This window comes from Gorilla gorilla, chromosome X (assembly GCF_029281585.2).
Source record: "Gorilla gorilla gorilla isolate KB3781 chromosome X, NHGRI_mGorGor1-v2.1_pri, whole genome shotgun sequence".
Lineage (NCBI taxonomy): Eukaryota > Metazoa > Chordata > Mammalia > Primates > Hominidae > Gorilla > Gorilla gorilla.
The window spans coordinates 112,722,104-112,780,299 of NC_073247.2; the positions used below are offsets into that span (position 1 = coordinate 112,722,104).

At 41.9% G+C, this 58,196-nt stretch overlaps 1 protein-coding gene and 1 pseudogene across 1 annotated transcript; both read left to right on the forward strand.

Annotated features, from left to right (window-relative positions):
• The first annotated feature begins 9,746 nt into the window (after positions 1-9,746).
• On the forward strand, positions 9,747-10,469 carry LOC101139953 (chondroitin sulfate N-acetylgalactosaminyltransferase 2-like; annotated as a pseudogene).
• Positions 10,470-22,266: 11,797 nt separating this feature from the next.
• ARL13A (ARF like GTPase 13A) lies at positions 22,267-41,417 on the forward strand. Its single transcript, XM_019019080.3, has 9 exons — positions 22,267-22,381; positions 24,302-24,374; positions 24,753-24,823; positions 36,250-36,499; positions 37,379-37,484; positions 37,973-38,139; positions 38,775-38,865; positions 38,960-39,140; positions 41,148-41,417. Exons 2-8 carry the CDS (start codon positions 24,316-24,318, stop codon positions 39,086-39,088), a joined length of 873 nt encoding a protein of 290 aa, XP_018874625.1. The 5' UTR covers positions 22,267-22,381; positions 24,302-24,315; the 3' UTR covers positions 39,089-39,140; positions 41,148-41,417.
• The last annotated feature ends 16,779 nt before the right edge of the window (positions 41,418-58,196 follow it).

Genomic DNA, 58,196 nt, shown 5'->3' on the forward strand with positions numbered 1-58,196 from the left:
CCAGAGTATCTCCCCATTACATGTCCTATATCATCTAAAACCCAACACAACTAAAACTGAATTCATCTTCCACTGCCAACCTAATTTAGCTTTCCCATTTCCCTACCATGGTAGCCTTTGGATATGCCAGTTTCTCAGCCAGCAACATCCTTTCATTTCCTCTGTGCATATTTACATCTTACTTACCCTTTAAGGTCCAACTCAAATACTTCTCCCTCCTCCAACAGGTCTTTCCCCCAATTACTTTAGCCGCCACTGATTTTCCTTGTGTATGAACTCCCGTGGTGAGTAATTTAGTCACTATTGTCAAGTACCGCTATTTAACTGCTTTGTGTATACATATCATCACGCTAATTAAATACTACACTTCTGAAGGGTGGGAACTATGTATTAACTTTCTTTTCCTCCTCATCAAAGGAAAGCAACTTAAACTTATTGCATATAATGAGTATACAATAAACACCTGAAGAATAAAGATAGGGAAAAAAATAGCAGGGAACCAAATTTCCAATCTCGTTTGTACATGAAAGCTTTTCAGGAAAACCCTAGCTCTCTGAGGGCCTGCCTGGGCTTATGTGGAAATCTACAGGCACAAAGCGCAGCTCTGCTTATCATCTATCCACTTGGCATTTGAAAAACAGTCTTCTAAATAACCCTTGAGTTAAACAGAGAATCAAAACAGAAATTACAAACTGTAAAAATAATCAGCAGGAAAATCAGAACCCATCAAAACCTATACTATGCAGCTAAAGTGGTACTCATAAGAAAGTTGCAGCATTACATTCACTTATTTATTCCAATATATTCAAATGTATTTCAACTGATAATACATGAATTTTTTTTTTTTTTGAGACAGGGTCTGGCTCTTTTGCCCAGGCTGGAGTGCAGTGGCATGATCTTGGCTCATTGCAACCTCCTCCTCCTGGGCTCAATCCATCCTCTTACCTCAGCCTCCCAAGTAGCTGGGACTACAAGCACAAGCCACCAGGCCCAGATAATTTTTGTATTTTTCTTTGGAGGGACAGGGTTTCACCATGTTGCCCAGGCTGGTCTTCAACTCCTAAACTCAAGTGATCCAACCATCTCAGCCTACCAAAGTGCTGGGATTACAGACCTGAGTGACCACGACCAGCCAATACATGAATTATTTTCATTGACAATAAATGCACTAAACAGTCACCTCAAAAATACAGGTAAGTAACAAAATAGCATAACCAAAGAAAGTAGAAAGAAAGAATTAAGTATCTTTTTTAAAAAATCAATGACCCATTTCTCACTACTCCTCCCTCTTAAAATAAAACAGAAAACCTTGATGTAAAAACAATCAAGCATGGGAAGACTTTGAAAGGTGGAAAGGACAAGGTGGATTACCTAGAGACCTTAGGACCTAAAGAACACTACACTAATGAGCTGTCTACCATAAATCCCAGATGGGGCGCTGGAGAAGCCTGCAACCTGAAACTGCCAATAGGCCCAGACCCAGAAAAGAGCCCCTTTCTGTTTCCTTTAGTTAAATGACTAGGAAAAGGGTGGCCTAGCAGAAGAGAAAATCTTTTTGATAATATCCACTCTACCCTAATCAAACATCAAAGGAAAATTTCCCCCTTCCCTGTGGTGTCAGCTGTGCCAAACAGAGATACCCATGTCTGCCTCCACATGGCAGCAGTTAGGCAGGGCAACTAGGCCCTGCGCCTCCCCAACAGGGGTGGTATCAGCAGGACCAAACAGGAGTGAACTTCCACCCTATCTCCCCAGTAGCAAAGAGGTGGAACCAGGCTATGAGAAGTGGTGCTAGATGGCCCTCCACTTTCCCCACTGGGGTAGTATTAGTGGGGCCATCCCTACCTGACAGCAATGAGTTGGTGCAAGTCATCCCTCCATTCTGCATTCCCCCACCTGGAAGGGGTCTGGCAGTGAGGTGAACTTCCCTCCTTCCCCACAGTGCCAACAAGGTAGAACAAAACAGTGTGGCAGTATTCTGCTTCTCTCTAATCCCTGTGTCAGTCAACAAGGCCCGACAGGGAGCAGAACTTACAATCTCACCCAGCAGCAACAAAGTGATGTGAGTCAGTTCTATGCTTTTGCCAGGGAGGTATCTCCAAGGCTGAGTGGGGAACTAAACTTTCACTTCCATCCATTGGCAACAAGATGGGGCAAGGTGCTTCACTTTTGCCAGTGTCAGCAGGGTCCAGCAGAGAGCTGTATATCCACTCCAACACAGACCTGCACACCACATTTAACCCAGGGTGACTGCCTGCAAAAAAGGAAAAAGAAACAGGATGTTTTTGGTTGTTTTTTTTTTTTTTTTTGAGAGACGGAGTCTTGCTCTGTCGCCCAGGCAGGAGTAGAGTGGTGCAATCTCAGCTCACTGCAACCTCTGCCTTCCTGGTTCAAGTGATTCTCCTGCCTCAGTTTCCCAAGTAGCTGGGACTATAAGGCGTGCACCACCATGCCCAGCTAATTTTTGTATTTTTAGTAGGACGGGGTTTCACTAGATGTTGGCCAGGCTGGTCTCCAACTCCTGACCTCAGGTGATCTGCCCACCTCGGCCTCCCAAAGTGCTGGGATTATAGGCATGAGCCACCATGCCCAGCCAGAAATAAGATGTTTAGTCTCACAACACAATACCTAAAATGTCAAAAATACAATAGAAAATCACTTATACCAAGAATCAGAAAAATCTCAACATGAATGAGAAAATAAAATCCACAGACTCCAGTGCTGAGCTGACACAGATGTTGGAATGATCTGACAAGGATTTTAAAGCAATCATTATAAAAATGCTTCAATAAGCAATTTAAGTATGCTTGAAACAAATGAAAAGAAGTCTCAGCAAAGAAACAGAACATATGAAAAAGAACCAAATGAAAATTTTAGAATTAAAAAATAAAACAATAAAAATTTTAAAACTCACTGGATGGGCTATAGCCTAATGAATATGACAGAAGAAAAAATCAGTGAACTTGAATATAGAACAACAAAAATTACCCAATCTGAACAAGAGAGAAAACAGACTAAAAAGAAATGAACAGAGCCTCAGGGTCCTAAAGGACAATGAAGAAAAACAGAACATTCGTATCACTGGAGTTCCAGCAGAAAAATAGAAAGACTAGGGGGCTGAAAAAGTTCTGAAAAAATAATAGCTGAAAACTTCCCAAAGGTTAAAATGTTGACAGTAGAAGACTGTGGTAAATTACTTATGTATAATGCAATAATTAGAACAACCACTTAAATATCCATATAAAATATATATTCATAACCTATATAAATAAATGAAAATGGAATTATATGTACCAAACAATAGGCTGCAAAATACATGAAGCAAAAACTAATAGATAGGAAAGTACAAATAGATAAGTCCACAATTGTATTTAAAACTTGTAACATTTCTCTCTCAACAAATAACAGATCAAAATCAAAAAGGATATAGAAGGACTGAATACCACCATCAACCATCACAGTCTAATTGACATTTACAGAATATTTCACCCACCAACAGCAGAGCAGATGTTCTTTTAAAGAGCACATGGAATCTTCACCAAAACAGATCATATCCTGGGTCATAAAATAAACCTAAACAAAAGGACTGAAACCATGTTAAAAGAACTAAAGCCATAGAGTATATTTTCTGAGCACAAGTTAAACTAGAAATTAATAACTAAAAGACAATGGGAAAATCTCCAAACATTTGAAAATTAAGCAACACACATAAATATACCATAGGTCAAAGAAGAAGTCTCAAGGGAAATTTAAAAAATATATAAAACTGAATGAAACTGAATGAATATAAAACTGAATGAAAATAAAAATACAATATATCAAAATGTAAGGAATGCAGCTAAAACTGCATTCAAAACAAAATTTATAGGACTAAACACTTACATTAGAAAAAAGGAGGACAGGGCCGGGTGCGGGGGCTCACACCTGTAATCCCACCACTTTGGGAGGCCAAGGCGGGCGGATCACCTGAAGTCAGGAGTTCGAGAGCAGCCTGACCAACATAGTGAAACCGTGTCTGTACTAAAAATACAAAAAATTAGCCAGGCATGGTGGTGGGCGCCTGTAATCCCAGCTACTAGGGAGGCTAGGGCAGGAGAATCGCTTGAACCCGGGAGGTGGAGGTTGCAGTGAGCCGAGATCGCATCATTGCACTCCAGCTTGGGCGACAAGAGCGAGGCTCCATCGCAAAAAAAAAAAAAAAAAAGGAGGACAGAGGGAGGGAGGGGGACAAAGGTTGAAAAACTACCTATTGGGTACTACATTTGCCACTTGGGCAGCAGAATCATTAGAAGCCCAAACCTCAGCATCATGCAATATACCCATGTAACAAACCTGTACATGTACCCCCGATTCTAAAATTAAAAATTAAATTAAATTAAAGAGAATCCCCCGGGGGGGGGGGGGGGGAAGAAAAAGAAGAAAAGGAAAACACTCAAACAAATAATCTAAGTACCCATCTCACCTTAAGAAACTAGAACAACAATAGCAAGGCAAACAGAAGAAAGGAAGTAACAATGTTAAGAGCATAAATCAAGGAAGTTGAAAACAGAAAAACCATACAGATGATGACTGAAACAAACAGGTGACTCTTTGGGGAAAAAAATCAATAAAATTGATAAACCTCTAGAAAGACTGACAAAGAAAAACAGAGAAGACACAATTCACCAATATCAGGAATAAAAGAGGATAATAAGAGAATACTATGAGCAACTCTGCATGGATAGATTTGATAACTTAGATTAAATAGACCAATTTCTCAAAAAGCACAAACTACCACAACTCATCCAATACAAAATAAAATTTGTGAATAGCTTTATAACCATTAAAGAAGTTAAACTTATAGTTTAAAAATTCCTAAAAGAAAAATCTCCAGGCCCAGATGGTTTCACTAAGAATTATGCCAAACATTTAAAGAATTAATACAAATTCTTCATAATTTTTGCCAGAAAAAGGGAGGGAATTCCAACCGATTTTATGAGGCCAGTATTACCCTGAGACCAAAATCAGACAAAGACAGTACAAAAAATAATAATAATAATAATTATACCTCACAACTAATTGTGGTTTATTCTAGGTATACAAGTCTGGTTCAATATTTGAAAATCAATGTAATCCACCTATCAACAGGCTTAAAAATAAAAACCACATGATCATATCAAACAATGTAGAAAAAGCATTTGACTAAATTCAACATCCATTCATAATAAAAGCTCTTAGCAAACTAGGAATACAAGGTAACTTCATTAACCTAGTAAAGAATATCCACCAAAAAACTAGAGCTAACATCATACTTAAGGTTAGGGGTGGCAGTGGCAGTGGCATGGGGGTCGCTGGCCTCCATTAAAAAAAAAAGTTGAAAGACAATGCTTTCTCCATAAGATCAGAAAAAAAGGCAAGAATGTGTGCTTCTCACCACAGTGATTCAACATAGTACTGGAAGTTCTAACTTGCTCAATAAGGCAAGAAAAATGAAATAAAGGAATAAATATTGGAAAGGGAGAAATAAAATCATCCCTATCCTCAGACGACATGACTGTTTATGCAGAAACTCTCAAAGAATCAACACACATTAAAAACAAAACAAAACAAAAAACCCTGCTGATACACACAACAAATTAGATGGATCTAAAGGGAATTATGTTGAGTGGAAAAGCCAATCTCAAAAGATTCCATTTATATAACATCCTTAATGATGAAATTACAAAGATGGAGAACAGATTAATGGTTGCCAAGTTTAGGCACATGGGAGGAGAAGAGGTGAGTGTGACTATACAGAGGTAGGAGGATCTTTGTGGTTACAAAAAGTCCTATATCTTTATTTTGATGGTGGTTATACAAATCTATGCACGTGTTAAAACTGCACAGAATTTTGGGACAACTGGATATCCACCTGCAAAATAATTAAGTTGGACTCTTACTTCACACCACACACAAAAATTAATTGAAAATGGATGACAGGGCTGGGCATGGTGTCTCACACCTGTAATCTCAGCACTTTGGGAGGCCAAGGGGAGGATCACTTGAGGCCAGCTGGGCAACATCGTGAGATCCTGTCTCTACAAAAAATGTTTTAAAAATCAGCCGGGTATAGTGGCACATGCTTGTAGTCCCAGCTACTCTGGAGGCTGAGGTCAGGGGATCACTTGAGCCCAGGCGTTCAAGGCTGCAGTGAGCTATGACTGCACCACTGCACTCCAGCCTGTGCGACAAAGTGGGACACTGTCTAAAAAAACAAAAACAAAACAAACAAACAAAAAACACTAAACTAAACTAAAATGGATGAAAGACTCAAGTGTAAGAGATAAAATTTTAAGACTCTAAGAAGAAACAGGCATAAATCTTCATGAACTTGAATTAAGCAGTGGTTTCTTAGATATGAGACCAAAGGCACAAGCAAAAAAAAAAAAAAAGATAAATTGGACTTTATCAAAATTAAAAACTTTTGTGCTGCAAATAATACTATCAAGAAAGTGAAAATACAACCCACATAATGGGAGAAAATTTTTGCAAATCATATATCTGATAAGGGACTTTAATATATAGAATAAATAAATACCTCTTAAGGCCGGGCGTGGTGTCTCATGCCTGTAATCCCAGCACTTTGGGAGGCCGAGGTGGGCGGATCACCTGAGGTCAGGAGTTCAAGAACAGCCTGGCCAACATGGCAAAGCCCTGTCTCTACTAAAAATAGAAAAATTAGCTAGGCGTGGTGGCATGCGCCTGTAATCCCAGCTACTCGGGAGGCTGAGACAGGAGAATCACTTGAACCCGGGAGGTGGAGGTTGCAGTGAGCCAAGATCGCACCACTGCACTCCAGCCTGGGCAACAGAGTGAGACTCTAAAAAAAAAAAAAAAACACCTCTTAAAATTCAAAAATAAAAAGACAAATTACCAAATTTCAAATGAACAAAAGGCTGAAATAGACATTTCTCCAAAGAAGATGTACAAATGGCCAATAAACACATGAAAAGATGTACAATATCATATTAAACATCAGAAACACGCAAATCAAAACCACAGTTAGATGCCACTTCATGCCCATTAGGATTGCTAAAATCAAAATGACAGCCGGGCGCAGTGGCTCACGCCTGTAATCCCAGCACTTTGGGAGGCCAAGGTGGGCGGATCATCTGAGGTCAGGAGTTTGAGACCAGCCTCGCCAACATGGTGAAACCCCATCTCTACTAAAAACACAAAACTTAGCCAGGTGTGGTGGCAGGCACCTGTAATCACAGCTACGTGGGAGCCTGAGGCAGGAGAATCACTTGAACCTGGGAGGCAGAGGGTGCAGTGAGCCAAGAATGTGCCACTGCACTCCAGCTTGGGCAACAGAGTGAGACTCTGTCTCAAAAAAAAAAAAAAAAGTGGCAAAATTGGAACCTACATACATTGCTGGTGGGATTGTAAAATAATACAGCTGCTTTGAAACTGATCTGGCAGTTCCTCAAAAGGTTAAGTATGGAGTTAACATACGACCTAGCAATTCCACTCCTAGGTATATAACAAAGAGAAATGAAAATATATGCCCATAAAAAACTTGTACATTGATATTCATCACAGCATTATTCATAATAGCCAAAAAATGAAAGCAGCCCAAATGTCCATCAACTAATAAATGAATAAACATAATGTGGTATATCTATACAATGGAACATTATTCAGCAGTAAAAAATAAATTCTGAAACACGCCACAACATGGATGAATTTTCAAAACACTGTTAAGTGAAAAGTGCCTGTCACAAAAGATTACATATTGTATGATTCCATTTATATGATATGTCCAAAATAGGCAATCCATAGAAACAGAAAGTAGATTCCTTTTGTCTATGGCAAGGGTAGGGAAAAAAGGCTAGTGGCTGTTAAGTGATACAGAGTTTGGGGCACGGGGGGAGTGATAAAATGTTTTTAAATTACTGGCAGCGATAGAGGCAAAATTATTTAATATACTAAAAAACGATGAACTGCATATTTTAAATGGGAGAATTGTATGATATGTGAATTATGTCTCAATAAAGCTGTTATTTTAAAAAATGCGGCCTGCGTCCTGGCCACTGGTGCGGGCGTGGACAGGAAAAGAAAAAAAATTGTTTTAAAATAATAAAAATGCATAGGCCTATATACACACAAATGAGTACATGCAAAACTGGTGAAATCTGAATACAGTTTGTACATTTTATCAACACCAATTTCATAGTTCTGATATTGTACTATAGTTACACAAGTGATTACCATTAGCTAAAACTGGGTGAAGGGTACATAGGACTTCCTTACACTATTTTTACAACTTTCTGTGAATCTATAATTATTTGAAAACAGAGAGTGGCTGGGTTCAGTGGCTGATGCCTGTACTCCCAGCACTTTGGGAGGCCGAGGCGGGTGGATCATCTGAGGCCAAGAGTTCAAGACCAGCCTGGCCAACATGGTGAAACCCTGTCTCTACTAAAAATAAAAAAATTAGCCAGGCATGGTGGTGGGCGCCTATAATCCCAGCTACTCAGGAGGCTGAGGCAGGAGAATAGCTTGAACCTGGGAGGCGGGGGTTGCAGGGAGCTGAGATCATGCTACTGCACTCCAGCCTGGGTGACAGAGCAAGACTCTGTCTCAAAAATAAATAAAGAGTTTTCTTTTTAAAAAAGCAAAAACAAAAATCCTCGATATGAATGTTTATAGCAGCTCTATTTATAATTGACAAACATTGGGAAACAATCCAAATGCCCTTCAAAGAACAGAATAAACTGTGGGTATATCCATACAATGGAATACTGTTCAGCAATAAAAACAAACCGTGTATACGCACAACAGCTTGGATGAATTTCAAAGCCATTACGATGAATGAAAAAAGCCAGCCTCAAAAGTGATTGCACCAAGTCATCGAATCAACCTAAATGCCCATCAATAATAGACTGGATAAAGAAAATGTGGTACATATGCACCATGGACTACTATGCAGCCACAAAAAGGAATGAGATCATGTCCTTTGCAAGGACATGGATGGAGTTGGAAGGCATTATTCTCAGCAAACTAATGTAGGAACAGAAAACCAAATACCACATGTTCTCACTTATAAGTGGGAGCTAAATGATGAGAGATGGACTCATGGTAAGGACAACATACACTGGGCACATGTGGGAGGAGGTGGGGGGAGGAGTTGCATCAGGAAGAATAGCTAATGCATGCTGGGCTTAATACCTAGGTGATGGGATGATCTGTGCAGCAAATCACCATGGCACATGTTTACCTATATAACAAACCTGCACATCCTGCATGTATACCTCTGTACTTCACATAAAAGTTTTAAAAAATTATGATTTTTTTAAGTTATTGCCCTACTGCACTCCAGCCTGTGCAACAGAGTGAGACCCTGTCTCTAAAGCAAAAACCAAACCAAACCAAAACTAAACTAAAATGGATGGTTCCATTTATATGACAGTCTTGAAATGACAACACTGTCATTAGAGAACAGATTATTGGTTGTCAGAAGTTAGAGGTGAGGGGAGTGGATAGGAGGGTTAGACTGGAGATAAGGGCATGCAGTATGAACTCTTTTTTAAGAAAGCAGATTTTATGGAATATAGACATGTGACCCTCTTCCACCCTTTTGGACCTCTCATGAAAGTGAAGAGCAAGATGATTGAATCATTAGATCAATTATTATCAATATCATTATGCCACTTGCTGAAATAACTGAAGCACTTGTACAGTTTATGCAGAACTTCAGGAAGGTTTGTATTCATCAAGACAAGATTCATCTCACAGTAGTGTATTTTGGTAACGAAGGACTGTCTAAAGTCAAGTCTAGCCTAGAATCTGTCACAAGTGAGTCTAATTTTCACAATTACACTGTGGTCTCGTTGAATGAAGAATTTAATCGTGGATGAGGACTAAATGTGGGTGCCCGAGCTTGGGACAAGGGAGAGGTCTTGATGTTTTTCTGTGATGTTGATATCTATTTCTCAGCCGAATTCCTTAACAGCTGACAGTTAAATGCTGAGCCTGGTAAGAAGGTGTTTTACCCTGTGGTGTTCAGTCTTTACAATCCTGCCGTTGTTTATGCCAACCAGGAAGTGCCATCACCTGTGGAGCAGCAGCTGGTTCACAAAAAGGATTCTGGCTTTTGGAGAGATTTTGGCTTTGGAATGACTTGTCAGTATCGATCTGATTTGCTGATCATTGGTGGATTTGACATGGAAGTGAAAGGTTGGGGTGGAGAAGATGTTCATCTTTATCAAAAATACTTACATGGTGACCTCATTGTGATTTGGACTCCGGTTACTGGTCTTTTCCACCTCTGGCCTGAAAAACGCTGTGCTGATGAGCTGACCCCTGAGCAGTACCGCATGTGCATCCAGTCTAAAGCCATAAATGAGGCCTCTCACTCCCACCTGGGAATGCTGGTCTTCAGGGAGGAAATAGAGACGCATCTTCATAAAGAGGCATACAGGACAAACAGCAAAGCTGTTGGTTGAAATCATAATTAATGTGTTACCGTGTGAACCGCAAACCAGCACTATTTATTTAGCCTTAATTCCACTTCCGGATGCAGTGCCTCTTTTGGAGAAGACATGTTTATTTTTCCTTTCTGACATTACTGTAGTTCAACTTGATGAGAGATGAAAAAAACAAATGTTTCAACACAAAGTCTCTGTTTTGTGAAAATACTGCACTATGGAATAATTGACAAATTAAAATCTCGTATTTGTCCCAAAAGTTGTTTTGAGTTAGTTCTACCTGGTGCCCATGTTCTGATTGTGTGTAGGATTGCATGGTGTCCTGATTGCATCTAGGTGGAGCGGATGGAATGTGCTGGGCTGCTGTTGGGTGAAGAGCAGCACATTCTTACAGAGGAGATGGAGTGCTATGAGCATAGTGTGTGGACAGGTATCTTCATCTGCCCACCCCGAGTCAGCATGCTTGATTTGATAGCTTGAAGAATCCTTTTCCACTGAAGCAGAGGATAATTATTTGACACATCTGAAATCCTCAATCAATCAATCAAGAGAAAGGTAGAAATAAAAACTCCTTAACTTACTGTTGCTTAGCCTCCTGAAAGTCTGTTTTTAAGCAAATGGGTAATAGTAGAAAACAGGTTAGAATCTACGGCTTGATTAAAAATATAATGTTATTACATTATCATCATGCTCAGGATTAGTAGTCAGAGTTGCTGTAGACTATTTTGCACAAACAGAAAAGAACACGGAAACCTTTTTAACAGAGCATTTAATTATGTTGGAGTACAGGATCCTAGCTGTGTCTGGGAACATTAGTTTATGTGCGCCAGCTACATCAGGGTCTTCCCATGGTGGTTCAGAATAGATGAGCATAGCAAGGTTTTGTTTTTGCTTTCGATTTTCTCATTTGGCATGGACCCATATGTATTTGCTATCCTTTTTTCTAATATATTAATATATGCTACATTTGTATTTGTGTTACTATAACACTTTGAGTTGAAAAAGAGTTTCATTGTGGGAAGAAAAAGCAAATGGTATACCACAAGGTCACTCTGATTTGAGAAAAGAGAGGAGGAGGGGAAGATAGTCTGAATGGAAATCTGAAATATGGAATGTTTTAGAGAAATATATCACTTGCATATAGAATGTTTTGAGGTATAAATTAATGAGACAAAGTGAAGAAGAAATTATATTCAGATAGGACTGCACTACATTATTTGTCACACATGGATCTGTTACCATCAGGTCAATTCCTAGCATGCATAAATTTTTTAACCTTCAGCTTTTAAAAGAGACCTATGTTGAATTCTATTAGTATGTAAACCCCTGAAAATTCACTGAAGAAAAATCATTACTCTTTTTCTTAGTAAATCATATCATCTGAAATATTACAAATTTCAAATTTCTAGGTGCTATATTAATTCAATATTATAATAACTCTTACCTAATTATTCTTACAAGTTTTGAGTTGTGGTAGTGTTTAGGGATTTTTTTAAAGATGTGTGAAATATTCTCTGCAAAATCAGGCCACTGTCTCCTTTTATATATTAATACAATTACGTATTATGAAGACCAGTGAATTATAATATTTAAAGTGAGATAACGTAATTATTTGCAAAAGTAAGTTACAGCTTGTTTTTTGAGAGAATCAAATGAGTTTACTTTTCCTCCTATTGTTTTTAAACTAGCTTTTAGTTTAAAGATGGAAGCTAACCAATGGAAATGTTACTATGTTTTTGATGTTTATTAAACAGTACCAATAAAGTATTTTATTACCAGAAAAAATAAATTTTTAAAAATGGTATAGATGTGTTTTTAAAAAGTCAATTTTAATATGTGATAATTTTTAAAGAGAAAGAAAAGATAAAAGAGATAGGAAACCAGATTAAGAGAGATATTGAAATATCAAGTTTTTAAAAAATGGGCAATACTATAGTATATAGGGGAGTGACATCAGCAAAATAGCAGATTAGGTAGCTCTAAACTCCTATTCCTCCACAGAAACATAGAAAAACAAACAGAAACTGTCAAAGCCAACTTTTTCAGGACTTTGAAAAACAGTCAAAGGTGAACACTGAAACAACGCCAAAAAATGAAACTAAAATGGCAGGAGAGCTTTGTGGCATTTTTACTCATCCTTGCCCCACTCCTCTGGCTTGGTGGTGGTTTAGAAGATGGCACCCTGCATTCCCAGTTTAAGACCCTGTTCTCTGGTTCCAGAGACAGCAGAGCAAATCTTATTCACAAATTATTGTGTAGGTCTGTGTATTAGTCCATTCTCACACTGCTATTAATATAAAGAAATGACTGAGACTGGGTAATTTACAAAGAAAAGAGGTTTAGGCCAGGCACGGTGGCTCATGCCTGTAATCCCAGCACTTTGGGAGGCTGAGGTGGGCGGATCACTTGAGGTCAGGAGTTCAAGACCACCCTGGTCAATATGGTGAAACTCCGGCCCGACTAAAAATACAAAAATTAACCAGGCATAGTGGCGCAAGCCTATAATCCCTGCCACCTGAGAGGCTGAGGCAGGAGAATCACTTGAACCTGGGAGGCAGAGGTTGCAGTGAGCCGAGATCGTGTCAGTGTACTCCAGCCTGGGCGACACAGCAAGACTCCATCTCAAAAAATATAAATAAATAAAAATAAAAATAAAATAAACTGCTTCAAAAGAGGCTGAGCATAGTGGTGGACACCTGTAATCCCAGGCCGAGGTGGGTGGATTGCTTGAGCTCAGGAGTTCAAAACCAGCCTGGGCAACATGGCAAAACCCTGTCTCTATTAAAAAATAAATAATAAAGTGCTGAAAGAAAACAAAATATTATCAACAAAGAATTCTATATCCAGCAAAACTGCCCTTCAAAAATGGAGTAATAAAACATTCCCAGGCAAACAAAAGTTAGGGGAGCTCGTTACCTGTAGACCTGCCCTGTGAGAAATGCTAAAGGGCAGCCTTCAAGTTGAAACAAAATGACACTAGATAGTAACTTGAAGCCATATGAAGAAATGAAGATCTCCGGTAAAAGTAACTGCATACAAATAAAAGCCAGTAATACTGCAAGTCTGGTTTGTAACTCCATTTTATTTCCTACATGATTTAAAAAGCAAATGCTTAAAAATAATTTTAAATTTATATTATTGGGCATACAATGTACAAAAATGTAAGCTGTGACAACAAAGTGGGGTGGAGCTACAAAGGAACAGAATTTTTATATGCTATTAAAACTAGGCTGGTATCAATTTAAACTAGAGGATTATAAATTCAAGATGTTGACTGTAGTCCCCATAGTAACCACTAAGAAAATATATTTTTAAAAACCCTATACTGTCTAGAAATGCATACATAGATGATAAAAACCATAAAGAAACACAAGGAAATAATCAGCAAAAAAAAAAAAAAAGTCAGAATCGTGGCTACTTTTGCAGGGAAGGAGGGAGCTGTGATTTGAATGTGGCAAATGGAGGAGCCTCTGGGATGGCTCACAACATTCTATTTCTTGACCTGGGTGGTGGTTACAAGGGTGTTCACTTTAACTCCTTAAGCTTTGTTTTGTGTAGTTTTCTCTAACTGTGCTTTATTTTATATTTAAAAACTTGTTAAAAATAGCAGAGATAGAAAGGGGAGATGGAACCAAGATGAGTCAGGGAAGGCTTCTTTGAGGAGGTAACATTTAAATCGAGCACTGAAAGATAAGAAAGGGCTACTAAAGTAAAGGGTGGGGCCGGGCACGGTGGCTCACGCCTGTAATACCAGCACTTTAGGAGGCTGAGGCAGGTGGATCACCTGAGCTCAGGAGTTCAAGACCAGCCTGGCCAACATGGTAAAGCCCTGTCTCTACTACTAATAAAAAATTAGCCAAGCATGGTGGTGCACACCTGTAATCCCAGCTACTCTGGAAGCTGAGGCAGGAGAATCCCTTGAACCCAGGAGACAGAGGTTGCAGTGAGCCAAGATCGTGCCATTGCACTCCAGCCTGGGCAACAAGAATGAAACTCCAACTCAAAAAAAAACATTTATTTTTAAATAAAGGGTGGGAAGAGAGTATCTGAGGCAGAGAATAGGTGGCAGAATATAAGGAGTAGGATATAAGAAGGCCCTGAGGCAAGACTATGCAGTTGTTCCTACTCCAGTAGCTAACAGTTGGGGCTGGAGTCCAGTGGGCATGGGGAAAGCTGGAACAAAGAGGAGGAACTTGAGAGGTGGGTAGGTGTAGATTGCTCAGGACATTTTAGCATGAGAAAGGAAGTTTGAAATTTATTCAAAGTATAAGGAAAGGCATTGAAGGTATTTATTTATTTATTTGAGACAGAGTCTCACTCAGTCACCCATCCTGAAGTGCAGTGGCACAATCTCGGCTCACTGCAACCTCCACCTCCTAGGTTCAAGCAAGCACGTCCAGCTAATTTTTGTATTTTTAGTAGAGGCAGGGTTTCACCATGTTGGCCAGGCGGGTCTCGAACTCCTGACCTCAAGTGATCCACCTACTTCGGCCTCCCAAAGTGCTGGGATTACAGGCATGAGCCACCATGCCCGGCCACTGAAGGCTTTTAACCAAGAGAGTGCCATGTTCTCATTTAGGTTTCCAAAGAATTATCTTGCCTATTAGATGGGAAAATATTTGGAAAAGGGCAAAAATAGAAATGCAATGAGGCTACTGTAGAAATGCAGGGAAGAGGTGATAGGAACTTGCAGGTAGATGAGAGCCATAGATCTGAGAGATATGGGTAGTTTCTAAATTCTCTTTTTTATAATATTACACAACAATCCACAGTTATCAACTATTCAAAATAACCACTAGAACAAAACAAAGAAAATAATAATAATCTTCCTCACTATTCCACTTTGCTTTCCCACCTCTGCCCCTCCAAGGTAACAAATGTGGTTCTGATGTTGTCAAATCATTTCTCCATGCTCATACAGACATTAACAAATATATATACATGTTTATAGATTGGAAGGGTTAATTATGTTTTGCAGAAATATAACTATCCCATAAAAATAGCCGAGCTTGCTGGTGCATGCCTGTAGTCGCAGCTACTCAGGAGGCTGAGGTGGAAGGATCACTTTGAGCCCAGGAGTTTGAAGCCAACCAGTGCAACATAGCAAGACCTCATTTCTAAATAAATAAATAAATAAATGAATATTACAAAAACAAAATAAATTATGAAATAGAAAATAAATTGTCAAAAAATCCCAGCAGAATTGATCAATAAAACTAAAAGACCAATAAATCAGAGACCTAGAGATACTGTGACAGGCAGTACTACTAGGTTGGTGGTAAATATAAGAAAATAAAATAAAAACATTTGAAAAAAGGTGCAAAAGAAAAATAGCTGGGCCGGGTGCAGTGGCTCACGCCTGTAATCCCAGCATTTTGGGAGGCTGAGGCGGGCGGATCACAAGGTCAGGAGATGGAGACCATCCTGGCTAACACGGTGAAACCCTATCTCTACTAAAAATACAAAAAAAAAAAAAAAAAATAGCCAGGCGTGGTGGCGGGTGCCTGTAGTCCCAGCTACTCAGGAGGCTGAGGCAGGAGAATGGCGTGAACCCATGGGGCGGAGCTTGCAGTGAGCCGAGATCGCGCCACTGCACTCCAGCCTGGGTGACAGAGCGAGACTCCATCTCAAAAAAAAGAAAAATAGCTTTGTTTTCTGAGTCATGAAAGAACCCTAATAGGCAACTCAGGTTGGGTTAAAAGGGAAGTGTCATACCAGGGTCAGATCAGTAGAATCCCACAACCAACAAAACTATACCCACTGGGGGAACTGCCGTATTTACTTATGCCCCTCTAATATTTCAGTTTAAAAGCTATAATTTATTCCTGATGACACATAACACTAGGCAATTCTGTTCACTCTTTGCTGATTCTATCTCTACTAACTGTCAAGATAATATTAAATAATACCATATATGCTCATCTGCTTAGATCCAATCTCGTCATAAGCCTGCTCTTCACCAATCCTCATGCTAACCAATCTAATGTTAGCCAATTAGTAACAAGAAAATGATCCCAGTTATTGCTAATATTTTACCTTGCATGAGGTCTGATATGGTTTGGATGTTATCCCCTCTAAATCGCACGTTAAAATATAATCCCTATGTTGAAGGTGGGGCCTGGTATGAGGTGTTTGGGTCACAGGGGTGGATCCCTCATGGTTCAGTGCTGTCCTTGCAATAGTGAGTGAATTCTCGTGAGATCTGGTTGTTTAAAAGTGTGTGGCATCTCCCTCCCTACTCTCACCATGTGATGTGCAAGCTCCCACTCACCTCCTGCCATGAGCAAAAGCTCCCTGGGGTCTCCCCCAGAGCCAAACAGATGTTGGTGCCATGCTTCCTGTACAGCTGGTAGAACTGTGAGCCAATTAAAACTCTTTTCTTTATAAATTACCCAGTCTTGAGTATTCCTTTATAGCAACACAAGAACGGCCTAACACAAAAAATTGATACCGGATGTGAGGCATTGCTATAAAGAAAACGTGGAAACAACTTTGAAACTGGGTAATGGGTAGAGTTTGGAAGAGTTCAGAGGGCTCAGAAAAAAGACAGGAAAATGAAGGAAAGTTTGGAACTTCTTAGAGACCAGTTAAATTGTTGTGACCAAATTGTTGATAGTGATATGGACAGTGAAGTACAGGCTGCCAAGATTTCAGATGGAAATGAAGAACTTGTTGGGAACTGGACAAAGGTCACCCTTGTTATGCCTTAGCAAAGAACTTAGCTGTATTGTGTTCATGCCCTAGGGATCTGTGGAAGTTTGAACTTAAGAGTGATGACTTAGGGTATCTGGCAGAAGAAATTTCTGAGCAGCAAAGCATTTAAGATGTGATCTGGCTGTTTCTAATAACTTATGCTCAGAGGCAGGAGCAAACAAATAACTTACAGTTGGAATTTATAATTAAAAGGGAAGTAGAGTGTAAACATTTGGAAAATTTGCAGCCTGGCCACGTGCAAAGAAAGAAAAAGCTTTTTTGGAGGAAGGATCCAAGCAGGCAGCAGAGATCCAACCACTTGTTACAGAGTTCTGCGTGACTAAAAATGAGCCAGGTACTGATAGCCAAGACAATGGGAAAAAGACTTTGAAGGCATTTCAGAAATATTTGAGGCAGCCCTTCCCATCACCGGCCCGCAGGCCTAAGAGAAAATAACGTTCCCTGAGCCATCCCAGTGCCCTGCTGCCCTGCACAGCCTCGGGACATTGCTCCCTGCATCCAGGCTGCTCCAGCTCCAGCCTTGGCTCAAAGAGCCCCAGATACAGTGTGGGCCACCACTCTGGAAGGTGCAAGCCATAAGCCTTGGTGGCTTCCATGTGGTGTTAAGTCTGTGAGCACATAGAGTGCAAGAGTGAAGGAGACTTGGCAACCTCTGCCAAGATTTCAGAAGATGTATGAGAAAGCCTGGGTGCCTAAGTAGAAGCCTGCTGCAGGGGCAGAGCCCTCAGACAACCTCTACTACAGTGGGCAGTGCAGAGCAGAAATGTGGGGTGGGAGGGCCCATACAGAGTCCCCAATGGGGTACTGCCTAGTGGAGCTGTGGGAAGGTGGTCACCATCCTTCAGATCCTGGCATGGTAGATCCATCAGCAACTTGGACCTTGAGCCTGAAAAAGCTACAGGCACTCAACTTCAACCTGTGAGAGCAGCCACAGAGGCTGTCCCCTGCAAAGCCATGGGTATGGATTGCCCAAGGCCTTGGGAGCCCACTCCTCACACCAGAGTGCCCTGGATGTGGGCCATGGAGTCAAAGGAGACTATTTTGGAGCTTTAATATTTAATGACTGCCCTGCTGGGTTTTGGACTTGCTTAGGGCCTGTAGCCCCTTTCTTTCGGCTGATTTATTCCTTTTGGAACAGGAATGTTTAGCCAATGCCTGTACCTCCACTGTATCTTGGAAGTAAATAACTTGTTTTAATTTTATAGGCTCATTGGTGGAAGAAACTTATCTCCAGATGAGGCTTTGGACTTGAAATTGAGACTTTTGAGTTAATACTGGGATGAGTTAAGACTTTGCAGGACTATTGAGTAGGGATGGTTGTATTTTGAAATGGGAGACGAACATAAGAATTGAGGGGGCAGGGCAGAATTATATGGTTTGGATATTCGTACACCCAAATCTCATGTTGAAATGTAATCCCTGGCTGGGCACAGTGGCTCACACCTGTAATCCCAGCACTTTGGGAGGCCAAGGTGGGCGGATCACCTGAGGTCAGGAGTTTGAGACCAGCCTGGCCAACATGGTGAAACCATGTCTCTACTAAAATATGAGAATTAGCTGGGCATGGTGGCAGGTGCCCGTAATCCCAGCTACTTGGGAGGCTGAGGCAGGAGAATTGCTTGAACCCGGGAGGCAGAGGTTTCAGTGACCTGAGATTACGCCACTGCACTCCAGCCTGGGTGACGAGAGTGAAACTCCGTTTCAAAAAAAAAAAAGCAATGTAATCCCTAATGTTGGAAGTGGGCCTGCTGGGAGGCGTTTGGGTCATGGGGGTGGATCCCTCATGGTTTGTCCTCATGATAGTGAGTGAATTTTCCTAAGATCTGGTTGTTTAAAAGTGTGTGGCACGTCCCCCCAACTCTCTTGCTCTTGCTGTCACCATGTGATGTGCCTGCTCCAGCTTCACCTTTTGCCATGAGTAAAAGCTCCCTGAGGCCTCCCCAAAAGCAGAGCAGATGTTGGTGCCATGCTTCCTGTACAGCCACTACAACTGAGAGCCAATTAAAACTCTTTTCAGCTCTCAGGTATTCCTTTATAGTAGTGTGAGAATGGCCTAATACAAGGTCTAATCGGAATTTAGCCTGTCTCAGTCACGTTTCCTGTCTCAGTCACATTTCCATTCACCTTCTTCAGTCAAAACTTTTCCTCCATACTTCTAAGCAGGTACCAAAGAAAATAACATGAATTCAGAGTCATCTATAAAATAAGAAAACAACTAAATCAAGATGGGGGAAAGGTACAGTAAATTATTCCTCTACCTAACACATTTCTGGGCATGACAGAAAAACAGCAGTATCAACTGGGTTACTTCCCTTGATGGCTAGCACGAGATCTCAGCTATAGACAGCTCCCCTTGGATGGCAAGTATGGAGAAAAGAAAGGGAAAACGCAACCTCCGGTTGGCCAAAAATCAATCTACATATTTAGAAAAGCCTTCAGCTGAGACCTTTCAAAGGACTGTAAAGTGCCTCATTCAGATAAAGATAAGTGTTCATATAGAGTATCATCCAAGCCTGGACACTTTTGTGCATGAAAGGAGGCACTATTAGTAATGATTCTGGGATGGAGGTTGGCAAATTTTTCCTAAAAATGGCCAGATAGTAAATATTTTAGGTTTTAGAGGACACATACGGTCTCTGTCATATATTCTTTTTCTTTTTAACCCTTTAAGAATGTAAAAACCATTCTAAGCCCAGACACCATAAGAAAACAGGCCAGGAGGCCGGGCACGGTGGCTCACGCCTGTAATCTCAGCATTTTGGGAGGCCGACAGGGGCGGTCACCAGAGGTCAGGAGTTCAAGACCAGCCTGGTCAACATGGCAAAACCCCATTTCTACTAAAAATACAGAAAAATTAGCCAGGCGTGATGGCACAAGCCTGTAATCCCAGCTACATAGAAGGCTGAAGCAGGAGAATCGCTTGAACCTGGGAGGTGGAGGTTGCAGTGAGCCGAGATTGCACCATTGCACTTCAGCCTGGGCGACAAGAGCAAAACTTAGTCTTAAAAAAAAAAGAAAGAAAGAAAGAAAGAAAGAAAACAGGCTAGGATACAAGTTTGGCCATGGGCTTGGGGGAAAACACACATCAAGTCTGTTCTGGTCAAATAGATACATAAGTCACCCTAGCTGAAGGCCTGGTCTGTGATCCAATTCAAAATTTAGAATTAAGAGTAAGTATGTGGGCCGGATGCGGTGGCTAAGACCTGTAATCCAAGCACTTGGGAGGCCAAGGTGGGTGGATCACCTGAGGTAGGAGTTCAAGACCAGCCTGGCCAACATGGTGAAACCCTATCTCTACTAAAAATACAATAATTAGCCGGGCGTGGTGGTGTGCACCTGTAGTCCCAGCTATTTGGGAGGCTGAGACAGTAGAATTGCTTGAACCTGGGAGGTAGAGGTTGCAGTGGTCTGAGATCGTGCCACTGCACTCCAGCCTGGGTGACAGAGCAAGACTCCGTCTCAAAAAAAGAATAATAAAAATTTTTAAAAACCTACAATGATGAGAGTATGTCAGAGGGAGGAGTCAACTGAAAGAGCTCCCCAGGCCAAAGTTGGAACGATTTGAGCAAGAAAATAAAGAGGTATTGATTATAATCAGAGGATAAAATAAATATATGTGAGCCCATACTGTATAAATGAATGATTTAATAAACAAATGTGTAAGAATAGACAGACCCCCCCCCCCCATACAGAAGAATTCCAAACAACTTTTGTAGATACTCCACCTCAAGGAGGTGGAGGATAACTCCCCATTCTATAAGTGTGGCCAATGCATACTGATTTCCTTCTAAAGAGTACAGGATAGAAAGTAGGGGGAGTATCTTTACAGTGGAGAAATCTGATAAACACTGCCTCGGCCAGGTGATCAAGGTTAACATCATCAGTGATAAGTCATGTTGACAGCATGTATCCTTGATATGATGTGATGAGGACGGCACGTTACCTCTGTGGCCTTCCTCCCAAGAACACATAACTTCAGTCTAATCATGAGAAAAACATCAGATAAACAACAAGTGAGGGGTATTCTACAAAATACCTGATGAACACTCCTGTCAAGGTCATCAAAGACAAATAGAGTGGCTGGATGTGGTATCTCATGCCTATAATTCCACCCCTTTGGGAGGCCACGGTGGGAGGATCACTTGAGGCCAGGGGTTCAAGACCAGCCTGGGCAATATAGCAAGACCCTTCTCTAAAAAGAATAAAAAATAAATTAGCCAAGGATGGTGGTGCATGCCTGCAGTCCTAGGTACTTGGGAGGCTGAAGCAGGAGGATTGCTTGAGCCCAGGAGTTTGAGGCTGCAGTTAGCTATGATCACACTACTGCACTCCAGCCTGGGCCACAGAGCCAGACCTTGTCTCAAAAAAACAAAACAAAACAAAATCTGAGAAGCTTAAGTTAAAAACTAAGGAAATCTGAATGAAGTATGGACTTTAGTTAATAACAATGTATTAATACTGGTTCATTAATTGTAACAAATACAGCATCCTAAGATGTTAACAATGAGGGAAATTGGGTGTTAGGGATGGTTACTCACTGTACTGTCTTAGCAATTTTTCTGTATATCTAAAACCATTCTGAAAAATAAAGCATTTTATAAAAAGTTCACTAAGTATGATACAGTTTGGCTAGAAGAGATAGAGATATGCAGAGCAGAGGCAGTTTCTCTGGTACCTGAGGTCTGCAAGACCTTTGACCTAATACAGACCCTGAAGCCAGAATGCCTAGGTTTGAATTCTGGCTTTACCATTTATTAGCTAGGTAACCTTTGGCAAGTTATGTAACCCCTTTGTGAACAACTTCATCTCTGAAAAGTAGGAATGATAGCCCCTACTTTGTCATGCTGTAGTAAGGATTAAATGAATTAATGTGTATAAAGTGCTTTAATGAGCCCTGGCACAAAGTAAATTCTATATAAATATTTTGTAAAATGAATAAAAACTATGATGACTTAAAGTTCCTTTAGTAATTATCTATAATCATACAAGGTAAGGAGATATGAGTTTGGTTGCTATGAACCAGGTAGTGGTTGCCACAGACATGTCAGTACCTTGACAACCATTATTAGGACATTGCCATAGCTTTTATAAATGGACAACCTAAGCTGTGTTAATCTGACAAGAAGGCTAGAAAGCTCAATGCATCTTCCTATTACTCTGCATATCTTATGTCTTCCATCCAAAAAGAATCAACTTATCAGATAAATAACCACCTCATGGTAAGCAAAATATGTCACTATCTTCATTTTACAGATAAGAAATTTGGAAATGGTAGGTTTAGTTGAGGTGATTTCACTTCAGGCTACCCAGAAGAGGCACTAGAAATAAAGGATCAGTCCAGCAATCCCTAATTCAATCATTTTCCCAGTTGGGTTTTCACACCTACCCTTCCTTATAAAGGAAGAACTTGTGTGATGCCAATTTGACACTTCTTGGTGGCACTGACAAACACAGAGAGCCTGACATCAAGTTAGAAGGCTCTGCCAATTATTAGGAAACAGACATGAAGCGGTTACTGGCCTCTTCTCCAAGGGAGATGGCTATCAAGGAACCCAGACAATTAGGCTCTGATGTTTCAGGCTCCTGGTCATATCAGCTTCATGTGCAAAACTGGAGTAAGGCTGGTTTTGATCACAGGCCATATATAAAGTTTCTCTTTTGTCTGGCATAAGCCAGAGCCATTCTCCAGGAGGTCCTTATGGGAAACCTAATGATCTCCTAGGGTCTGAGCTGTGCTATAAGAAATGCTATGAAATGTTAGTATTTTGGAAAGGCAACTCTCCAGAACAGTAAATGACTGGATGACTCTGCAGAACCCTGATAAATTATCCATTGATAAGCTGGCACATAAACTGTGCTCATCAGATAGCTAAGCAAAGCCCATCGAAGCATTAACTGAAGTACTTTGCTAACCCAACCAGGGCTTCCTCCAATTTTGGGCTTCAACATACAGTCGTCCCTCAGTAAACTCGGGGGAAATGGGTTCCTGAACCCCCTCATATACCAAAATCTGTGCATTCTCAAATCCTGCAGTTGGCACTGCGAAACCCATGTATATGAAAAGTTAGCCCTGCATATACGTGGGTTTCACATTCACAAATATCCTCATTTGGTTGAAAAAAAAAAGCCTGGTATAAGTAGACTCATGCAGTTCAAACCCATGTTGTTCAAGGGTCAACCATAATTAGTCATTAGGAAAATGTAAATCAAAACCACAATGAAATACCTACCTCACACCCACTAGGATAGCTGTAAACAAAAAACAAGCATTACTGGTGGGAATGTAAGATGTTGTAGCCACTTTGCAAAACAGTCTGGCAGTTCTTCAAGAGGTTAAATATAGATTTATTATATAACCCAGCAGTAATACTCCTAGGTATATACCCAAGAGAAAAGAAAACATATCCACACAAAAACTTATATACAAATGTTTATAGCAGCATTATTCATAACAGCCAAAAAGTAGAAACAATCCACTTTCCAAGGATGAACCTTGAAGTGATTGCCTAAATTATCCTTTTTACTTAGGCATTCACTTCCAAATCCAGCTGCGCATTGACATCACCTGGGAAGCTTATGCAGCTCCCTGGCAATCTTTGAGGATGGGACACCTGGATTAATGTTTGAATCCAGACTAGACGATCTCTAAGGTCCCTGATAGCTCCAAAACTTGTATAAAATCTCTAATAGTGGGTCACCAATGCCCACATCTTTGAAGAAGAGACGTTATTGGTACTTGGAACAGGTCTCCCGATAGGTCCGTCTAGAAGCCTAAGTTGGTTCTTCTCTTAGGCATCATCCCAACCTCCGCAAGGTTGAATAAAGATATTCTTAACAAGGATGAACTATGGCTGAAGGGATAGGCCACATCTGATTATGTCTGTGTAGGCTGCTATACTAAGAAATCACCCCATTTTGAAGAAAGCTACTCATTAGCACAGAACTTGTCACTGCAGTTGAGAATAACCAGTTCCTCCTTCTATGACATTTATAGACACAGTTGGATAGAATGAAGTAATAGACTTCTAACAATCCCAGGCTTTCTGTTTATCAGCACCTGTTTAGTCATAAGCTGACTAAAGGCTCAGTGTTTATAACAGGACTTACTTCTTATTTTCTTTCTTCTCTTAATATTTAAGAACTAAGATGAATCATGTTCCGGCTTTTGTCCTCCTGCTGCTCTTGCCTAAGGACAACAGAAGAGACACGAAGGTAATATTACAATTATTTCCCTAGGCCTATTCCACTATTTCCTCCCACAAATCTGCCCATAGTCCCTCAAGGGACAAATCTTCATAATATACATTGTTAGGTGAAGTGATTAAGCAGTGTTTGTAAGATTGGGGGCAGGGTTGAGGAGGGATGGCCAATTGTACAAGGTTAAGTGAATCAGGGAAGAAAAGCATCCTTGGGGGCTTTGGTGAGGGGCTCCCATACCACCTTCTACTGCTTTGGCTGGGCCTTTTATGGTACATGCATTGAGATTACTGCAGGCAGAGTCCCAAACAATAAGGAAGAGTATAACTCTCTGTTTAGCCTAAAACCTACCTGTTTTAAGACTTTGGGCTCATTTTTCTTTTTCATTTCTAGGAATGTGACCATCCCTATCATTGGCTTGAACAACTCTGGCAAAACTGTTCTTGTGGAGGCATTCCAAAAATGTAAGGAACTAAGAGCATTAGATACTGGCGTGGGTCTCCCATGGACCCCAGAATCCAGTGAAATAATCCTCCCTTCCTAGCATTACTTCATGGCCCTCAGTTTCCCTCTTTTTGTGCATAAACACCTCCTAACACACACACACACACATACTCTATCTCTCTCTGTCTCTCTCTCTCTCTCTCCCCCTTCCCTCCCTCCCTTCCCCACATTACATAAACAGCCTGTTTATGTAATGTCTGTCACCTGCTCCCTTTACAAGATATCCTAATTGAAAGTCCTTTCATAGGGTCAGTAGGCGTGAGTTCAAACTACGTAAAGCATTGCAGTCAATTATGAAGGATAGCATGTTTGAAATGATGTCTAGTTTCAGGGCTCAATTAAAGTGGAATTTGGTCTAGATAAGAGAGACAAGTGTGGGATGATAAAGAAGTTTAATAACATGAAATTCTGTGACAGCTAATACAGAGAGTTGGAGCTTCAGAAATGTCGTCAGTTCCGATATGTGCAAGTTTAATACCAGGTCTCTAGTTCAGTATCTTGACATTTCAAGAAGCAGTTATACAGAATTTCAGAAAGCTACTATACTACTTAAGGACCAATCAAAGAAGCTAGCACTGTCTGTCACAGGATGCCCTCCATCCATGTTTATTGGATAAATGAAGTAGTATGATGACGTGGTTGAGTTTTAGCTAACCTGGCATCCCTGAACAAAAAAGGCTAACCTGACTCCTCTGCCACTGACCTACCTGAAGTGCTCATCAATTTCCCTGAACTACAGCAACAGCCTTCTGGCTGATCTTGTCATCTCCATTTGTCCCCCCAGTATTCAATCCACATAGCTACCAGAAAGGACTTAATACAAAAGTCTGATCATGGCACTTCCCTGCTCAAAACTGTTCAATGCCATTATCTTCAAGATAAAACTTAAGTTTCTTAGCAGCACACAAAGCCCTCTATGAGTTGGTCCCTGAGTCCTCCTCCAACTTCATTTCCCATGCTCTCTGCACATGCCCTCTGATACAGCCACAACAAATGACTTGCCATCCCCCTTTTCTAGTTCTGTACACGCTGTCCCACTACCTAGCATTTTATCTCCACCATTATCTACCTGCTAAATCAAAAGCCTCAAGTCACAGCCCAGCTTGACCTCAGGAAAGCCTTCCCTATCAGTGCCCTCCTTCCTCAGCTCCCACTCTATTCCATGCATCGCTCTGGCGTGCACTTATTACAACATCATCAGGCAATTGCAAGTCCATCCCCTAAATTGTGAGCCTCTTGAGGAGAAATAATGGATTTTTTCCTCTCTGTATCTTTAGCCTGTGGCCTTTTAGCATTTTCAGGTAGGTATTCAATAAATATTCATGGAATGGATGTTCTCCCCCATTCCGCCATTCACCTGAGACAACATGTTGCCATTTTCTTTGCTTTTTTTTTTTTTTCTCTGAGACAGAGTCTTGTTCTGTTGCCCAGGCTGGAGTGCAGTGGTGCGATCTCAGCTCACTGCAACCTCCACCTCCCAGGTTCAAGCGATTCACATGCCTCAGCCTCCCGAGTAGCTGGGATTACATGTGTGCACCACCACGCCTGGCTGATTTTTTTGGATTTTAGTAGAGATGGGGTTTCACCATGTTGGCCAGGCTGGTCTGGAACTCCTGGGCTCAAGCAATCCTCCTGCCTCAGCCTACCAAAGTGCTGGAATTACAGGTGTGAGCCACTGCGCCCGGCGACATGTTGCCATTTTCTATAACAACTTCCTCTGTCCCATTAGCAGCTCCAAGCCTCACATTTTAGCCAATGGGTTCAGCCTTTTATCCCCCCTTGTAGGAAACAAACTTAACTCCTTGCTTCTCCCAGTTCTCTGATAGGCAGAAATGTTTAAGAAGGTAAATAGCAGCAGGAAAAATCCAGGAGCCAGCAAAAATCACAAGATTATTGAAAAACGTGGGGATAATTTTCTAGAGCCCCAACTCAACCTCATCCCTGGAGTCCCTTTAGTCTGGGTGGGCCCTAGGAATCTATATTTTAAGAACTCCTCAGGGGTTTCTGATGGCCAGCCAGCTTTTGGAAGCACTCACCTGGAATTACCAGTATGCTATTTTGCCTGTGAGAATGGTGTGTTTCCCATTTTAATTCCTAGAGGACACTGCCTAGAGTCTATTTATTTTGTTACTGCATAACTTGCCCTGTGCTCAGTGAATACCTGGGGGATTATTTATAAATCTATTGGTTGTGACTACATTCACAGATAATTTTTTTAATGGGCACTGATATCACATTCTGAAGAATGTCTCAGGCCACCTCTGTCTATGCAGGACCATCAGAATCAACCTATTAGGTTGCTCTGTGCCCAAAATTGAATAATTCACCTCCCTTGTCCCTGCGAATGTTTTTTTTGTTGTTGTTGTTAGTTAGTTTTTTGTTTTTTGAGACGGAGTTTCACTCTCGTTGCCCAAGCTGGAGTGCAATGGCACAATCTCGGCTCACTGCAACCTCAGCCTCCTGGATTCAAGCGATTCTCCTGCCTCAGCCTCCAAGTAGCTGACATTACAGGCATGTGCTAACTTTTTGTATTTAGTAGAGACAGGGTCTCACCATGTTGGTCAGGCTGGTCTCAAACTCCTGACCTCAGGTGATCCACCCGCCTTGGCCTCCCAAAGTGGTGGGATTACAGGCTTAAGCCACCGCACCCAGCTGCTGCGAATGTTTTTTGCCAAGAACAGATAATTGCCTAGGAAGGAAATGCCCGTCTGCAAGTAAGAACTGTGAACACTTGAAGACACTAGCTATAAAACATTTTGGCACACAAGCCATTTTTTAGTGGTTTTTAGAATTTGTTAAATTTTTATGGGTACATTGTAGGTGTATATATTTATGAGATACGTGAGATACGTTGATATAGGCATACAATGTGTAATAATCAAATCAGGGTAAATGGGGTATCCATCACCTCAAGCATTCACCATTTATTTGTGTTACAAACATTCCAGTTGTACTCCCTCACTTATTCTAAATGTACAACAAATTATTGCTGACTATAGTCACTCTGTTGTGTTATCAAATACTAGATCTTATTCATACAAACTATATTTTTGTACCCATTAACCATCCCACTCCCTCCCCTCACTATCCTTTCCACCCTGTAGTAACTATCCTTCTACTCTCTTCTTCTTTTTTTTTTTTTTTTTTTTTGAGACGGAGTCTCGTTCTGTTGCTCAGGCTGGAGTGCAATGGCACGATCTCGGCTCACTGCAACCTCCACCTCCTGGGTTCAAGCAATTCTCCTACCTCAGCCTCCCAAGTAGCTGGGATTACAGGCGTGTGCCACCACACCTGGCTTATTTTTGTATTTTTGAGATGAGGTCTCACCATGTTGGCCAGGCTGGTCTCGAACTCCTGACATCAGGTGATCTGCCTGCCTCAGCCTACCAAAGTGCTGGGATTATAGGCATGTACCACCACACCCGGCTGTGTCCTTCTACTCTTTATCTCCATGAGTTCAATTATTTTACTCTAGGGCTTCCACAAATGAGTGAGAACATATGAAATTTATCTTTCTGTGCCTGGCTTATTTCACTTAACATAATGTACTTGTTCTGCCCGTGTTGCTGCAAATGACAAGATCTTATTCTTTTTTATGGCTATATAGTACTCCATTGTGTATATGTACCACATTTTCTTCATCCATTCATCTGTTGATGGACTCTTAGGTTGCTTCCAAATCTGGGCTATTGTGAACAGTGCTGCAATAAACATGGGACACCAGATATCTCTTCAACATACTGATTTCCCTTCTTTTGGATACATACACAGCAGGTGGATTGCTGCATCACATGGTAGTTCTATGTTTAGTTTTTTGAGGAACTTTCATAGTGGAACATAATTTATATTCTCAACAACAGTGTATGAGGGTACCCCTTTCTCCACAGCCTTGCCAGAATGATCAATATGCTGAGGAGAATAATGTATATCCTGCATTCATTGGATGAAATGTTCTGTAAATATCTATTAGGTCCATTTGCTCTATAGTGCAGATTAGGTACAATGTTTCATTGTTGATCTGGATAATCTGTCCAAACTGAAAGTGGGGTGCTGAAATCTCCAATTATTACTGTATTGGGGTCTATCTCTCTCTCTTTAGCTCTAATAATATTTGCTTTGTATATCTGGGTGCTCCAGTGTTGGGTGCATATATAATTGTTATATACACTTGCTGAATTGATCCCCTTATCATTATATAATGACATTCTTCGTCTCTTTTTATAGTTTTTGTCTTGAAATCTGTTTTGTCTGAAGTATAGCTACTCCCGCTCTTTTGGGTTTCCATTTGTATAGAATATAATTTTCTATCCCTTTCAGTCTATATGTGTCTTTATAGATGAAGTGTGTTTCTTGTAGGAAACAGATCATGTGTTTTTTTTTTAATCCACTCAGCCACCCTATGTCTTTTGATTGGAGAGTTTAGTCCATTTATATTCAATGTTATTATTAATAAGGACTTACTACTGTCACCTTGTTATTTGCTTTCTGGTTGTTTTTTGGTCTTTTCCTTCCTGTCTTCCTTTTTGTGAAAGTGATTTTCTCTGGTAGTATGTTTTGATTTATTGCTTTATATTTTTTGTCTATCTGTTGTAGGTTTTTTGATTTGAAGTTACCATGGGGCTTGCAAATAACATCTTATAACCCATTTTTTTTTAATATTCACCCACTGCCCCCTGGAAACCCCATTATTTTAAACTGATGACAACTGTGATTGCAAAAACAAGCAAAGAGAAAACTAATATTAATTGTACACTTTAACTTCATCCCCTCTGCTTTTTAACTTTTTGTTGTTTCTATTTATATCTTATTATACTGTCTTTAAAAGTTGCTGTGGTTGTTACTTTTGATGGGTTCATCTTTTAGTCTTTGTACTCAAGCTATGAGTAGTTTACATACCACAATTACAGTATTATAACAATATTCTATATTTGTCTGTATGAGTTGCTGTTACCAGTGGGTTTTATACCTTCAGGTGATTTCTTATTGCTCATTAACATCCTTTTCTTTCAGATTGAAGTACTCCCTTTGGCATTTCTTGTAGGAGAGGTCTGTGTTGACAAAAATCCCTCAGCTTTTGTTTGTCTGGGAAATACTTTATTTCTCTTTCATGTTTGAAGGATAATTTTGCTGGATACAATATTCTAGGATAAAAGTTTTTTTCCTTGATATACTTTAAGTATATCATGCCACTCTCTTATTTCAATCTTTGTTAAACTTATCTGATAAATTCTGAATTCCTTCTTTGTGTTATCTTGGACTTCACTGATCTTCCTCAAAACAACTATTTTGAATTCTCTGTCTGAAAGGTCACTTATCTCTGTCACTCTGTAATATGTTACTGGTGCATTATTTAGCTCTTTTAGTGAGGTCATTTTTCCTGGATGGTCTTGATGTTTATTGATGCTCATCAGTGTCTGGGCATTGAAGAGTTAGGTATTTATGCAGGCTGGGGTTGTTTTTACCCATCCTTCTTGAGAAGGACTCAAAGGGAATTGAGTGTTGTGATCAAATATTTGGTCACTGCAGCTGTATATGCATTAGGGGACACCCTAAGCCTAGTAATGCTGTGACTCTTGTAAAGCTGTAGAGGTACCATTTTGGTGGTCTTGGGTAAGATCTGAGAGAATTCCCTGGTTTACCAGGCAAAGTCTCTTGTTCTTTTCCCTTACTTTCTCCCAAACAAATGGAGTCTCTCTCTCTGTGCTGAGCTGCCTGGAGTTGGGGAAGGGGTGATACAAGCACTCTTGTGGCCACGACCACTGAGACTGTGCTGAGTCACACATGAAGCCAACACAGTACTGGGTCTCACCCAAGGCCTGTGGCAACTATTTCCTGGCTATCCCTGATATTTATTCAAGGCCCAAGGGCACTTTAGTCAGTAGGTGATGAATCCTGCCAGGACAGGGTATTTCCCTTCAGTGCAGCAGATTCCTTTCTGGTCCAGGGTGGGTCTAGAAATGCCACCAGGAGCTAGGGCCTGGGGTCAGAGGCTTTAGAAATCTGCTTGGTGCTTTATTTTACTGGGGCTGAGCAAGTACCCAGGTTGCAAGACAAAGTCCTCTTTATATTTCTCTCCCCTTTCCTCAAGCAGAATTGGCCACCACAGCCCCAAGCCCATAGCGACTATAGCCTGGCTACCACCAATGTTTATTCAAGGCCCGAGGGCTCTTTAGTCAGCAGGCAGTGAGTCCTGCCAGGCCTGGGTCTCTCCCTTCAGGGCAGCGTGTTCCTTTCTGGCCCAAGATGAGTCTAGAAATGCCCTCCAGGAGCTAAGGCCTGGAATCAGGGACTTCAGGAGTCTGCTCGGTGCTGCATTTTACTGTGGCTGAGCTAGTACTGAAGTTGCAAGACAAAGTCCTTTTTACTCTTCTCTCTCCTTTCCTCAAGCAGGAGTCTCTCCTGATGGCCACCACTGCTGAAAATGTGCTGGGTCACACCTGAAGCCAGCACAATACCAGGTCTTGGCCAAGGCCCATGGTGACTACTGCCTGGCGCTTGCTTGGGATGTTTACTGAAGGCCTAAGGGCTCTTTAGTCAGGTGGTGGTGAATCCTGTCAAGACTGGGTCCTTCCTTTCAGGGCACTGGGTTCCCTTCTGGCCCAGGATGGGTCTAGAAATGTCATCGGGGAGCCATGGCCTGAAATGGGGGCTTCGGGACTCTGCCTGGTACTTTTTTTTCCTGTGGCTGAGGTGGTATTCAAGTTGTAACACAATGTTCTCTTTACTCTTCCCTCTCCTCCCGGAGCTGCAAGCTGTGCTGCCCGGCACTGGTGGGAGGGGTGACACAAGCACTCCCTTGGTCACTCTGGCTGGTGACTCACTAGGTTGCATGCCCCCTGAGTCCTTGGCTCCAAGCCCATCACAGCACCAGGACTTGTCCAGGAACCGCAGTCCTTGTGGCCTGGACTGCCTTTTAAATTTATTTAGCACCCCAGAGCACTTCAGGCCATGGTGGCAGGGCTTGCTGGAACTCAGGTTCCAACTGTTGGAATGGACAATTTCCCTCTGGCTAGGGCTGGTCTAAATGCTTCCTCCGTAAGTGCTAGGCAAATTCTGCCCTATGTAGTTTTCTGCTGTGACAGGGCAGCACTGAGTTCCAATCCAAAGTCCTACAATCACTGCACTCTCTCTTTCAAGCACAGACTCTCTCTGTGCCATGTGGTGCTGCCAGGGGATGAGGAAAGGGTGGTGCTGGTGATTCAAGACTGTCCTTCCCACCTTCTTCAGTGCCTCTTTCCTTGACATGATGTTATAACCAAGGTGGGGTGCGGGGGCTCATGCCTGCAATCCCAGCACTTTGAGAGGCCAAGGCAGGCAGATCACTTGAGCCCAGGAGTTCAAGACCAGCCTGGGCAACATGCCAAAATTCTCTACAAAAAAAAAAAAAAAAAAATTAGCCAGGTATGGTGACACATGCCTGTAATCCCATTTACTCAGGAGGCTAAGGTGGGAGGATCACTTGAGTCCAGGAGGTCAAGGCTGCAGTGAGCGGAGACTGAGCCACTGCACTGCAGCATGGATGACAGAGTGAGACCCTGTCTCAAAAAAAGAAAAAAATACAGATGTTATAACCAGGTACTGTGATCGCTCATCTGATTTTTGGTTCTTATGAAGGTGCTTTCATGTGGATAGTTGTTCAATTTGGTATTCCTGCAGGGGTGACCATCACTGAAGGATTCTATTTGGCCATCTTATGCCGCCACCTCCAAGTCATTATTATTGACACCATTCACTAAAACTGTTTTGTCCGGCATGGTCATGTAAGGCAAGAAGAAACCCAATCACTGGCACAAGCAGGTGTCCTAAATGAGGACATTTAGACTACTGCCTTTCAAACCTGGCTATATATTTCAATCAGCTGGGGAGCTTTTTAAAAAAATCATGATGCTTCAGCCCCACCCCAGATCTATGGACTCAAACCTTGAGAGAACGAGGCCTGGAGGTGGCTGGGTGTGGTAGCTCACGCCTGTAATCCCAGCACTTTGGGAGGCCAAGGCGGGTGAATCACCTGAGGTCAGGAGTTCGAGACCAGCCTGGCCAACATGGTGAAACCCCCGTCTCTACTAAAAATACAAAAATTGGCTGGGTGTGGTGGCGGGGGCCTGTAATCTCAGCTATACAGGAGGCTGAGGTAGGAGAATTGCTTGAACTCGGGAGGCAAAGGGTGTAGTGAGCTGAGATGGTGCCACTGCACTCCAGGCTTAATAAATAAATAAATAAATAAAATGCTCTACAGGTGATCATGGAGAACAGTGGATACTGAGAACCAATAACCAGAATCACCTGGGGAGCTTTCAAACCTACTGACAGGGGACCTGGAGATTCAAAATTTTGGTCTGGGAAGGGCCTATGGAATCTACAGTTTTCTTTTTTTTTTTTGAGACAGAGTCTCATCTGTCACCCCGACTGGGGTGCAGTGGTACAGTGGTGTGATCATGGTTCACTACAGCCTTGATTGACCAGGCTCAAGCGATCCTCCCACCTCAGGCTTCCAAGTAGCTGGGACTACAGGTGTGTAGCATGGAATCTGTATCTTAACAAACTCACCAGATGATGCTGAGACACAATCAGGCATGGGTTTCATGGCCCTCTAGAGTAGTGGTACTCAAGCTTTAAAGTGCAGAAGAATCACCTCAGGATTTTGTTAACCATAGGTAGTTCATTAAACATGCAAATGCTTGTGTCCCAAGCCTAGAGGTTTTGATTCATTTGGTCTGGAATAGGCTTTAACAATCACCCCCATGTAATTCTCAATTATATGGTGCCCGGACCATGCTTTATGAAACACTCCACTAGGGATACAGAAATGAATCAGACTCAGTACCGGTCCTTAGAGTGTTTATACGTTAATAGAGGAAATAAGATAAATGTAAATTGTCAGGGAACAACTGCTCACAGCATCTAGGGTTCACCAACAATAGAATGCACTAACTGAAGGAACTGGTAAGGTTTCAAGTAAAAAGAAAAAGAAAACTAGGAAAAAAATTTTTTTCTCTGACAGGGCAAAAAATATATATAAAGCTTTTCTCAATGCAGGAAACTCTAATATTACCTTTAGAGTTTTAACCTATTCACTTTTTTTTTTTGAGACAGACGTCTCGCTCTGTCACCCAGGCTGAAGTGCAATGGTGAGACCTCAGCTCACTGCAACCTCTGTCTCCCAGGTTCAAGTGATTCTCCTGCTTCAGCCTCCCGAGTAGCTAGGATTACAGGTGCCCGCCACCATGCCTGGCTAATTTTTGTATTTTTAGTGGAAACAGGGTTTCACCATGTTGGCCAGGCTGGTCTCGAACTCCTGACCTCAGGTGATCTGCCTGCCTCAGCCTCCCAAAGTGCTGGAATTACAGGTGTGAGCCACCGTCCCTGGCCCACTTGTTATTTTTGAGTAGTCTAATACAGATATAGCAAATATCACATCAAAGTTTTGGCTGAAAATTATTTTATCTGAAAACTATAATTTAACAGTTCATTGCCTAACATGAAATCAGAAGAGATGTTATGAAAATCACATTTAAACATAATAATAATATATACATCTACACACATATATATGTATTCTCATTTCCAAAGACCCAAAAGCATATTACTAACTTTTCACATTAATGACTCATTTTAGCAATGCTATGGAAAATGTCACATGCAGATCTAAGACTACAAATAAGAAGTTATGAATTCTAGTCTTAGTGCTCCCAGGTATGGGTGCAGAGAATGTATAAAGTCATTTTGCTACTAATGTGGGAAGAGAGCTAGGCTAGAACGGTCAGTTCAACAGACTGGAATGCATATAAAGGCTGCTGTTTTCCATTTTCCTTCTTTTTTTTGTTTTTTATTGTTTTTTTTTTTTTTTTTTGAGATGGAGTTTCACTCTTGTCCCCCATGCTGGAGTGCAGTGGCGTAATCTCAGCTCACCGCAACCTCTGTCTCCAGGGCTCAAGTGATTCTCCTGCTTCAGCCTCTCAGGTAGCTGGGATTACAGGCGTGTGCCACCACACCCGGCTAAGTTGTTTTTTGTTTTTGTTTTTTTTTTTTTGTATTTTTAGTAAAGATGGGGTTTTGCCATGTTGGCCAGGCTGGTCTTGAACTCCTAACCTCAGGTGATCCGCCCGCCTCAGCCTCCCAAAGTGCTGGGATTACAGGCGCGAGCCACCGTGCCCAGCCAAGACTACTGTTTTCAACTCCATTTCTATGGGAGCTGAATGAGGTATGGAATTCCCTATGAGATTTTGTGTTCTGGCCATAGCTTTTCAAAGGAAAATGTGTCTAAGTCTAGCATGGTTTCTTGGAAGAGATATGTGGGAGACAACTTCATACCCTCATCTACAGTAACAACCACCATAAACATTTATTGAACACCTACTGTGTGTAAGGTAATACAGACATCCTCCTTCATATAGCTTACGTTTTAGTTGGAGAGACAAAGCAAGCACAAAAAGAGGTGAAGGACCAGCTCAACAGACCATGTGCTCAACAAGAAAGAGAGAGAGAAGTGAGAAGTGGACAGGCCAGAGAAGTCTTCCTAAACAGTACTTGAGCTGGGTATTGAAGGGTGGGAGAGAAGGACCTCCTGTTCATTCATTCATTTATCAGATTAATCCAATAATGAATGTGCTTGGCATCATGAATGTAATGGTGAATAAATTTCAATAAAATTGAAAGGGTTCCTGTCCTGTTGCAGTTTATAACCCAGATAAATAAACCATAGAATTTACAACACTGTAATATGTGCTATGACAATGGTAAACTCAAAAGAAAGGTACCTTATCCAGATGGCTGGTGTGTGGGAAAACTCTAGAATAAACAAGATCAAAATTGACATTTTAAAAAATAGGCATTAACTAAGCAAAGAGTAGAAGTGTTCTAGGCAGAGAGAATGGCATCTTGTACCATCCCAGGGCAAGAGAGAGCAAGACATTGATGTAGAGTGGGAGAAGTAAGGGCAAAGGAGCCAAGGGAAGAACAGATTGGGTATGTACTAGGGACAGTGTGGACACTTGTCAGGTTACAGCGCTAGGAGATAGGTCTGGCAGGTTAGGAGGTGAAGGAGTCTGTATTATCTCTGGAAGCAGTGGACACTCACTAAAGGTTACTGAGCCAGGAGAGGATAGCATGGGTAAAGCGATGATTTAGGAAGATAGCCCCCAAGTATGGGCAGGGTGGCAGGATGCTTCAGTGGGATTTCTCAGAGCAGGCTCTAGTCAGGGTTCAACAAATTATTTGATCTAACTATATTTCCCTACTTTGTGATTGCTTTTCCTCTCTTCCCCTCTGCATAGTACTTCCCAGCAGGATAGACAACTGCATGAAATCGGAACCGACTCTACTCCTGTTAGATGAGTATGGAGTTTCGATCTAAGTGATTGCTTCTCCTCTTTTCCCCTATGCATAGTACTTCCCAGTAAGACAGACCATTGCACGAAATCGGAACTGACTACACTTTTGTTAGATGAGTATGAACTTTCCATCTATGACCTGAATGGAGACCTGAAGGGCCGGGAAGCATGGCCAAACTACTATGCACAGGCCCATGGGCTTGTTTTCGTCCTGGATTCCAGTGACATAAGACGCATGCAGGAAGTGAAGATCATCTTAACACGTCTGCTGTCTGATAAAAGAGTGGCAGGGAAACCCATCTTACTGTAAGATTCTGCCTTTCTGTCCTATTTCTGCTTCCCAATTTGTACCCTTAAAAGTATAGAAATGAAGGGTGGGGTGGTCCCTTTGTCACACCCAGCTAGGCCTCCTGTTCCCTTAGGCTGAGTGAGGTAGAGCGGCCCAATTTTCTGAGGTTTGTTCTCAAGAGCTACTTTCTACCACACACTGCCATGGGGGACATGTTACCTAACTGTACAAAGGCAATTTTGAAGGGAAGCATCAAAGGGAAATGAAAAGTGGTATCCACCACCTCCACCCCTTGACTCTTCCTGAAGACTATCTTCCTGAATTTGCTTATCATCTTTTCTGGTTTCGGTCTCTGATCCTGAAACCTCATGATAGCAGAGAACTCCTATCTTGTATAATTGATGCCAATGACCTCCTCTCTGATCAGATTGCTCAAAAGTTACATAACTAGCACTTATTCCAGGGTAATAATGCAGGTGGCCAGTCAATTCTCATCCCCGCCCCCAACTCCCTTTATGCTTCTTTCATTCCTCATTAGCAACCCCAACTAGAGCATGAACAGAGTTTGGGAAAGGATGTAAAAACTCCAAATCTGTTCATAGCCCAGTTAGCAATTCTAATTAAAGTTTGATAGCATAATGTAGGGGAAGTGAGAAATGAGCCCTGGGGGGACTATCTTGGATTCAAATGATTTGTGCTATACTTTCCATCATTGGAAGTTGGCTAGAAAAATGTCTAGCTCATCTCATTAGGTATGTCTTTAAACCTAATTCCTGGATATATAGCAGTTATAGTAGAATTTGTTCTCCTCCTCTTTCCCTTCTTTTCTCGCCTTTTGCTTCTATTTTGGTTTCACTCTTCCACTCTTTTCCTCCCTCTCTCATATGCTGTTTTAGCTTAGCAAACAAACAAGACAAGAAGAAAGCCCTCATGCCTTGTGATATTATTGACTATCTACTTCTAAAGAAGCTAGTGAAAGAGAATAAGTGCCCATGCCGAGTAGTAAGTGTCAACCTCTTCCTTCCCTCTTCCTCTGGAGCCCAGCTGATGCAGCCCTTGGCCCATTCTATAATCAGTCTCATATGTTGGGTTTGGGGCAAAGTCTCTCCCTGTCAGGCAACACCCACAGTGATTCCTGACTTGATGGTGATAATAAATATTGCATTCTGCCTTCAAAATAATTCTGTAAAGTGGACACATGAATATCCCCATTTTATGGATAAAAAAGCCAAGGCTCAGAGACTGTACGTGACTTGCTCAAGGTCACACACCCAAGACACCACAACCACTTTATTAAAGGACCTCAGATTTTATGTCTGTCATTTGCCTTCTCAGATGTGAATGCTGAGTGTCTCCTAGAAGTCTCAGAGCCTCTCTAGGCATAGCAGAGTTTATGTGTTCCTTCACTCTTTGAATGAGAGTGACTGGTTCTGCGGGCCCCAGGGGTCCCAGGCTCCAGGTCTGCAGCCTTCTCTTCTCTTTTGTCACAGGAGCCATGTTCAGCCATCAGAAACCTTGAGAGAAGAAACCATCAGCCCATAGTTGAAGGACTGCGCTGGCTATTAGCTGTCATTGATACTTGCCAACTACCACCTACCTCGAGCATCTCAATCTCCAAGAATAACAGAGGCTCTGGAGAAAGATGCTCATCACACAGGTACTGAGATGCCGCTATGAGATTTACTGATAAGAAAAGCTGCAGGGATCAGTCTTTCTCAGGAGCAAGGAGTTCTGGGAGGTGCTTGGATCCTGGGTGGCATTGAGCAAGTCTCTTGATATAATTGGCTCAAATGGGGCTAGGGCAGTGCCCACCAACACTCCAACATTGTTAGGTATACCCCATCCCTGGCATAACTTGAGTGGTCATATGAGGGGAATGATTTTCATAAAGGTAAGCCAACCTATCAGCATCAGAGCTTCCCCAAAACAGGGTTTCTAATATCTGATTTGCCATGTGGAGGAGAAAAGGAACATGAGCCCCTTAAGGAGCCTACTGGCATTATTCTATGGATAAATGCCATGAACCTACTCAATATTCTCAGCCTCTAGTTCTATAATCCTCCCAATAATGAGGAATGATGGGAGAGGACAGAAATGTTGAAAAGAGGAAAAAGAAAAAGAAAATAGGAGGTGATCAAGTTTTGAGGAGCAAAAGGCCTAAACATCCTCTTGCTCTGTTGTCACTTTCATTGCCCAAAGGCATATGGCAGGGATGGGGTAGTAGCTGCATTAGATAAAGAAGCTTGAAGTGTGTCCGTTTCTACTACTGCTGTCCTTTCCATCTTCCCCCAGCTTCTCCACCAGAACAGGAATGTCAAAGGAGAAAAGACAGCATCTAGAACAATGCTCAATCGAAGCTAAGCCTCTAAAGTCAATCCTACAGGTAAATGGCCCTTTAAATGTTAATATTCAGTGACCAATCCCTGAACACGTGGGCACCAACTAACTTTCCCCCCCACCATCTTCTTGCTGTACAGAAAGAAGGTACAAGATTATGGTCTAAAAAGAATATGTCAGTAACATTTGCTTTAGATGAACCCATGAAAGAAGGTGAATGTTCTAGGAGAACTAGAGCTCAGAATACTACGAAGCTTTGCTACAATTGAAGGAGTGGCTTATAGACTCCAGCTCCATATGCTGATGACAATATTTTTGAAGGTAATGCTGGATCAGTGGTTAGAGAAGAAAATTTACATAGGCCTTCCCTAACAATTTCTACAATAGTATTCCAATTTTGAGCCTGAATTTCTTTCCTCACTCTATGGTTGGTGATTAGGAGAAGAGAAATAGAAGTATAGGAAGGGTGCTTGGGTACCATCTTCTGGTAGTCCAGCATGATGCCCCAGCACTGGTTGACACAAGATCTTTAGATGGCTATAGGGTTATCTTAAAGTTTATTATTCCAGTGGTGAAAGTACAAGAACTTTATACATATATGAGATAATATATCTCATATATATATATCTCATATATATATATATCAAGAATTTAAAAACATGAATACACTATGAACCAGTAATCTCAATTCTTGAGCTGTCTCCAAGGATAATTACACAAGTACCCAAAAAACGATGCTCAAGGATGTTTAATCACAGCACTGTGTACAATAAGTAAAAGTGGGAAACAGCCTATATGTCCAACAATGGAGAATGGCTAAATAAATTAGGATGCATCTATGCCATGGAATACTATGCATACATTAAAAAGGCTAATGTGGACTTACATTTACTGACACGGAAAGTTTTCCACAACCTGGCATTTTTGTTAGGGAAAATAGCAAGTTAGAATACAGCACGTATAGCATGATACATATACAGATATAGAAATACCTGGAGGAATATCACTGAAAGATACTAGGTGGTTGTGAGATGTAAAAGGCCAAGGTGCCTTTCCTTTGGATTTTTGTTTTATTAGAAATTTTCTCTTTTTGGCCAGGCGTAGTGGCTCACACCTGTAATCCCAGCACTTTGGGAGGCTGAGGCGGGCGGATCATGAGGTCAAGAGATCAAGACCATCCTGGCCAACATGGTGAAACCCGGTCTCTACTAAAAATACAAAAATTAGTCGGGCATGGTGGCGGACGCCTGTATTCCCAGCTACTGGGGAGGCTGAGGCAGGAGAATCGCTTGAACCCAGGAGGCGGAGTTTGCAGTGAGCCGAGATAGCGCCACTGCACTCCAGCCTGGCAACAGAGCGGGACTCCATCTCAAAAAAAAAAAAAAAAAAAAAAGACATTTTCTTTTTTTATAATAAGCAGATATCACTTCTCCCAATACAAAAATAAGCTATGAGGGCTTAAAGGCTGTAGTTACTGGCCACTCATTCTCAGTATTCCTTAGCACCTCAGTCTCCAAGATTGTCAACTGTCAATATTATAATGTCATCTCAGCTCTGAAAGGGACATGGCCTTTTATATCCCTGGCTACCTTGGAGCTTTGGGTTGTTACACCTACATGGAGGGGCTTGGACTTGGCCTGGGCCACTAACAAGGAGACAGACACTGCTCTGGGGACAAGGGGTGAGGATGAGAGCAGAGAGTAGAGCGGAAGGAAGTGGTAGAAGAGGAAGTGTTTTTTTAGATAACTACCCCTAAATCTTTGTCCAAAATTTAAATCCATTTTCCTTTCTATAACTCCAGAACTTATGGCAAAAAAGAGAATGGATACCTGGGACACAGATAAGATGTTACTGGAAAATTCCTGTGAAGAAGCCTTTGGTTCCTATAGTTAATACTACTTAAATGAAGGGCAGAGGGGAGAGAGCAAGAGTGAGAGAAAGTACGAGGCCAGGGCAGAGGATGGGCACCTCATGGGGTGCAGTCTATACCCTGTTGGAAACTGGCCAATACCCTCCTACCATGAAATGGTCTGGGAAGGACAGGAAGCCTGGCACTTGGCTTCACTTACAATAACTGACCTTTTTCTCTTTTTACTTTCAACAGAGAAAGTAAAAGAAAGTAACAGAGAAAGTAAAGAGAAAAACAGGGAAAGCAAAAGAAACAGTTGATATCCCTCCCTTAGCAAACAGGTTCATCTCCAGAACTATCAGGACTACCCGGTTTTTAAATTTCCATTTGATAATATTTCTACACTCCCCATACAACTCCACCTACTCTAATATCACATCCCTGAGAACCCCTGTTGTTCCTGTATATCTATATTCTAGCCATCAAATCAATCCTATACTCACTGAGAGGCTCAAGAAGAGTGAGATGGCATCCATTGAGAATGAAGACCACCTTGGTAAAAAAGAACAGAGACTTTACATCTTTGTACCGAGATGCTGCTGACAAAGCTTGTGGACAATAAGTCATGGGTGATCAACCAAAATTGAGCCTTAGAAATACAGGGTTCATTTAGAAATAAGTATTTTTTTCTTTAAGGTTCTTGGGCAGAAAAGGATTGGCAAAAATAAATAGAACTTCTTTGCTGAGAATTACGCTCTACTGAATCATTTTCAGTCATACCTCCATAAACAACTTTGTTTTAAAGCCCCAGACACTGTCTGTGAAGCCCAGAACAATTGCTTTGCTGTCCCTTCAGGAACAGCAACTGCTGCCTCTACCAACAATTTGGTTAGCTATGCAAAAAAATGTAGGCACTTGAATGCATTGATCCCTCTATCCCAAGGGTGGCAGTGGTAGTGGTAGTAGCTATTTACCATTACTACTACTACAGGTTGAGTATCCCTTATCTGAAATGCTTGGGACCAAAAGCATTTCAGATTTCAGATTTATTTTCATTTACGAATATTTGCATTATATGTACTTACTGGTTGAGCATCCCTAATCCAAAAATCTGAAACATTCCAATGAGCATGTCCTTGAGTGTCATGTCAGGACTCCAAAAGTTTCTAATTTTAGAAGATTTTGGATTTTGGATTTTCACATTAGGGATGCTCAATCTATATTACCTTCACCATGAGCAGCACAGCCACCATTTATTGAGTGCATTCTGGATGCCAGGCACAGTGCTAAGTTTTTGTTTTGTTTTGTTTTGTTTTGAGACAGAGTCTCACTGTCTCCCAGGCTGGAGTGCAGCGGCGTGATCTCGGCTCACTGCAAGCTCCACCTCCTGGGTTCACGCCATTCTCCTGCCTCAGCCTCCCGAGTAGCTGGGACTACTGGCGCCCACCACCACGGCCAGCTTTTTGTATTTTTAGTAGAGACGGGGTTTCACCGTGTTAGCCAGGATGGTCTCAATCTCCTGACCTCGTGATCCGCCCGCCTCGGCCTCCCAAAGTGCTGGGATTACAGGCATGAGCCACCGCGCCCGGCCCACAGTGCTAAGTTCTTTATTTCCATTATCTTATTCACAACAACCCTTGGGGGTAAGCACTATACCTGACTGCATTTCACAGATGAGGAAACTAAGGGGCAGAAAAGTCAAACTTGCCCAAGGTCCCACAGCCTACAAAAAGCAGAGCAGGATGTTCTCACTCACATGTGGAAGCTTAAAAAAAAAGTGGATCTCATGAAGATAGAGAATAGACTGGCAGTTTCCAGAGGACAGGAAAGTGCGGGGCGGTGGGGGTTGGGGCGGGAGATGAAGAGAGGCTGATTAATGGATACATATATACAGTTTGACAGATTGGTAGGGTGACTATAATCATCTATTGTATACTTCAAAATAGCTTGAAGAGAATAACTCAAATGTTCTAGCATAAAGACAAATATTAAAGGTGATGGATATCCCAATTACACTGATTTGATCTTCATAAATTAGATGATATATTAAATTATCATACATACCCACAAAATGTGTACATATATATCAATTTAGAAATCAAATTGAATTTTAAAATTTGGGGGTGAGGAAAAAAAAAAGCAGAGCAGGGAATTCAATCCCGATCTTTCTGACTCTAGAGCTACTTAAAGCCAGAAAGAAAGAGAAAGCTTTATCTAAGAAAAAATGCTGGCCGGGTGCAGTGGCTCATGCCTAGCACCTTGGGAGGCCGAGGCAGGTGGATCACTTGAGGTCAGGAGTTCAAGACTAGCCTGGCCAATATGGTGAAACCCCATCTCTACTAAAAATACAAAAATTAGCCGGGCATGGTGGCACGAGCCTGTAACACCAGCTACTCGGGAGGCTGCGGCTGGAGAATCGCTTGAACCCCAGAGGTGGAGGTTGCAGTGAGCCGAGATTGCACCACTGCACTCCAGCCTGGGCAATAGAGTAAGATTCGGTCTCAAAAAAAAAAAAAAATGCTGAAGTATATCCATGCCCGTGTCAGGAGAATTAAGTTAATATCAATAAGCACACCAATAGTGGTAGCACACATTGTTGATTCAGCACTTCCATTTTGCCAGGTGCTGGGCTAAGTGCTTTATATATATAATTACCTTTCATCTTCAAAAGCCTCTGAAGTTGATTCTACCACCACCATCTTACAGAGGCAGAAAATGATGTTCAGAGAGGTTAAATAATTTTTCCCTGGGGACCCTGGGACAGGAGGTGGCAGAAATGGTTTTCAAACTAAGGTCCTACTCCATAACCCTTGCTCTACCCTATACCATCTCACCAAGCAGTATAAATGAACTAACTCATAACTGCTTCTGAGGGATAGAAACTTTGTACAGAAAGATCCCTCTTACAACCCCATCTGGAAGGTCTGACACTATAGATGGTTGCATCATTTGCTCTTATCTTCAAGGAAACCATCCCAAGCACCTTATAGGTCTTTGATAGGATTCTGACTGAGGCACAGCTTAGAATTATGAAGCTGAAAGGAACCTTACAGAGCCTCCGGTCCAACCCCTGTTGTTATAAAAATGAGGAACTTGAGGTGCAGAGAGGTTAAGTGGCTTGCCCAAGATGGTACAGCCGATGGCTGGCAGAGCTGCTCCTAAAAATCCAGATCTCATGCGCCCAAGCCAGTGCTCTACTCTGTTCAAAAATACTGTATCCTCCCTGGGTCTTCTTTGGCCTTTCAGCCCATCTACCTTCCTCCAATTTGCCTGATAAATATCGCTGGAGAATTCTGCTGACAATCATTCTCATCTGGGGATGCAACAAATCTCTCTCCTGAATAAGAGTTTTATGAGGCAGGAGACTACGAATCAACAAACCGTAAGAAAATTGGATCATGCACATTTTATAACATGTGTGTTTATGAGGCAGGCATACTTTCTCAGCCAATAGAGAAGAGAAAGTGGATGGGAAAAAGGGATGGGATTGTACCCTATGAAGGTGAACTGGGTGAAGAATCTAAGCTGAACAACATCTAACACAACTGAATTTCAGTATATTGGCATACTTCCTTTTGTGCAATGTAGGTGTTCCTGGGTGTCAACCAAATTTTCCTACATAGAATCTATCAATCACAAAAAGTTATTTAGATACCCTCCTCCCAATACAATCAGTGTACCCTCAGTCATGTAAAGAAAAAAAAATCTCTTTTTGAGTGAATGTTAATTGTGTTGCTACAGGCTGTTAATATACTTTCCAAACCTCTTACCAAGCTGGGTGACCAGGCAATTTCCCCCAGTGAAGGCAGGAATAACAGTGCCTACCTCAAAGGCCTGCTGTAAAGTTTAAAAGGGATGATACACACAAAAATGTTTAGAATAGTGCCTAGCACATCCTAAGTAGGATATTAAATATTAGCTACTATTATGTTGATTTAGGGAAGGAGCTCGGTGAGATCATTAGAAAGCTATAGTCCCCCTTCTGGGATAGGTATCCACTTTTCTGTAGAAAACAACCCAAAGAGAGATGTCTTAGACTGTCAAGTACAAAGTGAATAGAGAATCTAGGGTAATTACAACCAACGCCTCCCATATTTTTCTCTTTCAGAATCCTAAATCTGCCAAAGAGATTTTACAAATCTCTTTCTCAGTGGGGCAGCCCAGGGACCAAGAAATGGATAGTTTCTTGAGCCTGGAGGGCAAATTTTCTTAAAGGCAAGTGGTTGCCTTGGGGTTTCTTTTCTTTAGTTGTCAATGTCTTGGTCACTCCCCAAGATGTTTAGAATGTAGCTCCCGTCAGAGGCACTTGCAGCTTATGAATGACCCTGGCCTATCATTCACTCATATGGCTCTGGGTATGTTTCTATCTTATCTTTCAGGGACAGACCTGGGCTTTCTGACTAGAGAATTCACTATGAATAGGTAGAGAGGTCCTTCTGCTCTGAATGGTTTTCAACTCCTGCACTCCAGTCCTCACTTGTCATTCATGTGTTAGGTCTACCTGCCAGTAGCACTCTGTCAGCAGGGTTGTTAAGCAATCTATGACCTCTGTAGGAAATGAGTCATATAGTTAGCACGCAGCAAAGGTTAAGAAAGAACAGTGATAATTCAGGGTTGGAGCATGGAAACCAGTAGTAGCTAAACTAGTTATAAATCCCCCAGAGATTCAAGTGTTGGGTGTTTGGGCCATACCAGTTGTGTTTTTATTTTTGTTTTAGTGGCAGGGTCTTGCTCTATCACCCAGATTGTAGCGCAGTGCCACAATCATAGCTTGCTGCAACCTCGAACTCCTGGGCTTAAGCAATCCTCCCACCTTGGCATCCCAAAGTGCTGAGACTACAGGTGTGAGCCACTGTGCCCAGCCCCAGTTGTGTTTTGAATATTGTTCTTTCCTCTCAATAACATCTTCAAATCACTTATTTTCAAGGCAGTTGCCACTGGCAAGATGTAATAAGTGCACTCAACACAACATCACTCTTCTCAGGAGAATCCTGCCAACTAGTATTCTTAACCATAAGATGGCTATGACTGACTTAAGGGTCAAGCCTGGACTCACTGCTTTGTTACTCAACCCTGTAAACCCTTTATTGGAAGACCAAAACTTAAATTTCTGACATGAAAGAGTATAGAGAATGAGAACTGTCACCCAGCTTTCTAATACTGAAACCATCCCCTCATCCCACTGTATTTTTATAGCTGCAACTAAAAGAACTATAGCCATGGCACCCCTGATCTGTACCTTATTCCTTCAGCTGTAATAAAATGTTCTCCCACTCCCCTTGCCTTTTTTCTCATGTCAAGCTCTGGAGGAAACAATTGTTATCCCAGGCAGGAGAAGGTGGCAGATGCTTTCTGCTATTGGCACATAGATAATATCAGCTCAGGGGGAATGTACTTCCACCCCTGTGCCCAGTAAGTGCCAGGATCTGGTCCAGGGAGGCTGAGGTGGCTCTGCTGTTGGGTGGTGGGAGAGCAATGTTAACAAAGCACTCAGGCTGTGCTGTGCACTGATGACTCAGGAATCCCACACGATCCCACGCTCATGCTAGTCGCCACATCCAGGAACTAAAATAGACCTCTGGTGCTATGAGACAGCAGGCCTTTAGATCTGCTCAGAAAAATAAGCCTGGTCCTAACAACTGGCATGCTATTCAATACAATGGAATGTTACATAGCCATTAAAGATGGCAATTATGTGCACTGTGTGGGTGGAAACCAGAATGTGAAATAATGTTAAGTGAAAACAGCAGAATAGGAAAGAGCAGATATACATGCTGATCCTAACTATGTAAAGCATACATATAAGAGCACTTCTCTAAAGAACTTAAAAGAATGAAGAGTTCCACAGTTCTTTTACATTCCACACCCCCTACTCCAACACATTCTTAATATACATTTTTTTTTTTTTTAGAAAATTGTCATGCTGATTACACTAGGTTACAAAGACACCTGTCTTTTAGCTAACACAGGAGTTCACTCCACTGATAATGTGGTTCAGGGACTAAAGGAGAACTGAATACTAAGGGGGCTGGTGCCCCGTCATTTGGAGCAACGTGGATGGAACTAGAGGTCATTATGTTAAATGAAATAAGCCAGGCACACAAAGACAAATATCGTATGTTCTCACTCATATTTGGGTGCTAACAAAGTTATCTCATGGAGGTAGAGAATAGAATGATAGATACCAGAGGCTGGGAAGGGTGGAGGGGGGAGCGGAGAAAGAGATGTCGGTTAATGAATAAAACATACAGTTATAATAGAAGGAATAAGTTCTAATGTCCAATAGCACAGTAGGGTGACTATAGTTAACAATCATTTATTGTATATTTCAAAACAGCTAGAAGAGTTTAAACATTCCCAACAAAGAAAAAATGTTTGAGGCAACAAATATCTCAATTACCCTGATCTGATCATTACACATTGTATGCATATATCGAAACATCACATGAAAAAATATGTGCAACTATTATGTATCAACAAAAATGGCCTGGATCGTTCCTCTTCCTCCCCTCGCCCCCTTATGTTCAGGGAACTTGCTCAAACACAATTACCATTTCAGGTTTGGCACTACAGTGAGAAATTCCTTCCTAACTCCAAGCCGACCAAATAAGTCTAAGATGGGAGATTAAGAAAATTTACATTTCCAGCCTGGGCAACATAGCGAGACCTCATCTCTACTAACGATCAAAAATTAGCCAGGCATGTTGGCACATGCCTGTAGTCCCAGCTACTCAGGAGGCTGAAAAAAAAGGGTCACTTGAGCCCAGGAGACTGAGGCTGCAGTGAGCTATAATCACAGCACTGTACCCAGCCTGGGCAACAGAGTGAGACGCTACTCAAAAAACAAACAAACAAAAAACCAAAAAATAACTTATATTGAACCTCTTTTAGTTGGGCCACTGTGTTTTGAACTAGCCTTGCTTATATGGAAAGAAAGGAACTAGATTTTTTTTTTTTTGATAGGCTTCTAGAAGTTCCATATTTGTAAAAGAATTGTTACACACTACCCCTCTTGTCACCTTGTCAGGGTTGGTACTTACAGTCAGTCAAACATCTAGCACATATCTGGGTATCTGAGTGAGTAAAATTCTCTCCCTCGAGATGTGGCCTTAACACCTTTCCAGACCTGGTTTTTCTAGAATTAGCTTTCAATCAGTATATTTAGTTTTCCAAAGACTATAGTTAGTTTCTTTTAACTTTGCATTTTGAAATAATTTTAGATTTACTCAAGAGTTGTAACTATAGTTCAGAAAGTTCATGTATACCCTTCACCTAGCTTCCCCTAACGGTAGCATCTCATCTTCTGGTACACTGATCAAAACTATCACATTAACATTATCATCATACTAGTTACTAGACAATAGACTTTATTTAGACTTCGGTGTTTTCACTAATGTCCTTTTTGTTGTTGTTGTTCAAGATTTAATTCAGGATCCCATACAACATTTATAGATTGGTTAGTTTACAAAAAAAAATCCTACAAACAGGTTTCCTCTTAAGGAGTTGAAAGGGTAAGCTAGCAGGTGTTCTAAGCAAGTTATGATCCTGAGCCACTCTACCCAGAAGGGAACTCCATCACTTCTGTACCAAAGCCCTTAATCCATGACGCCTCATCACAGTTATTTTCAGAAAACATGTCTTACATTAGCACTTCTCGCAGTAGTACAAAATGATTTGACAAGTAGGTTATTTTTAGCAACCAACATTATGAAGGTGACAAAATGAGAGAAATAGCCTTCCTTGTCTGCTTTCTATGCTTCATTTTTCTTCAAACCGTATATAAATTTTTACTAAAAGCTGTAATATTTGACTAAAACATAAATGCTGAGAAACACCCACACCAACAGGGAAGGGACTCTGCGACGTGTTTGGTTTGACTTGCCTAAAATTAATTATTGAAAACACAGAAAATTGGCCTGGTGCAGTGGCTCACGCCTGTAATCCCAGCACTTTGGGAAGCTGAAGTGGGCGGATCACTTGAGGTCAGGCGTTTGAGACCAGCCTGGCCAACATGGTGAAATCCCATCCCATCTCTACTAAAAATACAAAAATTAGCCAGGCGTGGTGGTACACGCCTGTAATCCCAGCTACTCAGGAGGCTGAGGCAGGAGAATCACTTGAACCCGGGAGGCGGAGGTTGCAGTGGGCCAGGATCATGCCACTGCACTCCAGCCTGGGTGACAGAGTGAGACTCCATCTCAAAAAAAAAAAAAAAAAAAAAAGAAAACTTACAGGAAACAAATTATTTTTGCCAGTTAATCTCAATAATGGGAAGGGAAAGCAGGCTATGACATCCATTTATTTGTCAACAAATAATCGGATGATTAAGAATGACACCCATTACAAAATTAGCCAGGCGTGGTCGCGCATGCCTGTAATCCCAGCTACTCGGGAGACTGAGGCAGAAGAATCACCTGAACCCAGGAGGTGGAAGTTGCAGTGAGCCAAGATGGTGCCACCACACTCCAGCCTGGGCGACAGAGCGAGATTCTGTCGCAAAAAAAAAAAAAAAAAAAAAGAATGACACCCATTTCATGCATGCTATGTGCGAAGCAATTTGCAAAGTGTTTTATATATACACAGATTGTTTCACTAATTGGTCACAGCAATCTCCATGAGATAAGTGCTATTATTATCCTTATTTTACATGGAGATGGGTGGTAAAAAGAGCATTGGAGAGGTCAAATAACTTGTCCTAGATCACAGAGCATGTAAGTGATAGAGTCAGGATTTAGGCCAGGTCAGCCTGACTCCAAAACTGCTCTGCTTGGCCAGTATGCTATATCGCCTATCTAAGCACCTGCCATATTTCAGACACTGTGCTAGGTGTTACATATACAACAGTGACCAAGATATAGCTCTTGTCCTCTTAAACCTTACAGTCTAGTTGGAGGAGACAGACTACTAAACAGCTTAGTATAGCCCTCTCTTCTCTGATATTCCTTGGCTTGGTTACATATAAAGGTAATCAGTAAAGGCAAATGGTAAATACCAATATCCTGAAATATTTCAATTCCTTTTGTAGGTCCTCAGAGCAAAGGCCTCTCCCCTCCATGTATCATGAATGTCCCTAACAGTCACAAATGGACTTGAGGATATTTACATGTTCCTCCATTGTGTGGCTCTGGGCCACATGTGGGCACTGCCACCCTGCTTAGTCTCCTTTGAAGAGAGACAATGAGAAACATAATGTGGAAATACATGTATTAATGAAATAGAATCACCTGATGGAAAATTGTTAAGTGTCAGACATAATAGCTGTACTTCATTTCAATTGTCCTTTTGCACTAACATTAATTGGCAAGTACTAAGGGAGCTTCATGACTGCACTTTATGGGCATGCCATTTTGAAATATATTCCTTAGGAAAGTGACAATGATGCCCCTGTAAGCTATAAATTTCCAATGTGATTTTGAAGATAAAGGGTTGGAAGACTTACATCTCAACAAATGACAATCATCTTCTCCCTTCCAGCCCCAAAACAATCAAAGGGCATTATCTAATACCATAATACTGTGCTTCTCAATGCTGGCTGCATATGGGAATCACCGGGGAAATTTTAATATTACCAACGCCTGTGTCCCACCTCCAGTGATTGTGATGACTCAGCTGGTCTGGGCGTGGTCTGCACTTGGAAGTTTGGAAAGATCCCTGGGAGATTTTAATATACATACAAGTTTGGGAACCACAGCCCTTATCAGAGGATCATAACCCTGACTGACTGCAAATTAGAATCACCTTGGGGATCTTTTAAAAATTCAGATGTTTGGGCCACACCCCAGACCAATTAAATCAGAATCTCTGGAGGATCAAATCCCAGGAACTAGGAAGTTTTGTAAAAAGCTCCCTCAGGTGATTCCAATGATGTGCAGCCAAGGCTGGAAACCACCGTAGTAGGTGAAACTCCAAATCTGAAAAGGCAATGATGACAAAATTTGCACTCATTGGTTCAGCAACTCTAAGATGAGCCTAATGAGAAGAAGCCTGTTCTAGAAGAGGAGTGGGAATCAGGCTGAGGATAACTGTTCTACTTTAATATTAAAATGAGTTCACTTTTCTCTCACATGTATGAGAGTTAATTTTTTTTTTTTTTTGAGATGAAGTTTCGCTCTTGTTGCCCAGCCTGGAGTGCAATAGCGTAATCTCCGCTCACTGCAAACTCCACCTCCTGGGTTCAAGTGATTCTCCTGCCTGAGCCTCCTGAGTAGCTAGGATTACAGGCGCCCACCACCGTGCCAAGCTAATTTTTTGTATTTTTAGTAGAGATGGGGTTTCACCATGTTGGCCAGGCCGGTCTGGAACTTCTGACCTCAGGTGATCCACCTGCCTTGGCCTCCCAAAGTGCTGGGATTATAGGCGCGAGCCACCGCACCCAGCCTGAGAGCTAATTTTATTAACTTAGGCTAGGAATTATAATCTTTCGCTAGAATTACTAGTAACTGATGATACCTTAGCCCTACTTTCTACCACACCCCCCAAAATAATGGCAGAAGGAATGAGAAAGGAAGTGCTTTAAAGAAATAAAAACCTTTGCAAAGGACTGCAAACCAGTGCTCAGAACACCTGGGTAAGTCTAGAAGAGTAGCAAGCAGAAAGACAAGCTATCTGGCCTATGTATTACCCAACTACTGTAGTTACGTTTTATCTGCAACCTGGTGTACACTTTTACTCATCACACCAAACACCAGGCTCAGAGACCAAAAATCCAAAGTGATTCTCATCCTTGGCTACACAACAGTCATCTGGAGAGCTTTTAAAATAATGATGCTAGGGCTACACCCAAAATGAATTAAATCAGAATGTGAAGTGATGACACTCAGGAACTTGTTTTTGACGGTCTCCAGGTGATGTGCAACCAAGGCTGAGAATAGTTGCTCTGAACCAGTGGTTCCTAAATTTGAATGCACACCAGAATCACCTGAAAGACATGTTAAATTAGATTGCCCTAGCCCCAGTGTTTCTGATTCAGTTGAGGGAGAGCCCAAATGTGTGCATTTCTAACAAGTTTCCAGGTGATGCCAAAGCTGCTGGTCCAGGGATCACACTTTGACAGGTAAAACTCAACTACTGGTTCACAACCTTGACTGCATACTAGAATCACCGGGCAGGGTGGACAGTAATTTTAAAAAGACTGATGACTAAGACCCTCCCCAAACCAATTAAATTGGAATGTCTGGGGCCCAGGCATCAATATTTTTTATATATTTTTTGAGACTGGGCCGCACGCTGTTACCTAGGCTGGAGTGCAGTGGTACAATCATGGCTCACTGGAGCCTCGACCTCCCAAGCCCAAGTAATCCTCCTGCCTCAGCCTCCTCAGTAGCTGGGACTACAGGCACACACCACTATGCCCGGAAAATTTTTTTGTGTATGTGGAGATGGAGGTCTCACTACGTTGACCAGGCTGGTCTCAAACTCCTGGATGCAAACAGTCCTCCCACCTCAGCCTCCCAATGTGCTGGGATTACAGGCGTGAGTCACTGCACCCAGCCCGGATCTTGGTTTCTAAACACCATTCTACACTGAAAGGAACCAGGGTTCATTGGAAATGGCTGGTTCCAGGACTGGGGCAAGGAAAATGTAAAGTGACCCTGGGAATCTTGTGCCAGAATCTAAGGAAGTGCTCAAATACTAATGGAGGCATGTTAAGTGACATGAGAGCCAGCTGAAGGGACTCCCACTGGCCAAACTGTAGAAAATTTGAGCATCAAAAGGAAAATAATTGAACTGAACTTAAAACACGGAATTCAAATAAGCAAATCACTGAATCAAGTGATATTCAAAAAAAAAAAAAAAAAAAAAGCGGGGGGATACAACTTTGCCACTATTGTGCCAGACCACTGTCAACTCCAATTTGGACAGAACCAGATTCAAGACGCCGAAGAACAGATCCAGAGACAGCAAACAAGACATGGTGTTTTTTTGTTTGTTTGCTTTTTTGTTTTTAACTGGGGGCTTACATTCAGGGGAGAGTCCAGTGGTGATGGGCTGGACGGAACTGCAACCACTTGCAAATGCGTGGGGTTTATATAGCATTTTCACCTAACACCCTCCCCCTAACAACCTGCAGCTGGCAACCTTCATTTAAACCAAAACAAAGGGCCTCAATTCCCCGTATGGCCTGCATTTCATGGGACAGGCCAGGAGCTCAGATGTTCGCCATAGATCAGAAATGGATCTCTGGGTTCCCGAGCTGGAAACTCCCTATCGCACTCAGGTGCATCTGCCATACGGGGCCATTCTCAGGCTATTGCTATCTTCAGTTATTGCTATCAGGTGCATTTACCATACAGTCACCATAGTAATTATTAGGAAGCAATTATTATACTAACTTCTTGCTCTAAAAATTGGTATTAAAAGGGAAAGACTTAGGTCTTTACCTGGCTTTTTTGGAGGAACTCTAGTTCATACCCTCTAGATAGGGAAAAGCTCATTTTTATAAAAGAGTGACAGCTGGCTGGGTACAGTGGCTCACGCCTGTAATCCCAGCACTTTGGGAGGCCGAGGTGGGTGGATAACCTGTGGTCAGGAGTTCGAAACCAGCCTGGCCAACATGGTGAAATCCCATCTCTACTAAAAATACAAAATTAGCTGGGCCTGGTGGCAGGTGCATGTAATCTCAGCTACTTGGGAGGCTGAGGCAGGAGAACTGCTTGAACCCGAGAGGCAGAGGTTGCAGTAAGCCGAGATCGCACCATTGCACTCCAGCCCGGGAAACAACAGCAAAACTGTCTCAAAAAAAAAAAAAAAAAAAGTGACAGCTAATAAACAAGACCGATTGACAGAATTAGGAAATCATGGCTTTTCAATCCCCAATTAAATTATTAATTTACCATCAGTGGGTACACGAAAATAAAAAAGTTAGAAAGCAATTATTTGTTGTTGAGACAGGGTCTTGCTCTGCCACCCAGGCTGGAGTTCAGTGACACGATCTGGTCATGGCTTACTGCAGCCTCTACCTCTCAGGCTCAAGCTAATCTCCTACCCCAGACCCCCAAGTAGTTGAAAATACAAGTGCGTGCCACCATGCCAAGCTTTTTTTTTTTTTTGGTAGAGACATGGTCTCACCATATTCCCCGGGGCTGTTCTCAAACTCCTGTACTCAAGAAATCCTCCCGCTTCAGCCTCCCAAAGTGCTGGGATTACAGGTGTGAGCCACTGCATCTGACCAAAATAAATTAAAAAATTAAAAAATATTAAATGACTGAGTCAGGAAACAGTAATCAACGGATGCTAAAATCTTTAGGGAAGAGGTTATTGGGAAACAGGATAGTCACATGGCATTAGAGTGACATCCAATAGCTTTTTTTTTTTTTTTTCTGAGATGGAGTTTCGCTCTTGTTGCCCAGGCTGGAGTGCAATGGCACAATCTCAGCTCACTGCAACCGCCGCCTCCTGGGTTCAAGCGATTCTCCTGCCTCAGCCTCCCAAGTAGCTGGGATTACAGGTGTGTGCCACCACGCCCAGCTAATTCTTGTATTTTTAGTAGAGATAAGGTTTCACCATGTTGGTCCAGGCTGGTCTTGAACTCCTGACATCAGGTGATCCACCTGCCTCAGCCTCCCAGAGTGCTGGGATTACAGGCATGAGCCACTGCACCCAGCCAACATCCCACAGATTTCTTATTAATTACAAAGAGGAAAATTACATGGAGAGTTCTGAGGGCCATCAACCTAACCATCACCTTTACTACAAGTGAGCAACTGAAATAATGTACCTCCTAATGGGATGCAACATGAAGTACATACCATCACTTTAAGTTTTGGGGGTGTTTTTGTTTTTGTTTTGTTTTGTTTTGTTTTGTTTTTTGAGACAGGATCTTGCTGTGTCACCCACGCTGGAGTGCAGTGGCACCATCACGGCTCACTGCAGCCTCAACCTCCTGGGCTGAAGCAATCCTCCCACCTCAGCCTCCAAAGTACCTGGGACTACAGACATGCACCACCACGTCCAGCTACTTGTTAAATTTTGGATTTTTTGAGACAGGGTCTTGCTCTGTCATGCAGGCTGAAATACAGTGGTAAAACCATGGCTCACTGCAGCCTCCACCTCCCAGGCTCAAGCAATCCTTCTGCCTCAGCCTCCAAAAGTAGCTGGAACTACACGTGTGCACCACTGTGCCTGGATAATTTTTTTATTTTTTGTGGAGATAGGGTTTTGCCATATTGCCCAAGTTGGAGAAAAAGATTTTAAAACTTTCCTTCATGACACTGTTTTTGGGAAAACAACAACAACAACAACAAAAAACAAAACCCCTCAAAAAAACGTTTAAAACTGATATAAAACCCTATCACACAGAAAAAAAAAATCATATTTTGGTTCTCAAGATTTGGTTCTCTACGTTACCCAGGCTGGGTCTGGTCTTCAACTCCTGGGCTTAAGTGATCCTCCTGCCTCCACCTGAGCCACTGCCCACAGACCACTTAAGTATTCTTGTCAAAAATGTGTTTTGTTTCGTTTTTGGTTTTTTTTGAGATGGAGTTTTGCTCTTGTTGCCCAGGCTAGAGTGCAATGGCACAATCTCAGCTCACTGCAATCTACACCTCCCGGGTTCAAGCAATTCTCCTGCCTCAGCCTCCCAAGTAGCTGGGATCATAGGCATGCACCACCATGCCCAGCTAATTTTGTATTTTTAGTAGAGATGGGGTTTCTCCATGTTGGTCAGGCTGGTCTCAAACTCCCGATCTCAGGTGATCTGCCCGCCTCGGCTTCCCAAAGTGCTGGGATTATAGATGTGAGCAACCGTGCCCGGCCATCAAAAATGTTTTAATGTGAGTCTAATCAAGCCACTAGACCTAACTTCAAGTTTATAAGAAATTTAGGTCAAGAAAAAGTTAAACATGAACACACGTAAACAAAACATCCTGGTTTACCCAGGACTGAGGGGTTTCTCAGGATGTAAGATCAGTGTTCAAACTAGGGGAGTCCTAGGCAAACCAGGACAGTTGGTCACCTTAAAATCAGACAAATCCATAATGTGGAACAGACCTGGTTTCTAAAAAGTCAGTGCCTTGGGTAAAAAGAAAAAGTGAGGAGATCATTCTAGATTAAGAGAGACTAAAGAGGCCATACACGGAGGCTCATGCCTGTAATCCCAGCACTCTGGGAGGCCAAGGTGGGTGCATCACTTGAGGTCAGGAGTTCAAGACCAGCCTAGCCGACATGGTGAAACCCCATCTCTACTAAAAATACAAAAATTAGCCAGGTGTGGTGGCACACACCTGTAATCCCAGCTACTCGGGAGGCTGAGGCAGGAGAATCACTTGAACTCAGGAGGTGGAGGTTGCAGTGAGCTGAGATCGTGTCACTGCACTCCAGCCTGGGCTGTGAGAGAGCAAGACCATCTCCCAAAAAAAAGAGATACTAAAGAGACACAGACAAAACCACCAAATGTAACATGTGAATTGGCCATAAAAAACATTTTGGGGACAGTTGGGGAAATTGAATATAAAGCAGTGCTACCCTGCCAGTCCACAGATGTAAATGAACAATGTCGCTAAGTCAGTATACTGTGTAATTCAGCTGCCTTTTTTTTTTTTTTTTTTTTTTGAAAAAGACTTTTTTGATAAAGAATATGGTACTCTGGCACTCTGGGAGGCCGAGGCGGGCAGATCACTTGAGATCAGTAGTTCAAGACCAGCCTGGCTAACATGGTGAAACCCCATCTCTACTAAAAATACAAAAAAAATTAGCCAGGCATGATGGCGCATGCCTATAATCCCAGCTAAGTGGGAGGCTGAGGCACGAGAATTGCTTGAGCCCAGGAGGCAGAGGTTGCAGTGAGCCAAGATTGCGCCACTGCACTCCAGCCTGGGTGACAGAGCAAGATCCCCACTCAAAAAAAAAAAAAAAAAAGAAAGACAGAAAAGAAAAAAAGAAAAAGAATGTGGGCCAGGTGCAGTGGCTCACACCTGTAATCCCAGCACTCTGGGAGGCCGAGGTGGGTGGATCACCTGAGGTCAGGAGTTCAAGACCAGCCTGGCCAACCAACATGGTGAAACCCTGTCTCTACTAAAAATACAAAAATCAGCCGGGTGTGGTAGCACACACCTGTAATCCCAGCTTCTCAGGAGGCTGAGGCGAGAGAAACGACTTGAACCCAGGAGGCGGAGAGGCGGAAGTTGCAGTGAGCCGAGATCGCGCTGCTGCACTCCAGCCTGGGTGACAGAGTGAGACTCCATGTCAAAAAAAAAAGAAAAAGAAAAAGAAAAAGAATGTGGTACTATGATACACACTTTGGTATAAACTCCTTATCTTTTTGTGAAACATCAGGCAGTCTCCAGACCACACCTCAAGAAGCACTGAACTACATTAGATGACATTAGTGAAGATTAGTGAGGTACTGCTAATTTTCTTAGTTGAACTCATAATATAATGGTTATGTAGAAAAATGTCCTTATGCTTAGAAGATAGATGTATAAGGTATACATGTATCTGTATACCTTATACAGACAGATGAGGGATCTAAAGAGGAAGAGTTGGCCGGGCACAGTGGCTCATGCCTGTAATCTCAGCACTTTGGGAGGCTAAGGTGGGAGGATTGCTTGAGTCCAGGAGTTTGAGACCAGCCTTAGCAAGATGGTGAGATATCACTACAAAAAAATTAAAAAATAGACAGGCATGGTAGCAAACACGTGTAGTCCCAGCTACTTGGGAGGCTGCTATAGGAGGATCCCTTGAGCCCCGGAGTTCAAGGTGGCAGTGAGCCATGATGGCGCTACTGCACTACAGCCCGGGTAACAAAGCAAGACCCTGTCTTAAAAAAAAAAAAATTATGACTCACTAAAGACTCAGATGATTTTTAGCATTTTTAAAGCAATAAAGTACATTTTAATTAAGGTACATACACTGGTTTTTTAGATATAATGATATTGCACACTTAATAGACTATAGTATAAGCAATGTTTATATGCACTGGGAAACCATAAAATTCACGTTACTTGCTTTATTGAGATATTCACTTTGTTGTAGCAATCTGGAACCAAACCCGCAATATCTCTGAGGGCATAACTATAAACAAGTAACAAAATTATGAGGAAGTTGATTTTCCATAGCCAACCCTGTATTTATTCATTAAATATTCCTTGAAGGAGGAATATTTAAGTTAAAAACAGAAAGGTAAATAGAGTAAGCCAGAAGAGGTAGGGAAAAGAATATTCCAAGCTGAGGAAACAGAATGTAAATAGGACCAAAAGGGAAGAACTTTCTCCTTTTCAGGGAAAGGAATCCAATATATCTAGAGAAATGGAGTTCTTCAGATTATGAAGCGGCTTTTGAGCTTCATCAATAATGTTGGACTTTATTTTAAAAGCAATAGGAAGTTGGCTGGGTGCAGTGGCTCATGCCTGTAATCCCAGCACTTTGGGAGGCCTAGGTGGGTGGATCATTTGAGGTCAGCGGTTCGAGACCAGCATGGTCAACAAGATGAAACCCTGCCTCTACTAAAAATACAAAAAAAAAAAAAAAAAAATGAGGCAGGCATGATGGCACACGCCTGTTATCCCAGCTACTTGGGAGGCTGAGGCACG

Bases quoted from the DNA above. Each gene is read 5' to 3' on its own strand.
- ARL13A (XM_019019080.3), top strand. From the start codon at position 24,316: ATGTTCCGGCTTTTGTCCTCCTGCTGCTCTTGCCTAAGGACAACAGAA. The intron at 38,140-38,774 runs GTACTGAGATGC...ATCTTCCCCCAG, and splicing joins GAAAGATGCTCATCACACAG to CTTCTCCACCAGAACAGGAA. The intron at 38,866-38,959 runs GTAAATGGCCCT...CTTGCTGTACAG, and splicing joins CTCTAAAGTCAATCCTACAG to AAAGAAGGTACAAGATTATG.